The sequence below is a fragment of the Dermacentor variabilis genome, chromosome 3, assembly GCF_050947875.1.
Source record: "Dermacentor variabilis isolate Ectoservices chromosome 3, ASM5094787v1, whole genome shotgun sequence".
NCBI classification, from domain to species: domain Eukaryota; kingdom Metazoa; phylum Arthropoda; class Arachnida; order Ixodida; family Ixodidae; genus Dermacentor; species Dermacentor variabilis.
This window is the reverse complement of record NC_134570.1, coordinates 147,675,230-147,747,318: the sequence shown is the minus strand read 5'-3', so window position 1 is coordinate 147,747,318 and position 72,089 is coordinate 147,675,230. Positions and strand designations below refer to the sequence as shown.

Here is a 72,089-nt window from a genome sequence, read left to right as displayed (position 1 = left end):
TCAATTCATACACCTACGAAATCTGCTGTGGCTTCACCCGCCTCAACTGCGTCGCCTACAACGCCGCATCCGTTACATCTGAATGAGCCCCCGGCTGCCGAAGTTGTCGGCGGCGATGAAATCAATCCCGCCGCCCTACCGCTACCGACACCATCCTCATCAGAAAAAACTTTCAGCCTCGGAGTTGATAGCAGCGTTGGACTCTTGCCAAGCGTGGATAGATTCTACATAGAAATGGCGGCCCCACGAGACGTAAAGCGTGCCCATGCGTCAACTTTTGGCTCAGACGGTGGCCCGGATCGCCGCGCCGAGTTACAGTGGTCCAAAAAACCTCGGCCTTCTTCGAGAGGGTCGAAGAATAAGTGACGTGTATACTGCATATACTCTGGACTTGTTCCCGGGGCGCCGACTTGAACAACACGACCGGGTCAGTTTGCTGATATACTTTTAATTGAATATGGCTGACACGCACGTCCCTGAACATTATTTCATTAAATGCTGTTGTGCCATACTACGAGCACCACGTGGCTACCACGAGGCGACGGGAGCTCCCACTTCTCCGCGACGAATCAAGAATTCAACGCGGGCGACGTCATCACCCTGCCCCGCCTGGTTCCTGCCGACGAGAACTCACCCAAACGCTCCTGCCGACCACGACCTTTGCCGACCACGACCTACTGTATAAGGTCGTGGTCAGTTATACAGTAGGTCGTGCTGCCGACGAAGGATCGCGGAAGGGATTTAAGGGAGAACCGGCCCATTGTGAGAAAAGATAGTCCCTTCCAGCCGCCCAGTTGGTCTGATGTGTCCTAACTGCTACCTGTGCGCTATCATCCACTATCTGTAAATATTGTATAAAGTTTTCCTTCTTCGTCTGCGGAAAGAGTTCGTCTTTCGTCCTCCACCCCGAAGTCGCAGCAACTCACAGGGGTTCCGAAGTCCTATAAAACGAGCCAAATTATCAGCTTGGCCTGCGCTAAAAATTGTAACATACTGTGCTTGCAAGAAACAAATTTATTCACCGTTGGACATGTTCTTTCTTTCAAACGCACTTTAAAACGCGCGTTTTAAAAGAAGGGGGAGACAGAAAGAACAAGAAAGAGAAAAACAAACTTTTAAGAAAGAGCGGGGCCGGTCTTTCTTAAAATTTTGTTTTTCTCTTTCTTGTTCTTCCTGTCTTCCCCTTCTTTGTTTTTCTGTCTTGGGGTCACCCTGGCTCCCCCCCCCCCTTTTTTTTTGTTCGCTGCCTTTATTTCTTTCTTTTCTCCCCGCGCTCCCACTCTCCCGTTCTTGTCACCCCGTCTTGGGAACAAAGCTCACAGACGTCGGACGACAGCGCTCGTTTCCTCTGAAGTGTCTCTCTTTAAAACCAGCCGCCAGCGACAACACCCGCGCGTGACGTTACTGCACTAACCCTTTAAAACTAACATGCCGAGGATGACGAGGCCGCCTTTGACGAAGATAGGTCCTGCTATCGAAACGTTGGCCAGCCTTTCTGAGGCACCTTATCCCTGTTTTCAAACTTTATACCATAGTGTGCTATTCCATGTCAGCCACCTTTCTTGCTTTTTAGATCAAGAAAAGGCATTCGATCGCCTTGAACATAGCTGCATGTTTAGTGTACTGATCTCGTTCGGCTTTTCATCAAATTTTGTTAAACTTATTACGACTGCCTATTCAAATATCCGAAGTACATTGCTCCTTGATGGTCGTGAAAGTGCACCATTTACCATTACTCGTGGTGTTCGTCAAGGGTGCCCTCTATCCCCAGTACTCTTTGTGCTCAGCCTTGAGCCATTTCTGCGCTCAGTAGTGAAAGACCCTTACCTATGCGGTCTCCCACTGTCTGGTAGCGATGTTGTGAAGGTTGCAAGGACGGAGCACAATCGAGTCATATTAAGCATTTTTAGTTCACTCGTGGACACTATCGCCACGGAAGCGGAAGATATGCTTGTCTCCAACAATAGCGTACCCGTGAGGCAGTTGCTGCGAAAACTTACGCTCATACTTCCCTACCACGTTTACCTGGCAGACATAACGATACCAAACCTTGAAAGCAACTTCTTCCTGAATATTCTCCTCGTTCGCCTACACAGGCTCGCTTACTGGAATTACATGGCCCCAGCCGGCATCCCGGAAAGAGTGGTGAAAGCGCTGCGCATATGGCAGCCACACTCAACCAAAGACCACGTGGTCATTCCGCTGGCGCAGTATACGACAGTTGCTCTGCAGTCAGCCATGACTCTGCTGCCCATGGCATTGTTGGGCTTCATGATGGCAGACAGCATTTGGTCGGCGCTGTTTCAGGCGGCCTCGGTTTTCCACGGGGGCAAAGGCTCGGACGTCTTCAAATGTGACGCTCGCGACGGCGCCCATTACGTAGGCGCCGACTACTACTTGCGTATTGTAGAGCGGCCACTGCGAGCTCTGCGGTCGTCCGTGCGCACTCTGAACACCAACGGCTGGCACCAGAAGCACATTTACACGGGCCAATGGCGCATGTCTCTGAGACAAATTTTTTATCGGTTGGGGATGTTCTGCCACTACTGCGATGCTCCTCACCGTACTGTCGCGTCACTGCGCGATGAAGTGGCCACGTTCATTACTCGAAGTGCGGATTTTCTCGAAGCGTTCGACTGCCCCGCACATGAGGCTGAAGCCAAACCGCCTACAACAAAGTGTTAACTGGTGCTCTTACTTTAGCGAACATTCGCCGCTCCAGGCTCTTAATGACATAGAGTTGTGTCCTTTGACAAGTGAAGGGCTCGCAAGCTTACTTGTGGTGTAATAATATTCAAATACTTGGCCTTGATGCATGGCGATAACGACCGCTACTATGCTAACATTTCGTGCGTTCTATAAATATGAGAACGCCCCTTTTTGCTGCGTTAATTGAACGTTATGATTTTTTTTGTGTATTAGAAGCGCACCTCTCTCTTATTGACATCCTACACTGCAGTTTTCAACAGCGCCATCTATCCTATCTGCACGTGCCTCGGTGCAAACAAACGCGAAGATGTCTTTTTTTCGAAGCGGCGTTTAGTTCAATGGATTAGTTTTCGAGAAATACAACAGCGAGGATTGGGGGTCGCGGCCCGTGTCCTCATGTATAAGGGCAATTATGTCAAACAGCATGAAGGCGCCCGCGTTACTGCTGGAAGGATTGAGTGTCAGTTGAGGGTCATGGTCGCTGACAGATGCGACAGGGTGGCCGGCATCGCACCTAGATAAGGCACAAGACGAGGCCGTCGAAAAATCATGAAAGAATAGTGAGTGAAAGGATTAATGCAATTCGCATTTGTCTACAGGCGTTTTGAGCCCATCCATCCATCCATCCATCCATACGTCCATCCGTCCGTACATCCACCATTTCTTGGGATAGTTGAGGTCAGTGCATCGCCGTCATTTCAGCTTTGTCACCACTCTCGTCATACCATTGTCGTCATATAACGGTCATGCATTTGTTGTCATAGCACCACGTGTTGCCGTCGTGGTCGTTACGTCGTTGTCGCTCCAGCTTCGTCATTGAATTCTCGTCATGCCGTCGTCATGCAATTGTCGCCATGCCGTTTTGGCCACTCGGTATTCGTGATACGTCGTCGTCACGAATGGCATTCTTCTCATACTGGTGTCATGCCATCCTCGTCATTGCCTCGACATTACAGGGTCATCGCCGTGTATCTGCTGTCTTACCGTCGTCGTGATGCCTCGTGGTCATTCCATCGTCTTTATTCTAACTTCGCAATCCGACTCTCGTCACGGAGCCATCGTCACACAGTCGTCGTCGTACAATTCTCGTCGTGCTGCCGTTTTACTACCGTCATTACTTCAGAAAGATCATCTCATTGTCATCATACCGCCTTCGTCGTTTTATCGACGCATTCCTTCTTTGTCATTTTATTATAATCATGCTGTAGTTCTTGAAGCGTGATTGTGCCACCGTTGTCATGCCACCGTTGTCATTGTGCCATCGTCAGGCCGTCGCTCTCATGCGTCCGTTGTCATATCGTCCTCATCACACCGTCATCGTCATACACTCGTATACTCATCCCATTGTCCCGATGCCGTCGTCGTCGTTACGCTGTCGCCGTTAACCATCGTGACCATTTCAGAATGTCATCTGACTGCCTTTATGCCATCGTCGCCATACCGCCTTTGCCATTTCATGAACGTCATTCCGTCTTTGTTACCCCGTCATCGTCTCTGCGTTGTCGTCATACAGTTGCCGTTATGCCGTGCCATACAAAGTGGGTCGATAGCGGAGACGGTGTTTATCTCATGTAGCCGAAGCAACGGGAGCCTCAGAATGACTACTACTGGTTTTCAGTAAAAGTGACTTCAGCAACACACTGTGTCGCTGCACTTCTTGAATGCTAGTCGCACCGCCGTGGTCAGTCATAGTGAGATGGGTTCTCCCGCAATTTTTGATAGCTTTATACTTTCGGCATTTTGCCTGCACGTTTAAAATCCTAGTGCTTCACAGGGGAGGTAAGGTTACGTTGGATTGCGTTAGGTTAGCTTGACGATTACTATTGGCACCCCTCAGACCAGTGTTTGCACACAGCTGCTAAGCAGGAACTCTAGTGTGCGCGCGGACAACGCTCATGGCAGCAGCGGAATGCAGAACTCTCCTCTTGCTACGCTGCCGAGCTGATTTAAGCACAACGGGAGGTTGTCTACTTAAGTTCGTAGCTCTTAAGCCATACGGACTGCGCATCGCTGGCGTCTTTGAGAGGCACATATATTATTATTAATGTTATCATCATGATCATCATCATCATTAAAGCGAAGCTTTCTTTGCCTCTTCTCCCGACCTTCCCAGTGCTACTGCTGCTCCTGTGGCGTTGTTTGCGCTTGCCGCTGGGTTTTCTTGCAACACTACCAGATGGCGCTCGCTACCGCGGCAGCGTTTCTAAGTTTGTTTGTACGGCACGGGCTGGGGGGGGGGGTTCTTGCTTTCCTATGCCACAAAAATGCAGATGCTGGGCTCTGGAGGTCGCGTGCTGGGCTGTGACAGTACTTGGCAGCAGCGGCAGCGGCCAGATTGCAGCGCGCTAACAGGACGTATTCTTCGCACACGCAGATTTCCCTGCACGCCGGTTGCCTTCGTCGGGCCGATAGTCCGCTGTCTGCGCAATTCACCGTGGCTCTCTTCATCGCGAAGACTACCTGAAAGGGATCATGCCGGTGACGTGAAGCAACGTGACCCCTGCACTCCCATTGGGCTCTCATCAGCTGCTGCGGATATAAATCGAGGAACCGACTGACCACCGACCACTTGGCAGCAGCGGCAGCGGCCAGATTGCAGCGCGCTAACAGGACGTATTCTTCGCACACGCAGGTGTGTTTTTTTCATTCTTGGTATTTCTTTTCATTGTTGCCCTTGCTGCTGCTGCCACAGTGTGCTATCTTTGCTTTTCACTGAACCCTTTCACCATGTCTAAGGAACTGATTGCTCTTTTTGAAGAATTTAAGCGGGAACTGAGGGCGGAACTGAAGGAGTTCCGGGACGGCTTTGATCGTGATTTCCGAAAAGAAATGCGAGTAATTAAAGCTAGCCTGGCAAGTATCAATAAGGCGCATGAGGAGGTGATTGCCGAAAACCGGCTCTTGAAAGAGACTAACACCAGGCTTGAAACACGCTGCAGTGACCTGTCTGAGCAGGTCAAATAGCAGGAAAACAGGCTTGTCCAGCTTGAGCAATACTCCCGTCTTGCAAACCTTGAGATTAAAGGAGTGCCTTTCCGTAAGGGAGAAAATCTTACGGAAGTAATCACTAAAATTGGCGAAGTCATTCAAGAACCCGTAAATCCTGCCGATATCGAAGTCGTTCATCGAGTTCCTACAGCTAAGAATCCCACTACAAATAATATTGTCGTGCAGTTTGCCAGTCGCAAGAAACGAGACCTGTTCCTTGAAAAGGCCCGCCCTATTAGACTTACAAGCAGTGCTCGTGGTTTTGATTCACAAGCTCCGGTCTTCATCAATGAGCATTTGTGTGCGTCTTTGAAACGCCTGTTAGGTCAAGCAACTGCTCGTAAGCGCGAAGTAAACTAGAAATATGTGTGGGTGCGCAATGGAAAGATCTTTGCCCGGCACTCTGATAATGCACCTTGCATTAAGATTCTACGGAGCGAGGATCTTGCCAGAATGTCGGCGCATGCTTAAGATAATATACCTTGAGGGCTGTTTTGTACCGTTCTTATCATTATGTGACGTGAAGCTAACTGCGGTCGCTCTGGTCTGTTCTTGTTTGCGCAACCGAGAGTGTGTACTTGTATTTTGTGTAGCCATATACACCCTCAGTTACGAAGCCATCACGTTAATCCATGTCAGTTTTACATGTGAAGCACTTGCGTGTTCCCTTGCCCTTCTTCTACAAATTATTACTTCTCTGCCACTCCCACTGCTGTGTCTGTTCTTTTCATCATGGCTGCTGTAAATTATTACGATCGGGTCATGCCATGCGACATCAGCAACAGTGCGAACGCCAACAATTCTTTTTCCGCGAAGCATTTTAATATTCGTTCAATGAAATATAAGCACGATCAGATTGAAAGTTTTTTTTAGGTAACCGTGCATTGACGTTTGATTGTTTGTTATTCACTGAAACGTGGTGCGAGCATGAAGCAGACCTACTCAAATTAACATCGTACGCCACCTTCTTCCTAAATAGGCCTTCCCGCGGAGGAGGAGTAGGTATTTATGTTAGGTCTTCTTTGAAGTGCAACATTATTCCACAATTTACCGTTATAACCAATGACTATGAAGCTCTCGTGATACAACACAACACTTACATTCTTTCTGTAATTTACAGGCCCCCTGGTGGAAACCATAACACCTTTTTCAAATTTTTGAATGTTCTTCTTAATTACTGTTCACAAAATAATTACACCCTATTGCTCGGCGGTGACTTTAATATTAATCTAAACGAAGTGAACGCTGATTCAGTAGAATTTCTTACAGCCATTGAATCCAATGGGTTCACCAACACCATCACATCTCCAACGAGAATCACGGTCTCTTCGTCAAGCATTATTGGCTTGTTTATTGTTAATATAGATATCGTGGTAAAATCTTCCGGCACACTGTCTTGAGATCTAAGCGATCATTGTCCTATTTTTATAACAATAGAAAAGCATCAACCTGCACCTGTTCGAAGCAGACCGGTAACCTTTCGGGCAATTACTGATAACCAACTACAATCATTCAGGCGACTAATAAGTGAGACACCATGGACACAATGTCTCAACTATCGTTCAGTGGATGAGGCTTATAATGCGTTCATTGATAAATTTAAAGTGCTTTATGACTTAAGTTTCCCATTAAAAACGAGACAATCACCAAAAAAAATTAAGAAACCATGGGTTTCACCTAGCCTTTTCAGAATGATTAAGAAAAAAGATCGCCTGTACCAGTTTTTTGGTAATCATAAATCCTAATGATTACGTTGTGTTTAAGCAGTTTAGGAATAAATTAAATAATGAGTTGCGCAATGCCAAGCGTGACTATTACTTGGTAATTTTCGCTGAAAGAAAGAATAATTCAAAGCTAATTTGGCGTGCAATAAATGAGGTAATTAACCATAGAAATGTATCTAATGACATTGGCGAATTGATTATCGGCAGGTCACCAAAATCAGGCGTACTGTTAGCCGATTGCTTTAACAACTTCTTCACCGAGCAAGCAACAGCAAAATATAACGCAGATGCGTGTTCGGTTATTTCAAATAAAACAGCCAGCTCAGTATTTCTTAGCCCAACAGATCCATCAGAAGTATTTACCGTTCTCATGTCCTCAAGAAATAATTCCAGCTCTGATGTAGAAGGCCTCACAATTGAACCAGTAAAGTTTGTTGCTGACTTTCTTGCACAACCTCTGTGTCATATTATTAACCTTTCACTAGAATCGTGTGTTTTCCCTGCAAGAATGAAACTCGCCAAGGTTACAGTCATTTTCAAGTCAGGCTCGAAAAACGTCATGAGTAATTATCGCCTCATCTCAATTCTACCTCTTTTTTCGAAAGTGCTAGAAAAAATTCTGCTCAAACGTTTGCAGAACTTCTTTGATGCAAATCAGTTAATATCACACTCTCAATTCGGCTTCCGTAAAGGTTTTTCTACAGAATCGGCTTTATTAGTCCAAAAAGAAATTATTTTACAGAATATTGAAAACAAACTCTTAACACTAGGAATCTTCGTGGATTTCAGTAAGGCCTTCGATTGTCTAGACCATAATATTCTCTTAGATAAGTTAAACAAGTACGGCGTTAGGGGAAGGACACTTCAAATTTTTAGTTCATACCTTAAAGACCGTGAACAAATAGTGAACATAGACGGTTTTTGTTCATCCAAACTATATCTGAAATGCGGCGTCCCTCAGGGCAGCATATTAGGACCTTTTCTTTTCAATATCTATGTAAACGATGTGATAACAACTTCGACAGAAGCTGATTTTGTAATTCATGCCGATGTCGCTTCCCTATTTATCTCTAGTCTTTCGGCTACAGAAATAATTTCAAAAGCAAACAATGCCCTAAACAGCCTTTTAAATTGGTCTAAATTAAACAATCTCAAAATAAATACAACTAAGTCAAAGGCTGTTATTTTCCGCGCTATAAATCGTCACATAGGGACTAACTTAACCATTAACCTAGGCAATAATATTATTGAGGTCGTTAGCCACCATAAAACACCGGGTGTTGTATTTGATGAGCACCTTCGATGGACTGAGCACACTAATTACGTATCCCTAAGTTTATCTAAAGCTGTTGGAGCACTTTCCCGGCGTCGTGGCATTCTTCCAGTGCACATTAAAAAACAGATATATGTTTCATTATTTCAATCACACATTGCATATTGTCATCTTGTTTGGGGCACGGCATCACCGACTAACATGGATAGAATTGTGAGCCTGCAAAAGAAAGGGATTCGTGTCATTGCAGACGAAGAGTACTGCGCGCACTCCAAACCGCTTTTTATTCGGTTAAATATTCCGTCCATCAGTGTTATGCTACCGCACATTATTGTTTCTTTATTCACCGCTAAAACCACGTTTCGTACTAACTTCCTTATCAGAATATCAGCGCTCAAGGAACGTGTACCGGCAGCCAACACTCGACAATTAGAAAAGTGGTGTCTTCCCAAAACTCGAACGAATTACGGCCAACAAATGTTAAAGTATATAATACCTTACACCCTGAACAATAATACAACCTTAATTGATGGCCCCGCAATAAATAAACGTGCTTTAATTGAGTACTTTTTAAACAGTATAGCTTAATGGGCAACAGATTTATATCATACAGCTTACATTCGGCGTTGTGCGTTCTTTTGTGTGGGTTAGTTTTACAGGCATTGTCTGATTTCACTTTTTTTCCCTCTCACTCCGTTTTTGTAACAGTTCATTCTTCATAAAATATTAAACTTAACGTTAACCATGTGTGCACTTGAATGGTGTGTGTATATACCATGTACGCGTGTATATGTAAATGTATATGTAGGTGCACATATATGCATATATAGGGGCGTATGCGCGCCACTTCTACGGGTATTTGCGTGTGTACGTGTGAATATAACATGTCAGTGTACAATATTGGTTTGTTATTGGTGTATGTATATGTAAATATTTTTTTTCTCGTTCGTCACAGCTTGGTGCGAACAGTTTCTTTCTTTTTTCGTTTTTCGTTTCTCGAGTTGCTTTATTTTTTTTTTCTTCTAGTATGGGTGTACAACATACACTGCTGTTTTGCCGCTGTTGCCACTGCCTGTAGGGCCTCAGGCCTCGTCAAGCTGCTCAATGAGTAGCTTTTTGTCTGGGGTCCATTTTTCCTTTCCTTGAGGAAAATAAAACTGGTTCTGATTCTGATTCAACCATTACAATCTTCCATATCCTGAGGAGAACATTTGGAGCTGGCGTCTCAACAGGGTGATAGCCACGTATGCAGATGAGCACGTTAACACGCGTGAGCGAAATGGGTCCAAAGCGTGCACTCAGCGGTGAAGACACCCAGGCCCGGAAGAAGCGTCGCGCGCAACAGGAGCGTCTGCGCTACGCAGCGAAACGTGGTGCAGACCGCGTATCTATGTATGTAATGAATACATACAATTATCACTAACCTCAGTTGCGCGCAGGACACTTGAACATATTTTGTATACTAGTATAGTAGCACATATGGAGGCACATTCATTGTTTAATCCTGGTCAGCATGGTTTTCGAAGGGGCCTATCGTGTACAATGCAGTTGACTGAATTTGTGCACGACCTAGCAGGGGCACTGGACACGCGTCTTAGCGTGGACTGTGTGTTTTTGGATTTCAAGAAGTTATTTGATACCGTGGCGCACTGTTTAATAATTAAAAAGAAATGGCCTTCTACAATATTAGTCCTCAAGTGATAGCATGGGTAAAAGATAACCTACGTTACGTCAGCAGTTTGTGGTTGTGAATGGTACTCAGTCTCAGAAGGTGCAAGTTGTGTCCGGTGTTCCGCAAGGCTCTGTGTTGGGGCTAGGCACGTACCCAAGAGGGCCTTCCCCCCACGAAATTAAGACGCATACCCCCCGCCCTCCCCGCCCACGCCACTATTTCTCACACACACATTCTTAAAGCGCCGCCAAATCAATGTTGAGGCTTGACAGCTATTCGGCGGTCAACATTTTGCTGCCTTTCTCACTCCTTTTGGATGGCGGCAGTTATCGGCGTCTCCTGGGATGTTATGGCCAGTTTCCTCATCAATTCGGTGCCCGCGCGATTAACTCGAGATGTATTTAGTTGTCACCGTCTATTCAAAGGTCACGCCCATCGTTGTTGCTTCGTATATTCAACCTTCCTCGTTTAGACTGATCCAGAGGCCAGGAAAGGGATTCAGATCGTGGTCAGGTGGTCTGTGTGCACGTGGAGCCTTTAACTTTTCTTTTTGTTCCATTATTTCCTCGAGTGACGGCTCGCCGCGAGGCTGACAGATCCTCGGAACAATATACCCGTGATATGGGTTAGATAAGGCGGAAAATAAAATGATGCGAGACAGCATCCATCATCAATCCCTGCAACAACCCTTAAACTCATAGGCAATAAGACAGTCACCGTTAATTCGTCTGGTTTTTCCCTAATTCTACAGCTCTATTCATGCAAAATTGCCAACTGGAAACAATAGTCGCAAGGATTTGAGAAATTAAGCGATCTCCTAAGGGAGAGAGCCGTGGCAACAGCCAAACGCGAAGGAAAAGCGAAAATTAACAATTGTAGCCGTTGTTTATGAAAATATTTATGGATCAATATATCTTTATTTAAAAAGGAAACAGAGAAAATGCCGTCGGAAGTGGAGGACAATACCGTGTGTTCTGAATGACGCTTCTACAGTTATCATTAGAGCCGCCTAACGTAGCCACTTATCTGCTGTGCTTATGTAGGTGTTTTTCTAACCTTCCGCGGTGGGCGCAGTACGTCTAGCATCGCAGCTTCCTGCGCCATACGTGGTTGTACGCGGCTCGCGGACACGAATCGTTAAGTAGCTTCCCAAATAACAATACGAGTCGGTTGTGGCACTTGTTAGAGCAGTAAACAAGGCATCCAAAACAACTGTGATTGTTCCGCAAGTATATATTTCTGTTTATTTCTTCCAGAGCTAATTTAAAAAGCGCTACTATAGTCGGATACAACTTAAGAGGAAGCTTTAACACGGGCCCAACTCCGACGAGGCCTATTCAAATACATGTAAAACGCAAAAACGTTTTTCTGAGATAGCCCCTGGACCGATTTTAATAAAGTGTGTTGGATTTGAGAGAGACAGCTAAACTATAGTGACTGTTGGAAGCGGAATTTCGATTTAGGGCCTGACTTTTGTTCAAAAGATTTTCAAATATTCGATAGTTTGAAAGAAATAGAAGCAAGAAGCCTACAAATCCATAGCTCTGCATTGTTACGTTTCGCCTACGACGCGCGGTTTAGCCGGCGCGACTGCAACAAAGCGGCAGACATTTTGGCCCGTTCGGCGTCGCCGCTACGCCTCCCCGCCAAGCGCGTCCAGGCATGTTCCGATGCCACGTGTCTTCATGTGCGTGTGTGAGTGTATGTGCCATTGTGCCCGACCGGCGGCGATACGACAGTAAGAGTCACCTTCTCCTCCCCATTGTGCCCGACCGGCGGCGATACGGCAGTGTGAGTCACCTTCTCCTCCCCATTGTGCCCGACCGGCGGCGATACGACAGTAGGAGTCACCTTCTCCTCCCCATTGTGCCCGACCGGCGGCGATACGACAGTGTGAGTCACCTTCTCCTCCCCATTGTGCCCGACCGGAGGCGACACGACAGTGTGAGCCACCTGCTCCTCCCCTTTGTGCCCGACCGGGGGCGATACGACAGTATGCGTCACCTTATCCCATTGTACAGTCACGTGCTCGTCTATAGAGGGGTTCCTTCTTGCCCTCAACTGCGAGAGTATAAAAACAGCTGCCCCCGGACGCCAAAAGGAGGGCTCCGATTTCTTCTGTTGAGTAAAGTGCACTCCCGTCTCTCTACTTCGGTCAACCTGACCGCCAACTCTTTGCGATGTTAGAATAAACAAGTTGTTTTGTTGTTACCAGTCGACTCATGCTTTGCCGGGACCTTCGGATGCTTCCAGTTGTACCCCAGGCCGCCAGGCCAACGCTACCCTTGGGGCTTGCGACCCAGGTGCAACCACGGGCGTCAGCGCCGAGTTCCCAACAAATCGTACCAGCGGTACGACCACAACAACTGTCTGCCAGCGGTGAGATCGCGACAACGGAGGCCAGCAGCGAAGATATGCAGTTGACTGTATGCTGAGCAGCTCAACGACGATCCGGGAGCAGTGCAACGAGCCCTGTGTGATGACTGGTTGCCTGCAGCGGAACGACTACGCTGAACTCTTGGCTGCGAGGTTTGGTGAGTGCGGGACTTTCTTCTTCTGAGCTTTGCCAGGCTTTTGTTAGTGTCAGAAACAGAGCTGGTAATTGTGGTTGTCGTTGCTGCCGGGTTAGTTTGCGGCAAGACAATAATAGGCAGTAGAGAAAGCAGCATTCAGAGCAGCCATGGATTTGAAGTCGTTGCGCAAACCGAAATTGTTGGAGCTTGCAAGAGAGTTGGGTCTGGATGTCTCGGACAAACTCAGAAAACCAGAACTGCTGAAGGCTATTCTTGAGTTAGAAGCTGAGGATGACGAGCTGTCGGAATGCCTTGAGACCATTGAGGAAAGGGAGACGGCAAAAAGACAGGAGCGCGAAAGTAAAGAACAGAAAGAGCGAGAGCAACAAGAGAAAAAAGAAGAGCGTGACCGTCAACACGCTTTGGAAATGAAGCGTCTCGAGATAGAGATGGAACGCGCTCGTAATGGAAGTCAGGCACACGGTGCAGGAGAATGAGTATTGTTCAAAATGACTGACCTGATGCGGCCGTTTAAGCTTGGAGAGGACATTGGTTTGTTCCTGGTTAACTTTGAGCGAACGTGCGAGAAGCAGGGGTTCTCTCGGGAAACGTGGCCACAGCGCTTGCTCACCTTGTTACCCGGCGAGGCGGCCGACGTAGTCGCTCGCTTGGATAGAGAGGAGGCAGAGGATTTCGACAAAGTGAAATCGAGTCTGCTAAAAAAGTACAGGCTGTCAGCGGAGGCGTTCCGTCGGAAGTTTCGGGAAAGTGAGAAAGGCAAGAGTGAGTCATATACAGAGTTTGCCTACAAGCTTATGTCAAACATGCAGGAGTGGCTCAAAGAAGAGAAAGCGTTCGGTGACCACGAGAAAGTTCTGCAGTGTTTCGGGCTAGAACAGTTTTATAGTCGGTTACCTGAGAACGTGCGGTACTGGGTCTTGGATAGGCCAGACGTTAGTACGGTGGCTAGAGCCGCTGAGCTAGCCGAGGAGTTTGTGACGCGTCGGGCTCGCGGAGCTAAGGACGGTCAAAAGGGTGAATTTGGCTCGAAGTTTAAGACGCCGAAGTTCACACCCATGAGAGCAAAGGGGAACACACGTAGTGCGGATGCGAGTGAAAGCAGTCCGACAGAACGTAAGGAGACGGCGGCAGCCGAAGCCGAACGCAGAAAGCGGTTCGAGATGAGGCAAGCGCGCGTGTGTTACACGTGCCAGAAGCCGGATCACTTTTCGGCGCAGTGTCCGGACAGAAAGCGGTTCGAGACGAGGCAAGCGCGCGTTTGTTATACGTGCCAGAAGCCGGGTCACTTTTCGGCGCAGTGTCCGGAAACAAAACCAAAAGTTGTGTTTTTGTCAATATGCAGCACTGACGAGAACATGAAGCTTCTCGAGCCTTACATGCGAGACCTCCTCGTAAACGGGAAAGAGTGTCGAGTGCTTCGCGATTCCGCAGCTACGATGGATGTAGTTCACCCCTCCTACGTAGAACCCGATATGTTCACGGGCGAGTGCGCATGGATCAAGCAAGCCGTGGAAGCTCATAGCGTGTGTCTGCCGGTAGCAAAAGTGCTTATTGAAGGACCTTTCGGAGCGCTTGAGACGGAGGCGGCAGTGTCATCTATGCTGCCCCCACAGTACCCGTACCTATTTTCGAACAGGTCCGATCACCTCCTGCGCGAGAAGGGGCTTTTGTTTGGTGAGGCTAGCGTTCAGGCATTAACCAGATCGAAGGTTCGGGAGCTCGCTGCAAAGGCGGTAGTTGCGGGGCCGACGTTATCAAACAATGAAAAAGGGTCAGAGGCGCAGCAAGCTGATATTCAGAGCACGCCTGAACTGAATAAAATAGAGTCTGTAACGTTAAAGGCACCAGATACTGGAGAGGAAATTCCCGATGCGGGAAAGTTAGAAGAGCTATCTGCAGATTTGCTCATCGCGCCTACGTCAGACGGACTTGATAGGTTGCTAAAAGTCAGCCGGTCGGCTTTGATAGCCGAGCAAAAGAAGGATGGTAGCCTAGAAAACATACGCTGCAATGTCAAGGAAGGTATCGCCCGGAAAAATGCGCGTTTTGTGGAAAGAGGTGGAGTCCTGTACCGGAAGTATCTAGACCGCAGGGGAGTGGAGTTCGATCAGCTGATCGTTCCTCAATACTATCGTCAGGATCTGTTGCGCTTGTCGCATGGGGGTTCGTGGTCCGGACACCTAGGAGTTAAGAAAACTAAGGACCGTCTCTTGCAAGAGTACTATTGGCCAGGGTGTTTTCGGGACGCAGACCATTTCGTGAGGACATGTGACACTTGTCAGCGGGTGGGCAAACCAGGGGACAAATCAAGGGCGCCGTTGAAATTGGTACCTATCATTACGGAGCCTTTTAGACGGCTCGTTATTGATACAGTGGGACCTCTGCCGGTAACAGCCACGGGGTACAGACACATTTTGACTGTGATCTGCCCAGCGACAAAGTTCCCTGAAGCAGTGCCGCTTAAAGAACTCAGCTCAGTTGAGATAGTCAATGCACTACTGTCCATATTTGCGCGAGTTGGTTTTCCTGCGGAAATTCAATCAGATCAGGGCACAGTGTTTACTAGCGCTTTGACGACAACTTTTCTCGAAAGGTGTGGGGTAAAGCTGTTACACAGCTCAGTGTACCACCCACAGTCGAATTCCGTTGAGAAGCTCCACTCCGTCATGAAGCGCGTGTTGAGAGCATTGTGTTTTGAACATCAAACTGACTGGGAGCTGTGTCTGCCTGGGGTGATGTTTGCATTAAGGACCGCGCCGCATGCGGCTACGGGGTTTTCGCCAGCTGAGCTGGTGTACGGTCGCTCGCTGCGATCTCCGCTTCGCATGCTTCGAGAATCGTGGGAAGGCAGGGGCGACGACCCAGTCGTGGTGGAGTACGTGCTTAAGCTCCTCGAACGCTTAAGAAGGGCACAGGAGTTGTCAGGTGAAGCAATGGCAAAGGCCCAGCAGAGGGCCAAGGTTTATTATGATCGGACCGCCAGGGCCCGTCGTTTTGAGGTGGGCGATGAGGTCATGATATTGCGCACATCGCTAAACAACAAACTAGACGTGCAGTGGGAGGGCCCAGCACGAATTGTTCAGAAACTGTCGGACGTTAACTACGTGGTGAGTCTGCCAGGAAAGCGGAAAGCACAGCAAGTTTACCACTGTAATCTGCTCAAACCCTATAAACAACGGGAAGCAGTGGTGTGCATGATGGTAAACGTTCCTGAAGAGCTTCCGGTCGAGCTTCCGGGACTAGGCTCAGTGACGAACAGGGAAGACACCGGTCAAGTCATTAGTGACCTTATCAGTAAAGCACCGCTGTCGCCTGAGCAGAAAACCGAACTACACCAGCTCTTACAAGAGTTTCAAGGTCTGTTCTCTGAGAGGCCTGGTAGGACTTCTGTACTTACTCATGATATAGAACTTACCTCCCCAGAGCCAGTACGATCCAAGGCGTATCGGGTGTCACCCCGCCAGAACGATATTATGGAGGCTGAGGTAAAGAAAATGCTACAGCTCGGTGTTATTGAGGCAGGTGAGAGTGATTATACCTCCCCTTTGATTTTAGTTGAGGTACCGGGCAAGGAACCTCGTCCTTGCGTCGACTACCGCAGGCTTAATTCCATCACTAAGGATCAAATTTATCCGATCCCTAACATCGAGGAGCGCCTTGAGAAAGTTAGTAGCGCTCAGTTTATTTCCACCCTAGATCTTGTCAGGGGTTATTGGCAGGTTCCACTTACAGAAGAGGCTAGTAGGTATGCGGCGTTCATTTCCCCAATGGGAACATTCCGTCCTAAAGTGTCGAGTTTTGGTTTGAAGAACGCGCCATACTGCTTTTCAAGCCTCATGGATAAAGTGTTGCGGGGACAGCAAGAATTCGCTTTACCGTATCTAGACGACGTAGCGATATTCTCCGCATCCTGGTCTGAGCATATGGCACACTTGCGGGCAGTGCTAACCCGCCTGCGCGAAGCGGGCTTGGCAGTCAAGGCTCCTAAGTGCCAGTTAGCACAGGCCGAGGTTGTCTACCTCGGTCACGTGATTGGTCAGGGTCGTCGCCGCCCCTCTGAAATAAAGGTGGCCGCTGTGCGAGACTTCCCGCAACCGCGCACGAAGACCGATATTCGGTCGTTCTTAGGTGTCGCCGGCTACTATCAGAGGTACATCCCCAGGTACTCTGATATCGCGGCTCCCCTGACGGATGCTCTAAGAAAAACAGAGCCCCAAACAGTCGTCTGGGACGAGACAAAGGAAAGAGCTTTTAGCGCCCTAAAGAGTGCCCTAACAAGCCAGCCTGTGCTACGATCGCCAGACTATACAAAAGGGTTCGTTGTTCAGTGCGATGCTAGTGAGCGAGGCATGGGCGTTGTACTGTGCCAACGGGAAAATGGAGAAGTAGAACACCCCGTCCTGTATGCTAGTCGTAAGCTGACCAGTCGTGAGCAGGCGTATAGCGCCACCGAGAAAGAGTGTGCGTGTCTCGTGTGGGCCGTTCAGAAATTGTCATGCTATCTAGCCGGCTCGAGGTTTATCATTGAGACGGATCACTGCCCTCTCCAATGGCTGCAGACCATCTCTCCCAAAAATGGCCGCCTCCTGCGCTGGAGCCTCGCTTTGCAACAATATTCCTTTGAGGTGCGTTACAAAAAGGGGAGTCTCAACGGTAACGCCGATGGCTTAAGTCGAAGCCCCTAACGTAGGAATCAGCCTCAAAATTGTTTGTTACTGATGTTTTTCTTCCTGAGGCAGGATTTTTTTAACATATTGCTTTTGTTTAGTGTTTCAAAGTGATGATATGCTTTCTAGTGCAATTTTCCAATTTGTGGACGCGTTCTGAGTGATGCTAGACTACTGTAAGGAACTAGGCAGTGGTATAAAAGGGGAAAGAGCCTGGCAGGGCTTAGTGAGGGTTGTGCCGTGCTTGCTGACTGAGCGGTTGAGTTTCAGCGTAGTTCTAACGCTTGCCGGGAACGAGAACAAAAATGTGAACTCTCCCGAAGTCACTTTGCAGTGTCCCGTGCGAACCTGAACGAGAGAACGAGGCCTTCTCTGTGCGCTGCGCTCAAGAAACGTCGAGGGACGCCCGACTTCGGTTATGAGCATCATCGAGCGACATCCCTCCGGACAGCGGATGCAGTCCCCTGTCCATCGGGATCTCCTTCCCCCGGCGGGGCGGTCTGTTACGTTTCGCCTACGACGCGCGGTTTAGCCGGCGCGACTGCAACAAAGCGGCAGACATTTTGGCCCGTTCGGCGTCGCCGCTACGCCTCCCCGCCAAGCGCGTCCAGGCATGTTTCGATGCCACGTGTCTTCATGTGCGTGTGTGAGTGTATGTGCCATTGTGCCCGACCGGCGGCGATACGACAGTAGGAGTCACCTTCTCCTCCCCATTGTGCCCGACCGGCGGCGATACGACAGTGTGAGTCACCTTCTCCTCCCCATTGTGCCCGACCGGAGGCGACACGACAGTGTGAGCCACCTGCTCCTCCTCTTTGTGCCCGACCGGCGGCGATACGACAGTATGCGTCACCTTATCCCATTGTACAGTCACGTGCTCGTCTATAGAGGGGTTCCTTCTTGCCCTCAACTGCGAGAGTATAAAAACAGCTGCCCCCGGACGCCAAAAGGAGGGCTCCGATTTCTTCTGTTGAGTAAAGTGCACTCCCGTCTCTCTACTTCGGTCAACCTGACCGCCAACTCTTTGCGATGTTAGAATAAACAAGTTGTTTTGTTGTTACCAGTCGACTCATGCTTTGCCGGGACCTTCGGATGCTTCCAGTTGTACCCCAGGCCGCCAGGCCAACGCTACCCTTGGGGCTTGCGACCCAGGTGCAACCACGGGCGTCAGCGCCGAGTTCCCAACAAATCGTACCAGCGGTACGACCACAACAGCATCAAGAACAAATATCGCAGTTCTGTAAACGGCATCCATTAGACCATTCAAAGCGGAAACATTTTATATCATTTTATATTTTGTGTGAATTTGTTACGTTATTTACAAGGGTTCTGCAAAAGCTGTATTTCCATATTACTAATTTTTTTTTAGATTCATGTGTAACATATCAATTTTGTACGCTTTAGATGTGCTATTAGGTGCAATTTACAGAATTGTGATATTTCTCGTTGCCGAAATACAGAGCTGCAAACTTGGTACTCTCGTTTTCTGACAATTTGCGACTTTTGCCAATTTTTAATAAAATATTGACAATATAGAGGAAAAATTCAAAGCCAACGGTCACTGGAGTTTAAGTTTTTCTTTTAAATGCTACAAAGCTTGTCAAATTTGGTGCAGTGGTTGCTGAGAAAAGCGAATTCTCCTTTTACGTTACATATATTTAGATAGGAGCACCCGAGCTAAAGCTTCCACTTAAGTCTGCAATGAAGCCCCGCCCACGCCCTCATAACCGCCAGCCACTGCTCCTCCGCGAGGCTGCAAATAATTCGTTCTTCAAATTCTTTCTGTTACTCAAATAAGGTGGTGACTACAAAAATAAAATTATTAGCGCGTAATTTTATACTTTTCCCCTTGCCTATTATAGCGGAATGGCGAATGCCTAATTCATTATTGAACTGCAATAACATGCTCGCTTCGCTACAACTATTCGTTGTGAAGTTTCACTACAGTTGGCAGTGAACTTTCATGAGTAAAACGGGTTCAGCAGTGAAATGAACTGCACAGCAGATTTTGAAGAGTGAAATGCTCAGATTCCATACATTTTGTCCATGTCTGTTGCACACCTCATTGCTTCCGCCGATGAAAAGACTCTTGAAGAATAGCAGATGCTCCGGAGGTGTCAAGTACGGCGCCATTTTGAAAAGGCCGCATGACGACGATTTTGTTTGCTTATGTGATTGGCTGGCGGAGCAACACATCTTACACGTTCGCTTCTGTACTTGTTCTTGACAGTGTTGTTCCTGCGCGAGTCCATTTGACGTGGTTCTTTGTTTGCCAAGTAAAGGAGAGGCGTATCGCACAGGCGTACCTGTAAAATACACATTATTTCATTTCTCTTTTGTGGCTTTACGCGCTTTTATGGCGAATGCTGGGCGCTTTTCATATTTGTACTAGTAAAGGTACCCCCCCCCCCCCCTCATTTGCACAGAAAAGTTACCTTAAGTTGGCCCCCCCCCGCCCCTCCCTCGAAAAAAAATCTTGGGTACGTGCCTGGTTGGGGCTGCTATTGTTCATGCTGTACGTGAATGACATTAGTAACTGAATAGTGCATGTCTGAAATGCGGTTATTTGCGGATGACTGCGTTCTCTATAGAGTAGTCATTTGAGACCTTGATGTTGAAATGTTTCAGGAAGACTTGAACAGAATCTCACAGTGGTGCGTCAAATGGAATATGAATTCGAATTTGTCTAAAGCTGTTCACATGAAATTTACAAGAAAGAAAAACCCTGATGTGCAACCATGTGTTATTAGGAATGTAATGTTGGGACAGGTATTCGAATTTAAATATTTAGGTGTTTATTTTACTCCTGCATTGAATTGGTGCCATCACGTCGATTATGTCGCTGCTAAAGCATGTAAAACGCTGGGATTTCCACACTCATGTCGGGACATTTTGTACAAGGCTTACGTGAGGTCGATTATGGAATACGTGTGTACGGTTTGGGACCCGCCTACCGGTAGAGATCGAGTTGAAACAGGCGTGGAACATTGCCGCTCGTTTCATATCTGGCACACGCGGGGCTCGGTACAGTGCATCGCGTACGAAGGAAGCACTCAACTGGGAATTGCTCGACACGCGCCGAAAGAAGTTGAGTCTGAAGTTTTTTCATGCTATTTATTATTCAGCTGTTCGGGTTGACCGCTAAAAGTTTGTGCAAGAGCCTTTTGATAGATCCGACCGTGTTGATCATGATTTTAAGGTCCGTGAATTTGCGACAAAAATTGAATTGTTTAGAACGTCTTTCTTTCCTAAAACCGTTAGGAAATAGAATAGGCCGCTGAGGGATGTTGTGAGGGATGAATCAAATCATGGCTTTCTTTTTGATGTTGTATATTGTAGATGTGCATTGCTAAGGACTTTGCTTTTTCTTTCCGTTTTTTTTCGTTTTTTTTCTTATCACTTATAACACTGGCCAGGAGGAGAGGCGTCGTATGTACTTCTTCTTGGCGCTTCTAAGTCTTCTTCTAAGTGGTTCTTCTAATGTCTTGGCGCTATGGGTTCCTTAATAAATAAATAAATAAATAAATAAATAAATAAATAAATAAATAAATAAATAAATAAATAAATAAATAAGTTATGCACAGTCCCATAATTCAATTAAAGTGTGACACTTCTGCCACGATGCAATGTGCCATGCGAGGCAATGACTCCACCCTGTCAGAGATTATGAACAATGACGATAATACACCAGTCCATCTAAATTATTGAGCAGTATCAGGCCCAAAGAACAATATGGCATTAAACTTTGACAGTGTTTGGAATACTATGACAAGTGACGAATGGTGTGTTTCTTTTAACCTAGCCTTTGCCAAATAATTTTCTTATCGTTCTGTCGATGTGGCCCCAGAAGTGCTTAAGCGTGATTTTTTTCCAGTGGATCCCGTTGTCATTGATTTTACAGGTATTATGACGTTAATCCAAGGCCTGAAGTTATTGTCCAGTTGCGGCGTTGACAATACTAATTCAATGTTTTTTGAAAAATACTGCTGTTTATTTCAGCGTATACTTAGCGCACCTTTTCACCCAGTCTGTTGAACACTCCACAACGCCGGCTGATTGGAAAGTAGCCAGGATAGTTCCACTTTTCAAGCAGGGTAATGCGAATTCTGCTCTTAAATACAGGCCAATCTCATTAACAAGCATTCCCTGTAAACTTCAAGAGCACATTATATTTTCTAATCTCGTTTCCTTCCTTGAAAACAACTCCTTCCGTAGCTCTTGTCAGCAAGGTTTTCGAGAGAATTTTTTTTCTAGCGACTGAACTGGTGTCCTTCACTAATACCTTAGCATCGACTTAAAATAGTAGTTTCCAAGCCTACTGTACCTTTCTAGACTTTGCAAAGGCGTTAGATAAGGCGTCACATCATTTACTCCTCCTCAAAATAAGCTCCCTGAATGTTGACCCTAGTCTTTTCAAATGGATTGAATGTTTATTGACTAACCGCTCTTAGTTTGTACCACCTAACGACTGGTTATCATCACTGCGAGCCGTAACATCTAGTGTTCCCCAAAGTTTTGGTCTGGGTCCTTTACTCTTTTAAATTTATATTGATGACCTTCCGATTGGAATTAATTCTTCCCTTAAGCTCTTTGCTCATGAATGGGCTGTTTCTCGTGTAATAAATGAACATAACGACTGTTGTATCCTTCACCGTGACCTTTAGAACGTATTTAATTGGTGTGAGCGACGGTGTATGTATGGTTCTTCACCCGTCTAAGTGTAAAGTTATGTCCATCTCACGCCAATATACTCCATCGAAAACGTTCGATTAGAAGATTAACGGAGTTTCACTAGAAAGCGTCCTGTCTTATAGATATCTTGGTGTTCACATTACTAACAACCTATCCTGTCGCATGTACCTCGAATATGTCGCTAACAATGCGAACCGTGCCCTTGGATACATGCGCAGAAACTTCTCTTAGGCTCCATCCCATCTGCAGTTACTTTTGTATCAAACACTAATACGGCCTAAGTTAGAATTTCCATCATCCATATGGGACCCCGTAGAACTCACCTCACCCGAGGCTATAAAATCTGTTCGAAACCGGTCATCTCGCTTTATCTTTTCGAATTATCCTCGCACGGCTAGTGCTTCTTTAATGAGATCGAAAGTTGTTCTAACTAATCTTGCAGTTCGTAGAAAAATTGCACGCCTCAGTCTTTTCCACAGCATTTTATTTCATAACCAGACACTGAAACAAGAATTTCTTTCTTCAATCACATGATACATATCACCACGTGTTGACCATATGCATAAAGTTGTCATTCCTAGCTGCAAAACGAATGTGCCATTTAATTATTTCGTACCTCGATTGGTCGAGGGTAGCGCGGTGAACTTGCCCACCGCGCTACCCTCGACCAATCGGAAGCCGACTCCCCAGAGAACAGGGTCACGCCCTCTACTTACAACGAGATTACTAAACACTACTATCTCAGCCGTAGAACCTACTTTGTTCCTCATGCGCGGCTCAATAGAGCTCAAGCATTAACGCTTCGTCTACTACAAACGAATACCTATCCCAATCCGTCGCTCTTACATAAAATTTATCCGGAAACTTACACCAATGCTACCTGCCGCGATTGTGGAGAAATAGCCAGGTTAGAACACATGCTCTGGCAGTGTGCCCGGTCACGCTCTATCATCGCTAACAGCTCGGCCAGATGGGAGGCGGTTCTCCGCAGCCCTCTTCTGGCTGACCAACTCTGGGCTGTCCAGCAGGCCCACGATGCGGCCGAGAGGCTTGGCCTTGCGGTTCCCACGTGGGAGCGGCCCGCTTCGTGAAGACTCACGATCTGCAGGACTTCATTAAAGTTTACCATACCATACCATACCTAAGACTAGAGCAGAGTGGAACGACTTTCCGCCCCTTATTGCCTGCATTGAAGACACGCCATCCTTCAAGACAGCCATCACCAAGCATGTCATTGAACAGGCATCTGGATCATGATTTTTGCTTCTTGCTTGTAATTTTTTACTATGAATAATCTTTTTGTTTTCCCACCCACTCAATAAATAAATGTAAGTGTCCATGTTTTTCTATGCTAACTCCTTGTTTGTTCAGTGTTTGCTCATAATTTACTTTTTTGATGACCATGTGCCCACTCCTGTAATAATCCCTATCGGGATTGGCAGTATTGTGAAATAAATAAAATAAAGCTAACCTTTAACAACTCACTACTCTCGTATTGAACTAAATGCTGAACGAATTACATATTTAGGTTCATTTAGGTACTCTTTTTTCCCTACTGCTGTTAGGGAGTGGAACCACCTCGACCCAGCAATAGCTGATATAGACTCGCCTTCAATTTTTAGTAATATGATAGAAAAGAATAAGGAATGACTGCTAGAAATATTTTAGTCTTATGCAAATTTGTTTTTTACATTGTTTAGATCTATCTCTTATGTTATGTTATGTTAGATTGTATTAAGTTATGCACTGTTAGGTTGTAAATTGTTGCATTTATATTTCACGAGATTGTATTGAACGACAATTTATTGTATTTATAACATCTGTTTTATTGTTATAGCTGACTTCACTAATTATATGCATGAAACGATGTCTTTCTGTTTTTGCATTTTGTATTTTTCCAGACTTTACTGTGTACCTACATGTAGCGTATCTAGTTCATTGTACTTTGTATTCACATGTTCTATGAATAATGTTGTATCAACGCTTACATAGTAACAATATGCCCACCTGCTATGATCTCGATAAAGAGACTGGCAGTATTGAAAATAAATAAATAAATAATATTCGCTGTCAACATCACCGCTAATTATCGTCAGTCAGAGCAAGCAGCATACAAAGCTTCGCTTGAGCATATAAAATAGCCTCGTGAATCACGTTGTCGAACTTGATGTCGATGGATACGCCAATAATGAAGTTGCGTGCAGCATTGTTGAATATACGCAGTTGACGAGGCTGATCATGTCTGTGATGCTGCGGCTCGTTCTGTACCCTGGCATTTGCGGAAGGTTGACATTCACGTTCATCAGCAACCAGTCCAAGCGCGTCAATAAAATCTTTTTCATACGCTTTCCCACGCAACTAATGGGAGCAGTCGGACGATACGAGTTTGTCTATTGGAGACTTGCCACGCTTGAGTACAGGGATGATACGAGCTTGTTTTCAGCAAGGTTCAAGACGGCCACATCCCAGCTGGCATTGAATATGATAAGTATGACACATTTAGTCTTGTCGCCAAAACGTGTCAACTCGGCGTCGCTGAGGCAGTCAGCACCAGGAGCTGACGCCTTGTTCACCAGCGGCAACGCGCCATGTAGCTCCATGATCGAAAAAGGTTCGTCTGCGTTAACAGTGGTCACTGTCGCTGAAACCTCCTGTGCTGCTCCAGGCAAAGTTGCGAGTACCGCTGCAGTAGTGATCTTGGAGTAGAAAGCCTCCGCCACGTCCAAATCGTTGCGGTTACGGCATAGTGAAATAGAAATGAAAGGATGTAGTTGAGTCGGCGGCGTTTTCAGGTGAGGCACAAGGCTTTATATTCTTTACAGCGGTTTTCTAGGGTCAAGTTTGGAACAGAAGGTCCGCCATTGCCTCCTGCCTAGCTTGTCCAAGTGACTTTGGAGATGTCGTTCGACTAGCGTCGCGAATGTCATCTACAGTCAATGTCCTACGAGCATGCCTCTCAGATCTGTGGCGCATTGCCCGGAGCCTCTCATACTGAACTTCGGCCGTTGAATGAGTTCGAGGTGGTTTAGTGCTTCTTTGTCTTGCTCGATTTAGCGCACCGATAAGCTCATCGAGGGTAAATCCACATGGGTCTGAATCCTCGATTGTAGCGTTATATACAGCCCACTTAGTGCAACGAGCCGCCCTTCGTTGTGTGTACCGTGTTGGCCAGCCCAAAGAGGTGTGGGCTGGTACGTGGTCTATGCCGTATGACTTTCGATGTCTACGAACCAAGTCCCCGTAGACATGAGGTGCTCGAAGATCATGGTGACGTCTAGTGCGCTCTATCTATCATTCTCGACGAAGGTTAGCCGCCCGTCGTTAAGAATTGCCAGGTTATTTCGAGGTATCATGCCAAAAATGCGTCGACCGCGTACTGAAGACCTCCTACCGCCCCAGGTGGGGTGACGCGCTTTCAAGTCGTCAGTTAGTATGGGTGGTCTAGGTGTTCCATCTATTATGTCCTGCAGTCCATTCACATTAAATGCAGCCCGTGGTGGTATGTATAACGCAATCACCGCAAATGCCAAACTGTACCTTTTCGCTGTCATTGCAGCACACCCGTGGGATGCATCGGCTGAAATGGCATAAGGAAACCCGTGGAGTTTCTTATAGTAAGTACTAAGGGAAAGTCTTTCGCTAGTGTCTTCAGGAGCTGCAAGCACTGCGCCTCGGCCAGCAAGGGATCGATGGGCAGTACCCGGTCTTGTCCAAACTTCGTCCTTCTGGCTTCAAACAGCTTCGTGACTTGCTACATTTATAATTTTCAACAAGATAGTGCGTAACGAATGAAACAATTTGCTACGATTAAGCATGTTCACCGAGTCGAATTGCCTTGTTGCGTTTAGAAAACTATGAGTTCTCGGAAGTTTCCAAGGATGAAGTCTTAGTAAATAAAGCCACAAGAACGTCCGAAGCCACAGACACGAAGATCAGACAAATTCATGCACTAACCATATTTCCCACGGTGGCTGAATGATCGCAGCGCCGGAGTTTCCTGTCGTATTTTCTGTAGGAAACTCTACGGCGAATACCCATCGTCGTCTTGAAAAATGCGCACTAAATCCTCCCAATAGTCGTCAGTAGTACTCATACATACTCGCACGTTCTTTGTTTTTTATTTTTTCGCCCAGTGGTTTCAATCTGACTGCGTCGCTCCGATGAAACAGCAGGCGACCATCTATGTGCAGCGTATGTGCCAACAGAAAAAAAAAGGAAACAGAAAAAACCACGCGTGTGAGTGCAGAACCTCGTTACTGTGAGGTATACGTCGAATTAATTCTCATAGTCGATATAGGTGCATTTTCGTGTTTGCATTCGCGTGTTTATTGAATTGGCGTGTTCGCCTGCACTGTGACTAGTTTTGTCATTCCCTATTCAGCCCCACCTCCCCTTCTATATAATGCCATTCCGGGCCTTCAGGTTATCCAAATAAGTAAATTTAAAAAAAAATATTTTATGGTATAGTTTCAACACTTCTTCTTTGCATCACCGTCCATGAAGATATATTGGAAGCGATCGCAAACAACACTGAAAAACATCGCGATTGCGGCAGTGCGAAAGACCTTGAGTGAGGAGAAACGTAATTTGCGAAGGCCTGTTTTACTTCATTGCTCGGTTGTGGGACAGCAGAGTTTCAGAGGTACTGCTGTAGGACCCACTTTGCTCTTTTCCTTCGCACCGAACAGTCCTGCCCCATCAATTACCCGTGACCATGGTCAAGAGGGGCGGAGCATTGTCAAAATAAGGAAATTCATTTGAACAACAACACTTATCACGCAGTGCATCACGTGTTGGTTAACGTACGCCGAGAAACCTGTGTGCATATCATTACAGACGTTATTTCTGTCTTTCAGCAGTAGCAAAATAGCGCTCGTCGACCGTTGGCTACAGAGTCGCTGACGCACAAACATTTGCAAATATTTGTGACATGGAAAAGCATTCAAAACTGTCTGATCCTTCTTTTTCCTTGCCTAGAAAAAACAACAACAAGGGAGTTAAACTTGGCTTGAATACGCTTTCCCTGCAAAAGTCGGTTGTCAGAGAATTGACTGTTCTTAGGCGCCTGCCGTTAATATAGCAGCGATCCTTATTTATTTATTTATTTAGTTATTTATTATCATACCATCAGGACCCATTGGACATTACAGAGGGGATGGCTACATTGTTTACAGACAAAAAACATTCAAGCTTATAAGGACATGGATACGATAAACAAACAGCAACAGCAGCAAAATAAAAAAAAAAGTCCAGCAAAATTCGAGTCATCGCCAATGTGCACAGAATTGGCCGCATGGAAAATGAATACTCCTATGAGCATAGCGTATGTTTTAGAGTATTTGCAAGGATATTAACATCATAAGAAGCCGCGACGGATACAAGGCTCTGGCGTGCTTTTAGCCAATTCATCACGTTCGTCGTTGTCCGACTGACAGCCTAATGGCTCCCGACGATGTGTTATAAAGGTATGGTTATTTTTTAGTTTGTATATGTGCTGCATTCTATCTCCTTCATGTGCAGCCATCAATGTTTTTATCTCTTCCTGAGGAACATGAGCAGAAAGACAGGCAGCGTTAACCATTCGTCCAAAGCTACTACATTGCGTCATTCCTCGCCTCTGCTTTTTTTTTTTTTGCAAACTCTCCAAAACGCCGCGTAAATAGGAAATCAATTTTATACAATCTGTGGTTCTTGGCTGCCATGTGGTGCTTTCGCCCACATTGTATTCACGTTAGCGGACACGTTTGCAGCAAAAGCCATTGACACAGCGCTACACTACAGTTAGACCAGAGGCCCTATACCGTTTCATGTGCGCTGCTTGTAATGAAGTCAGTTCTCTTTCAGTGCCTCCTAATTCAGACCTCATGTTTGTCAGAACCAGCACGGTTGCAATAGAACAGGTACGAAGGAGAGGCCTTCACAATGAGAACACTGTACGGAGTCCATCTGTAGTACATGGTGTCTGTATCTGCGTTCTGCTTCTGAACACGTGTTTGAGCTTTTAGATTCCTGACCGTTGCGCCTATATTGCAATATTTAAAAGAACAAAAGCAAGAACGCTCGTGTACTGATAGATTTAAGCGCGCGTCATCAATGAATTTAATGGCCATCTACAATAAATAAATAAATAAATAAATAAATAAATAAATAAATAAATAAATAAATAAATAAATAAATAAATAAATCATTTTTAACACATCCACGAATGCAATGTGAAAAATGTTAGGTTGATGAGCAGTATGTCGGTTATTGCCTTCAGCACTTTCTTTGAGGAGGGTAAGACGTTGCGGAAGAATGGCCTGAAAAAAAAAATTGCTTCATCCCTCTTTCAGAGGAATTGGCCATTACACGACAGTAAAAGGTGTATTGAACAAGCAGTGGCAGCTTTGTTGCACATTTGCAGATACAAGTCTATAAATGCGCACAGTATTTTATTAATTACAGTTTCGCTCGAAGGGCAACGTAATGACAGCGGTAGCAAGCACGTGAGACCTGTGCTGCTGTGCAGCGTAAACAGCACCCGGAGGCTGCCAGGCATCGTAGATGTATCCGACGCGACGGTGAATGAGTATGTGGCGAAACTGCGTCGTTAGAGCGCCAGCGATGTCACGCATGTGTACACATGTTCAAAGGTGAGCCGCCGCGGTGCCACCGAGCGGTGACGGTTGTCGGAGGTCACTTTGGAAAGAGCGCGATGAACGCACTATAGGAACGCCGTCGCCGACTGAGTTTGACCGCTGGACATTTCGAGCCACTACCATCATTACCACCCTTACAGGCGGACGGCCTTGTTTCCTGCATAATCACACAGTGATAAAACAGATGATACCTTTTTATCGCCATTCCAACAAATATACGTCAACACTACAGCTATCACTACCATCATTACTACCCTTATTGACCCTTTTCGCGAAGCAGTTTGTTCTCGAGAAACGAGACGGCGCTTCCGACGGCGCGGCGCACCTGGACTTGGCGACAGCGCACGAATACGAAATCATTACCTTGTCTACCTTGCTTCTGTGCGGTCAGCTGCCGGAAATGCAACTGCGTTTTCGCTAACACACTAGGCTCCATTCATGTCGGATTGAATCGTGCGGATTGAAGGAGCGTGCAGCAGTTGGCTGCAAAAATAGTGACTGGCACATTAAAGAATAGGATCAATCTGTGCGGCCAAGTTCGTGGACCGCTGCTACAGCTGTGTGTACGTGTTACCGGCACTTCGAGGTGTATGTCTTTCTTGGAGGATACAAAATTCTGTTCATTCCTCAGCGTTGTATCGCTAACCTTCAAAGAAAGGGCTTCAGCGCCGGAACGTCGGTACCACTCGTTAAACAACGACTAATACCCCTGTCACACGGGAAGACTTAATGCCATTCGATGCATCGAATGACATTCGGTCTCTTGTGGTGCTACACAGTGAAATATAATGGCATTCGCAAATGATAGCAATGACGACCTGGAACAAAATTTGTGAAATTCAAAGAAATTTTGTGCCTATTAAACGCGTTTAAGAACTTTTTCGAGCGCGTTTAAATCGGACGAAAACATTTTGATGCCAATTATTCACAACTAAAAGCACTTCGATCATCACAAACCAAACCACCACTAAAGCCAAACGTAAATCCGGTAAGTGTAAAAGCAAGCAAGCTTTTTCTTTCGGGTCCGCAGCCGCTGCAGCTGTAGCCATTGCACCGCACGTCAAGCACCGACGAATCACTACGAGAGTACACAACACCACTGCTGGCGTCGCTAAACCAACACATCCAATATGGTCGACCGCCGCTACAAACTCCTGATGCAAAGAGTAATAGCGCTTGAGCACGGCCCGTGGTGAAAATATCATCGCGGCAGAAATAATTATTCCTTTTTATAAGTCTAAAGAAATACCTTTTGACTTTGCTGATGCATGCATTATTTTTTCGCGTTGCGTGTCGCTGTTGTTTATCTGGGGTAAAGAGTTTACATTCGGTTCCAAATCGAATGCGAATGAGTTCCCCTAACTCATTCGATGGCAAATTTCGTTCCATTCGAATGACATTAATTTTCCCCGTGTAAATCCCGAATAATTGGATTATATGCGAATGCCATTCGATTCGAATGGCCTTAAATCTCCCCGTGTGACAGGGGTGTTACCGTGGTATAAGTCAGTAGCACCGCTTCCTGTCATATAGTAAGTTTCGCGCACAGTATCCACACAGATATACCCCAATTGGCACTTTAACTTACACTTATTCTATCGCCAACGTGTCAAGAATATGTGAACGGCCCACACTTGAATATATATGCTCTATATACACGCAATTAATGACGGACTACACCGATAGCGAACAAATGGTCAAAGCTGGACGTATCGTGATGGTCCACAAGCGTAAGCGAGCTACTAGCGATAACACGTCATTGCTACAGTGTATTACAATTTAAAAACAGCTACGTCTCAAGCCTTGTACGCAGCAAGAACAAATTTATCGGAACTGAGCACAGCCGCGAGCGATAATGCAGAAAGTAATCAGATAGTTACCGCACCGAGGAACTTTACCGAGTCAGAAACGTGACAAGCTGCCGCTTCAAAATTTTGTCAAATGAAGAACGAAGAGCAAAACACTAATCCTGATTCGGTTCATGCGCAGCCGCCGTGGTTGCGCAGTGGCTATAGTGTTGGGCTGCTGAACACGAGGTCGCGGGATCGAATCCCGGCGACCGCATTTCACGCACACCGGGTACTTGGATATAGGTGTACGTTGAAGAACCCCAGGTGGTCCAACTTTCTGGAGTCTCCTACCACCGCATTCCTCATAATCAGATGATGCTTTTGGCACGTGAAACCCCATATTTTTTTCAATTCATGAGCGGAAAGTTTGAATAGCTTGGAAAACATATTGAGCCCCTCTTTTAGCACAAGTATCATATTGGCGGCGAGGAGTTACGGAGTCGCCATCAATCGGAAGCGCCTCGCTGGCGTAGTATGAGGGATCATGCGGCGCGCTCCTCATAGGTTTTGCTGTCAGCGCTCACTGAAAACACCATGCGCGAGCTCTCCCGGACATTTTTGTAAGTACTTTCGAAACAAGAGAAGTTTTTTACTGTCTAAATAATAATCTGGGGCAAACTGAAAGCACAGAATCGTTTACAGACGCTATCTCTTTACCGAATACGTACAGTGAATGCCACTGCGCGCGGTCGCCGTGATGGAGTCTCCCGAACCGGCTTCTTGCGTGAAAGGTAGGTAAACGCTGAGAGCAAAATATGTGAAATATGTTCTTATAGTGTTTGTATAACTAAATGGAGCGTAATAGAATGAAGCCTCAATGCAGCGATCACACAGCTTGGCAGCGACCGACTGCGCGTCTGCACGCTTGTCCGCGCACTGTTTCGCTATCGCCGCGTGCGCGTTTTCGCACCGTACCATGAGCTTTAGGCCGCAGAATATGAGCAGTTGACAGTATACAAGCAACCATTGTTGCGTGGGCGCTATCGGAGCTGTTCAAAAATAATTTCATTGTAGAGACTTCGACACCTACGGGGACTGTGATGTGCCGTCGCGACGATTCAACCTTTCTTTTTCTTCTAAATTCTTTGACCTTCCAATACTATTTCTCGAGTTGCGTCGCACTGTATGTTTATCGCTGTTCTCAGCGTGCGATTCCCCGCCGCTCCTTTTTTGTAATCCAGTGCATTAATTCATAACACAAACATGACCATATGCCATGCTTTTTTTAAATGTGCTTCTAACCGCTCCCTTTCCGCTCCAGTGAACTTGCCAGTATCTATAGCATCGACAAGTTCATAGGCCAAACCGTCATGACATTAGTCGGGCAGCGGACTCGAGCGAGCGTCTCAGTGCGCGTTTTCTGCTACTCACCGAACATTGCAGTCCCGGCGCCGTAGCAGAAACCTTCCTCGCGTCTGTGCTTGCTGCATACTCGAGTTGTAGCCGATGACTGTTTGCCGGTTTTATGTTTCGCGAGCCAAGCTTCAAGCAGCTTCTTCTCCTGCGGCTACGTGTGAATAAGGCTGACACCGGGCTCCGTTGCGTACGTCCGGCACTGCGGCACCGAGCAGTGGTCTACCATGTTGCGCGCCTTCAAAGGCAGTGACTACCTATTGTAGTGCTTTCAAGCGTTGTAAAGGAGACACTCGAAGCGGGAAAATCTCGCCACTAAATGAGGACCGCAGCGTACGAGGGAATTTAAACTGTCGTTTTCAACTCGCTTCGGCGCTCCCAAAGCAGCCGACGCGGCCGCTATGTCCACGTGATCCCTAATAGCACGTCACGCCGACGGTGGCGCCAGCTTTTCCAGTGGTGGAGCTCGAGGCCAATACGCTGCTCGCGCCGTTTGGACATCGGTTAATCATCTTCGAAAGCGCTTTTGCACGTTCTTTGAAGCTGTGGCCAAAGCTTCATGTCGTGCACCTAGTCATCGTCTACGAGATCTCCAGAAACAGAGGATTGCTGAGCCGCACCGGCGTCATACACATCCAATGCAAACACGGAGACAAGGGAGGCAGTTGAGGCAAGCAATTGACGCGTCACCACGTGATCAAACATGGCAGCGCCCACGGGATCGCCACGAAAAGGGTCAGTAGGCTGCCGGCCTCGACTTCTACAGAATCACACAGTGATAAAACGGATAATAATTAAATATCGTCATTGCAACAAATATACGTCGTCACTACCACTACCATCATTACTACCCTTATACGCAGCCGGCCTTGTCTTGTACGAAATCACACAATAATAAAACAGATGATATGATATCTAACTATCGTGATTGCAACAAGAATATGTAATCAATAGCACAGTTCCTTTCATAAAGCAATTTTTTCAGAGAATTCTATGCCTACTTTCCTAAACATTAAGTTGGCACAGAACGGCAAAGTAGCGCCATCTCACTGAAATGCGCAGTGATGATTGCGTGGCGTACGTACATGGGACACATTTTCGCTGAAGACTGGCAGACAACACTTTAGAGAACACAATCCTGGAAAACAACAGACGTCACATAGTGTATCATCGAAAGCAGACAGACGCGGATGTGGTTGGCAGGTCACTCACTGCAGTAACGTTGTGCTAGCGGCTAGTATAGGCCCTGGACGTCTTCTAGGTTTGCTCACTGACGTAGCCCCCCTGACTGCAGCATGCACGAAAGGCAATGGCGGCAATATCGACTAGCAGGAGGGCGCTAAAACAGAAGTCCGCTGGTTTTCAACATCTTTCTTCTACATAAAGACAATTTCACAAGTCAAGGTTGTCTTAACTTGTGCAAAAAACATTTAAATATTTGTCTTGAGCTGTAATGCGCATGTATTTTATCCGAAAACACACAAATTTATTTTCCACACATTGACACAACTTAAAAAATTCACCGACTGTTGCCATACCGCCTAATGCAAAATTTGAGCGCAGCTCTGTACGTGTCTTCTTTCGCGATATATTAACTTGCACGGACAATCTGTCTCGTGCAGCACGTTTCAAACGGAGCCAAGTGGGGCGCGACTGCCTCGCTAATCTGGAGATCGCGAGAGGCAGCGCGTGGTTGGCGCGTGGGCGCCATTCGCAACAGCCGCCACAGACAGATCACCCAGACGACGCGCGCTACTCTGGCACCCATCGTAGACATCATCGCTGCACTATGCGTTTCTTCTCACGTTTTCCTCATACCCTCCTCCTCCGCTTTCCTCCTCGTGCTCTCCTCTCTCGCCGTATATCATCCTCCGTTGTGCTCCGCGTTCGCTCTTTCATCCTTCGCTGTGCTCGGTCGCTCGTTTACGCCGACGATCGCAGCAGGAACGGGCGCCTGGGAACTGCGCTCTAAAACACGCTTTTTTTTCGACGTAATAGTCTGATAAGGCACACGAACGAAAACTTCTTGCAGCCGCACACTCGCTGCTGCTGTGGAGCGCATGACACTGTATATAACTCGGTGATTATAGCGTTCAGCTAGTCAGCATGAGGCCGTTAATTTGGTTACCGGTCGCGCCGGCCTTGCTAATACCAAGATACAATGCAAGAGAGCTGTGCACTTAGCTTTAAGTGCATCTCTAAGAAACCGAATAACAAAAGTTAAACGGAACCCTTATCTTCGGCGTCCTTTACAGTGCAAGTGCCCTGCTTTGAGAGAGAAAATTCAATGAATCAATCTATTCATCCATCATTCAAACGATCAGTAATTGGGTAAATGAAGCATAAAATGTCACTTTACGGACACCGTGTTACTTTGACCGGGGCATGGTCAAGCACAGACCTGTCATTTCGCAGCGTCGATTGAAAGACCCAGAGAATGTTGATGAGCAGCACTAAGTTGACTTCGCATGTCAAAGGTCAAATTCCTTGCCTCATTTACTTGTATTAAATGACAGAGTGAACTGACAATTTATTTCTTACGAGAGAGAGAGAGAGTGAGAGAAAAAGAGATGCTTCTCCACACTGGAGGAAGGAGAATGGGAAGGAAGGATAAGGACAAAAGTAGTTCTCCGCACAAACACACACGAAAATTCTCAAGTGCCCTGACAGCTGCAACAGTGATACATTTCCGCTGATTTCAAAGATGCACTAGTGTTTTTATAGCAACCCGGGCTGCCGTCGGCTGGGACCAGTGTCCAAGAACTTTATTTTTCGTGACAGAACGGGTGTCAAATTTGTCGAGCGTCGTGCGCAGAAATTGCCCATTGAGACGAGGACAATCGCACGCAAAGTGCGCAGTCATCTTTTCGCGCTCACAAGCTTCGCGTGCGGGGACTTCTGACCATTCCAAGAGGAGAGAGTGCGCATTTGGAACGCTTCTCGAAACCATAGACGATGTATGAAAGTTGCGTCACGTCGTAACAAACCGCCCTCGTTTCTCTCGTTTGGCCAGCTCACGTCGTTGTGCAGGCGGCCGACTCCAGACCCGAGTCGACGAACTTGAAGGGCGCATCAACCTGTCTCCCCGACGGGTTAAACAGGTAGCACGTGGAGCTGCTGCGTCATCTGATCGCTGCGAAGCAGATCCAGTCGACGCGCACCAGTGAACTACTCAGTTAGGAGGGTGCAGACTATCATGATTTCCGCCGCGTCATTCAGGGCGGGGTGCGGCAGCGGGAAGTGGCTTTCCGAAACTTGTCTGTTTCGAGGGGTCACGGATTGGTCGGTGAGGGTGAGACCGGGGCTGAACTTGGCGTGGTAAATTTAAAGCAATCGGTTAATATCGTAAGGTCGTGACCTGTCGAAGCTAGTCGCACAGTTGAATGCCAACACGAACGCAAGCTTTCGCGACTGCTTTTCATATTCTTAGATGACATAGCACGCGGTGCGCGTCCCTTCGCCGCGACAAATGCATTGCAAGATGATAGAGTTGGCGCTCCTGTATATTTTAAACCGTGGGCAACGCATATATTTTAACGAGGACGAGAATTTTATGATGATTATCGACCGCAACGCACAATGCGGAGAATTCGCGCACGAGATTAGACGCGCCTTCATCGACTTCGTATTGTCGCGTTTTTTGTGCAATGCTAGCTTTCCCCGTAACAATATCATGACAAGCCTATACGTCATCCGAAGGCTAAAGACGGAGATATGCGGTGGGCCACATTAATAAAAATACAACCTTAGCACCTTCCCCCCAACCACTCTTTGTTCGACCACACCGGAAAACAGCCATATTGAAGCGCGCGAACTTATCTTAATGCGGTCGTAGCCGTTTTTGGATGAATATATATTCTGGCTGATTTCATATTCTGCTTATATATTCGGTTTTGCTGCTGTATCACTCCCGGCCTTCTTTCACTGTTGCAAGAATATCACGTTTATTTTTCCCAAGCTTCGAGGCAAATTTTCCCTTAATTACTCTTATTCCTTGGTAAAACTGCCATTTCCCACATGAGCGTATAATTAAAAAAAAGTTTTTAAATCTCTGAAAAGGTTTGCCTGATATAAAAATAAATTAGCCCGTAGGGCTTCTAAAATTATAATAAATTTGCTTAAATTTGACATATAAGAAAGTTAAGGTGGCAGGCCACAAACACACACAAGAAATTATTTAAATCAGGAGCCAGGATTCAAGCAACATTTTTTCCCAAATAAGCATGGCTTATTTAGCTTATTCAGCTATCTAAAGCGCAGAAAATTGGTCATTTTGTTTTTTGGCAGGTAATTTTTTTCGCATAAAATGTGATAAAAGTACTAGCCGCGCTAGCAATGATAAGTAACTAATAAATTGCTGAATTGAGTGAAGCTTCGGTATTCATGTAGCTAAGTGGGAAACCTGTGCACTGAACTAGGATAAATACATTGTGATAAATATTAAGAAAGTAATTTTCGGAAAACTGAGGAGAAGGAACAAAATTGCCAATTTTGATAAAATTTATTCGAAAATTGAGCAGCAAATGCAAAAATACTACATGCATTTCTTTTCTTCTAGCTCGTTGCACAGAACTCTATGTGAGGAATGAGAGTGCAAATTTTCACATGAATACGTTCAATAAAAATTATCAAAGTTTGCGTAACATGAGGTTGAGCAAAATATTGTTTGGGAGAAACGTGAACAAATCTTCAAATCACGTGAAAAACTTCAAAACTGCACACAGGCTTAAAATGCACCAGTTTCATAGCTGGATCCCCAGGAGATAGATGCTTTGGAATCTCGTTTTGTTCGTGTGGCTGCTCCGTGACAACATAAGATGAAAAAAGTTATTTTGCATAATTTTCATATCAAAGAAATAGTACTGATTTTCGGTTTCGCAGAACGAGGCTATGGGTTGCAAAACTCACTGCAACTCAGAAAGTAATAATGATAGGAAGTCGATTTTTTGCGAAGGGTTGCTGAATGTGTGGGTATATATAAGGTGTAAAAAATAAATTTTGTGAAATAATTGGACTTTCGAACGTGTGCCTGCCACCTTAAGAAACATGCGTCAAGCAATCGCCCATCAGACAGGATTGTATTCGGTGTCTGCTTATGTGCGGGAGACGAGCTGGAAAAAGTTTAAAACCTAATTACGATTGCTTGGTGAAACGTTTCTTTTTTAAACCTCAGATATAAAGCGCTTGTTGTTAGCCTTCCACAATATCGAACACTTTAGCTCAGCCCATAAAGCAATTCGTAAATAGGCAGTTATAATTTCTGCTCTACATAAGTAGGTGTCAAGGATTCACACTTAGTTGCGAAAGTAAAAAAAAATATCCTTTAATGTTCAATTTTAGGTGCGCGGGTATGCCGTTGCCAAACGCATACTGACAACATTAAAACCTGGGAACCTCCTGTAGTCATCACCTTTTACTGGAGCAAGTCAGCCCTTGAGCAAAGGATTGTCCAACTAGGTTTTGCTGAAAAGTCTTTTTTAGCTTTAGCTACGCCTGCGCTGTGATCATCAGAAACCTGCCCGTACGGTCGCTTGCGTGAGTACGAGGGAATGTCCATCTTTACAAGAGTGCTTGTAGCCAATTCTTGCCTAGGGTCGCCAGGCAGTGAGTGATCCAAAACCTGTAAATACAGCTATACAAAACAGCGTGTGAGCGACCGTTTTCCCATCTAGGAAGGACTTGCTTTCAAGTGGCGACTCAGAAAAACGCTTATGGTTGCCAGTGTTCGTACTAAGCGACACGAAACAAGACGCACAATATTTTTGACCTTGTCAAATTTTTTCCCCGCGTTTTACATTGCAAAAAAAAGTAATTTTCACTTCTTTCTTGCTCGGATACCTGGTTATTTTCACAATATGAGAAATTTCAGGCGATTTGGCAAGGGGGGGGGGGGGCGGCAGCTGTGTAACTGTCTCTCTTTTGAACACGAATCGTAAACCGCCATTCAGAAGAAGAGCCTGAGTGGCACTCAGATATACAAATCTGACCACAACGGCATCGTGTCGACGATACAACTGTATGGCAACGACGACGGCGAGACGACACGGCGACGATGACGACTAATAGTAACGACGACGGCATGATGGCATTGGCAGCACGCCATTGGCAGCGTGACAGCAGATAACCTGTCGAAGGCAAAATACGAAAAAGAAGCCGATTGCGAAGGAAATTTGCATGATTGCCGAGACAGTTATTTTCGTTAACGTTCCTTAGTTGAGCGTTGAAGGCGTCCTGACTATCAAGTCAAACCGCTGCCATCAACGAAATTATCAGAGAAAGCAGTAGTGTCGAGCTGACTCGCAAGATGTGTTAACGGTGCCTGTGGCCTACGGTTTAATAAATGGACTGTGAATGTCACTCGAAATGCTGAATTTCATTTTATATAGCCATCTACATTCCTTAGCGGATGCGCCACATCAATCGTCCCACAAAAGACGTGGCGTGGTTTCGTCGAAGCGAACGATGTTGGCTGAAAATAAAAATAAAGTGGAAAATAAATGTGTTAGGAGTTACGAATGACATTTTCACTCATGACAAAACAATCTGCCTATGAGAGAGATTTAAAAGTAATTCGTTTATTTTCGCTGAGTTGCTTGTAAGCGTCTAGGATTATTTGTTGGAATTGGGGCTTGCTGGTTTCTACACTTGTTTGCCAGTGCAAGTCAAGGAAAACGTCACACGAAAATTGTTAACGCGCTTACTCAGGCATTTAGCGGTGGACGTATTCTCCGCTTTAATTTTATGGGGATGGCGTCTGCATGGCAGCGCCGCTGTGTCGCCATCATCATCATCTGGGCCTGGCTCATGCGCTCGTGCCACGCGCAGCCAACCTGGAGGCGAAGCGAGAGTAGCGGCGACCAGGACCAGCAGTCCAGTTGGTCAGGGGCTACGGGCAGTAAAGGTTGTCTCTTGAATCACTCTGGCACCCTGTGTCGTATGTCCAAATCTTTGTGATTTGTGAAGCCTCAGCTGGCTCGGAGGACAGGGCCCTGAGCTCACATTTGGCGCCCAACGTGGGGCCAACTGGTGGTTCTCAGAAGATAGGCATCAGGGCTTCTCGTTTTGTGGATGGAGTTTTTCGGCATTTTGATGGTAGCTGTTGTGGCGTGTTTCGCGGTGGGGTTACCGTTTCTTGTGTGGCGTAATTTGTGTGTACATGTTCTTTTGCGTCTTGTTTGCCTGGTTTGCGTTGTTTGTTTCTCGATGGAGACGCGCTCTTCGGCAGGCAAGGCAGTCTCGGAAGCCGATGAACAGCAACCCGGAGTCTCGACTGTGGCGGGAGCTGGAGCCGGTGAGCAAAGCCGGTGAGCGACCAGACGCGATGGCCTCGTCGCCTTTGGGCCAGATGGCCACGCTGTGCCAGATTTTAACGGCTGGGCTCGCGGACAGGGCCGCCGCCACGCGTATCTACATAATATGGCTAAAGGCGCCTGCCTGGTATTTGATGTGCACTCGTATAAATATATTTTTTCTACGCATTGAATCTGCAGGACCAGTGAATTTCTCTGCAAGTTTTAAGGATTCCCAGGGCCGTGAGCTTAGGGACGTCTGCATGGCGCCTAAAGTACAGTTTTCGGTTCACCAAAGCACTCGTTCGAGAAACGACCTTCGCGAGGCCGTTTAATTACGTCTGCAAACTCGTAGAAGTCGCTCGGTGCTCAACCCGGCGAGTAAAATGAATGGGGCAAGATGTCATAGCCACGCTGCTCTGCGAAGGCTACTCAGTTATGAGCTGCTTGAGCCGCCGCATTATCCGGCAACCGGTGAGCGTTTCTGGTCTTCTAACCGTACGCTTTACCATCTCTTGCATCTCGCCTTGCATTTCTTCATGCGACGTTTCGTGGATGCTTTACTTTGGCCCTATGCGAAAGTAAAAGCATTGCCAGGTTGAAAGTAAGGACAGTCGATTACTGTTATCCCGCGGCCGTTCCGGAATGGCATTCCACGGTAGGAGCACTCGGCGCTACCGCGTATAGTGCCACGCGAATGCAACTGGTGCCCGCACTTCTATTCAAATGTGGGAGCAAGCGCGAACTGCTTGGAGCGGTATAGCGGTGGTCATTAAACCCTCTTCCCGCTCGGAGAAACCCCCAACCCAGCAAACTCGTCAATGGACCGGGACATTGACGAAGACGCCATCAGGGGATTGAGTGAACCAAGTGCAGTCCCACAATACCACTCTTTCTTCAGAGAAGTCTTGAGCCGGCTCCATTTAAAAAAAAAAAATCTTGATAAATGGCTCATAGACTCTTCTGCAGATAGATTTGTGAAACTTTCTTGAGAACCTCAGAAAACCTGTTAAATGCGCCAGGAGGCATTCTTATCTTTTTTTCCGACTTTATTCCCGTGATCCGCGTGCATACAGCTTAGATAAGTACCACTCGACGGCTTCAGGAGGGTCAGTGAGAGTCTGAAGAGGTTTTCAAGCTCGATCACCGACGTAAGGCGAGCAGCGTGTCCGCAAGAAGACATTAAGATAAGGCATTAAAATAATTAACGCATTAGGATAAGGCGCCAAGATAATACATTAAGACATCCGCGATTTTGAGATTTCAGGCACCAGTGCAGAAGAGGCAGTATTGGCGAAAGCCGCTTGAGGTGCTGACTTTCGGGAAGGAAAAAAATGCGCGACTAAGCGAAACGAGAGGTCGTTGTTTAACAACGGATGAAATAGAGCAACAGAGTTATTCTTTAGGACTCGACCTGCATCAAGTAGTTAGAAAAGGCTTTGGCTATCAGTGGAGACACATTTAGACCAAGGTTTACGTTGTTAAGTCTTGTGCCGTGTCGTCGCCCCGGTACTTGTTGGTATGGTATCACTGATATTAAAGTATTCTGGCGAGTTCGGTGTGTTCCTATTTTTGAAAAGGTTTTCTTATGGAAAGGCTTTAGAATGCAATGTGCGCTCGTTCTTTGACCATAATGTATTAACAAAGGTCCAAGGAGACGCTGCCTACGTCTCATGTCGTCACGTGGTGCCGGCTGGGGAACTTCAAGGTCACGTGTTGTATTTCCGTATTTTATAGTTACAAACACTCCGCTCACGACAGGAAAAAACATTCTTGGTGTTCCTGAAGCACAACTTCCTTCTTTACTGAAGAGGTCATCATCAACAATGTCGGTGGAATTAGTCTCCAGCTTCGCTTATCATCCCGATGTTATCTGCGATCAAAGCGGAAAGCTGGGCTAGTTGGTGTGACATCATTAATCAAAAGACTAGCGCAGATAACAGGGACACAGACGGAGGAGGCGACAGGACGAGCGCTAATTAGCGCTCATCCTGTCGCTTTTTTCCGTCTGTGTCCCTGTTATTTGCGCTAGTCTTTTGATTAATGTTATCTGCGAACTTGACATATAGTATTTTAAAAATTTCTTACCGACGTGCGGGGAATGACTGCGATGACACTGTGCCTCCTTGCCTAACAGTCTTCTTGAATGATACCTTGCTCTCATTTTGCAAAAAAAAAAAGAAAAAAATGCTGCGGAGTTTTTAGATATGTTATGCCATAATAACGTACTGACACCCTCAACGAACATTTAAAAAATAATTTTTTGAAGTTGCCTCTGGCAGGTAGCACACTTGTAGCCCGTGAGCTGGTCTACCCGAAGAGGCGGACATGGGCAAGAAATTGAAATGCATGATCGACTAATTAACAAAAAGTCACTCATGAAGTTTTAAACTAATTACCTTTCGACACATATTGCAACTTAAAAATTCTAGCGGGTCACACTGCAAGGCAAATGCTGATGAAAAGAATTGTGAGGATGAAACCATTTACGAGATATGTGCCATTAAACTTTACGGTAAGAATGCACTGTCGTTTCACTTACTTTCTTAACAAAGCGCCATTTTATGCACTGAAACAAAAGAAAGTAACTGGAACGCCAATGCATTCCTCCTCAAAGTTCGGGAAGTAATATCTCGAAACTGGTGTCATCCTGAGAATTCGTTCCATGTGGATCCGCCTTGCGAACTTCCCGGCTAGAATTTGTACATTGCAATACGGGCCGGGCCATAAGGTAGTTAGTTAAACATTTAGCTAGTCAATTTTTGTTAATGAGTCAGTTAAGAATTTTAATTCTTTGTGCAAGTGATGCCCGCCTCATCGAGTAGACTAGCTCATGGACTAGAATTGCGCTATCTGCCACAGACAATTTTAGATATTTCTAAAAGTGTTTGCCGAAACACCCGGTATAGCTCCCAAATGCCTTGAAACACAATACCTCTGCCAATCCCGGCTAACTTTTCTTCTCTCAATGATAACAGACTAATGAGGACACCGACAATTTTTCAATGCTTGTGAACTGGAATGATTAAATTATCTTCTATTTATTTATTTATTTAGAAGCTGCATCCCCAAGAAGGCATTACAGTGGGCAGGTTACAAACAGTATGAAATATAAATGGAAAATTTCTTCATATTATTACATAACGTGTAATAACGGCAGAAATATAATAGCGATAGTTATTGTAGTTTCAAAACATACAAGGTATACACAGGCAACGCTGTAATAAAAAAGATACGTGAATTTTGATTCACTTCACGACGGCAAAAAAAAAAAAGAGGAACATAGTTTGACACTTTACTGACAACACCAGCAGGCAAGCATTCCATTCATTAATAGTGTCACGTGGTAGTGACTGTTGATGGATGGATGGATGGAATAACTTTAATGAAAGGTCCTGCGAGCTACGGGGCGCAAGGTCCCATAGAGCGGGCTACTAGACACAGCAAAAAAAAAAAAAAAAAGAAACTGTGAATGGCAAAACTAACTTTATTGGGCGAACCTGTACCCAGAAAAAACAGGTTACACTCAATGCTCAACGAAAACGGCGAACACAGTCGGCGATCGTCGGAAATCTGACCAGCGAGTCAAGCGCGTCGGCTTTTATGCATCAGTCGTCGAATGCTCCAGAGTAATCCCTGGGACTCGCGTGTCTTCCACAAAGTTCTACGCCATTCGCGTCACGTATAAATGCAATCAGATTACACAAATTTCGGTGACAGGCATCGGATATGGAACCATCGCTAACATTCCAGAAACTTCCGATACAAGCAGGCGCGTCCTGCGCTGTGCGATAACATTTGTTAGGCGGTGAAACGTGGTCGCCCGAGAAAGATATAGGCAAGTACACGTGTCAATAGTTTTTGGAAATAAGGACTTTTTAAACAACTCCGAGTTGCAGGGAATTACGCGTACTTTCAACTTATGCCCTACGCGTGGTGGTCGGTAATGAGGCCTTAGTACATATACACTTGTTCCTTTGGTGTGCCAGCCGTACCCTGGCATATGGAATGAAATAGCTTTCAGCGCGACGTTGTCCGTCGCCCTTTCAATGCTTCCCATTTTAAGCTTTCCTTAGCCTCTTTAGCGCTGAAATTCACACCGTGAGTATTAATCTCTCACTCTCGATGCTAGGGCTATAAAAACGCACCAAAAAGTTATGCACAGAAACCAGCGTGCAAGAAAGTTTATTTTGCTCTGCCTCGCGAACCCTTATCACATGCGCTGCTGTGTTTACTCGTCGTCGGTTTTTTTTCAAATGGCACGACAAGGCAAACTCGAGCGACACGGCAGTCGAAGCCCGCGGTCGAGATGGGAACATCAGGCAAGGCTGTCCCGCTTCTCCTTATCGTGGAGGCTAAACATTCAAGTTTAGCCACTAACGGAATACTAACGAGACCGCTCCCGTGCGGTGCGTGGCGCCGCAATTTATTTCAAATTTGTTGGCAATCTTCTACGTACCGATGCGCCTACGTGCAAGGGTTATGAATACTCCTTTCGAAGCGACGCTCGCGTAAAGTTTAACTTTAAGGGCTCACCGCACCTTCCTTGCATCGTAACAAACACGCCACTGCTCTATTTACTAAGCCTTTTTTACGGACGTGTGAGATCATCATTACAGAAGGAAAAGTTGACGAAGAAACAAGTTTTAGTTTCCTCCATGGCGTCGATTCTGAAGCAAATATTTCATTTTCGGGAAGAAATGTTCTAGAGTTACGGGAAATAGCAGCCGACATTGTTTAAGCATGACATACAATGCCCATGTGGACATTATAATTTTGTTGGTAAGTTGCAGAACTCTGTGAGGACTCCTTATGCATGTGCTTGGTGCAAAAAAATAAAATAAAATAAACATAACGCTGAGCTCTGCAATAGCGTGATAAATTATTTCTTTCTTATCTGTGGGAATAAATAAATTATCGATTTCAACTACATAAATTTATTAATAAACTCAATCACTAGTTTCACAAATTTGATCAGAAAACGGATATATTTTTTGGGCTTGGTTGAAACTTGCAGATACTTATTCTTTTTTTTCTGTAAGTTAGCATGCAAGAGAAACGGGAATAATTTTTTTAAAATTGCGTCAAGACGGCCTAAATCCCAAAGACAGCGTATTTGGAGATGGCAATTTTTAAAGCCCTTGATTGCTGGCCTAAAGCTTTCTGATGCAGAAACACTACCCACTGAGAGACGGTTTCTAGCTAGAAGGCATCACAATTTAGAGAAAATGCAATAGCTCACACAATACCGCTGCAGAGAATATAAGGCTGCCTTGCCTGTTTTATGCGTTTTTGTTGACGTGATTGAGCAAGGCGAGATTGACCCAACGAGATGATGCCGGACACTTCTGTCCGATGAAAAAAATTAGAAATGCAGACTGCCCCCGCTAAGTTAAGCCAAGCTTTAACAATACTTGGTTAACTAAAAGCACGTTGTTTGCGGCTGTCGGAGCAAATCACCGACTCTTCTGCATTGCGTTTAGTTGCGTAATTAGGCAAGCTTTATTATATATTTCGGAAGTCTTAAAGGAAAAATACCAATTTCAAAAGTGGCAAAACGTACAACGAAACATGCGAAACGTCCACGCGTCTTCACGAAATACGAAAGAAAAAAAAAAAACAGACGTGAAGATTTGACGGCACAATCGCAGTGCTCTCAAACGTGCTTCACGCGAACGAAGAGCGTTCGCATAACCTATCGAGCTGCCGGTAAGAAAATGACAAAGCAGTGACGCAGGCGTTGGCTTCGAATTACACGTCGGCGATTAATCTTGGTTGCGCTGCAGATTGCAATGGACGCGGCCATTCGTGATAGCGACAAACAGAATAATGAACCTGAAGTTGTCGCTACGTTGTCGCTTTCTTGACAATAGCGTACTAGTTTAAAAAAATCGCAGTTCTTTCACACGTGACACCATAGAGAGCATGCATGCGAGTGGGTGCTCGCAGGGGGGTTCGTTTCGTACTTCGCGGGCTTTGTATATTATGACGCGGAAATAATTCGTAATCATTTTGATACCGCTGAGCCGATCGTAGCGTAGTACGCAGTATAAGTTCTTCTGTGCAAGTTTTTTCTTCTCTAGATAGAACACTAGCAGCGTTGAGTGATTAAACTTGAGTAACTGCGCAACTAACGAAAAATGCAAGACAGTTGTGCGATTTGCTGTGCAGACGTTCCGACAACGAGGGTTAAGTCGCGTCCTTCTACAGTGCGTCCGTATCTTCTAAGACCTCGGTTAAAGTTCGTTAGGACAAGGAGGCACATCACAAGGCACAGGCATTACACGCGCAGGGGAACAAATAATCAAGGCGTCACGACATGACGAAAAACAAAACAATAGGAGCACAAAACGTCTCCCATAAAGAAGAAAAGAGCATTGAAGTTACCTGAAATGCACAAAACCAAACATGTCACAATACGGAAAACATGAAGCTAAATCAATGGCGTGTCTTTTTTATTTTTTCTCGTGCTCGGCCCTGTGCTTCGTCACGGTCATTCCCCAAACACGCCCAACCGTGGATGCCACTGATATTTTATATTATTCACGGAACAGTTCTAAATTACGACCTATATGAATGACTGAATCCGCAGATATAGAAGCAAGTGCACTCGCGCCATTTTCTCGGGACAGATAGCGTCGCGCGCTGGAAATTAAGGAAACAAACAAGAACGAATGCGGAGACTCCAACTTATCACTTGAAATGTTCGCTGCCTTGGCGTGCCTAATGGAACCCCGACTCGTCAACACGTCTGTTCGCCGATGCGTTAGAGGCTCATTATAGACTGGTTACAAAAGTGTCTAGAGCGATGACACGGAGAGATTACAACTTTGGTCTTATCTTACTTTTTGCCCTTGTGTCTGAGCTAAAAAAAAAGCCATTCTCAGAATTAAAAAGAAAGAAAGAGAATGAAACTAAAGGGGTCACTGGCTCACGGTAGAGAACGAGCATGAAATTGCTAACCCCGAACTAATCCTTTCCACAGCGGTTTTCCACCACAAGGCGGCTTTGGTGACGCAACCGTTTTGAATTCCAGGCGATTGTCTCTGTGAGATTACCGGCCATTCTGATATTAGTTAGGCCTTCAGCGTGGGAAATCTACTTCGTCGGCACTCCCGCATTGGCTTGTCGGAATACAGAGACCCAGTAAACTATTACCACCACTAAAAGAGCGCGGTATTGTGGACACTTCGGTGAGCCTACGGCCAATTGAGGAAACGAAGAAAAACAGAAGTAAACTGTCTACGAGTTATGTCGGAGCGTCAGTGGTTTGTGCTTGTGCACTAGTCCAGCCGGGTACAGCCACATATACAAGAAACGAAACGCGCCGGCCATACGGGTGGTATCACTTGAGACAAATTCGCACTCCACTTGGGTGGCGGCGGCCGTAGCATCCGCATCGCTGCACCGTTTTGTAGAGGCGAGCAGGCGGTAACGCGCTGAAAGAAAGGAATTCGAGGGGCGATGTTCAAACGAAAGAGAGAAAGTTGGTTAGCAGTGCCTTGCCCCCGTGGCTCAGCGCTCGCCTCGCGTTTTCTTGTTGCCGCCAAACTTTGACCGGCGGCACCGGGGAGATGACCTTGAGAATGGTTGGAGCGGAGCACGCGGACGATGTAGCCGTGCCCGGATGCGTGTAATAGTCATAGCGCCGCATTAAAAAAAAAAGGAAAAAGAAAAGGCTGCTACGCGGCTAACAGCCAAGAAGATGAGTGGGACCGTGTCAGCAACGCTGTATTATACCCGTAAATTCTGTCGGGATCTCGGCGGAGGGGCTCTCTCGCCTTGCAGAATCGCTACCGTCGGTACAAGCGCTCAGTCTACTGTATCAGTGCGACCGCGCCTGAAAACAGCGTTATCTCAGAGAGTCCTTTCGACCGGCGTTTATCCGGCGATCGAGAGGCTTCAGCAAGTTCGCAACCGGTGCTTTGCATACGCGTACGCAGCGAGGATGGTCCCAGGGGGAGCCACTGTTTACACGCTTTATGAGTTCGGCGCTGTAGGCCTTTCCTCCTCGCGGAAGAACACGGCGCGGCGCCTTTGAAACGCGCGCCGCCTGGCGCTGGCGTTACTGCACGCAAATACAAAGAAAAGGACGGGCTTTTATCGTTTGTTTTAGGTAGTTACAGCGTTCGGGAATTTTCAGCGGGCACGCGGAGACAAGAAAACTTGTTTGTACCCCAACGCGCACGCGTGGTTCGCCAGATTCGGCGGTGTGTGTCTCTCGACGTCATCACCTTGAGCTTTTAAAACCGGGGCACGCGGAGTCCATCCGTTGCAAAGAAATCCCGGTCACCGACGCAGGACGCCGGTCGCAACACTCGCACGGCGGAGCCAGAACACAGAGCGTCGAACCAGCGCCCTGCACATCGTATGTGTCCTTACGATTTCGCTATTTTTTTCACCCGTGAGATCTATATGGTGTTTCTATTAGGAGTGAAAGCTTTCGGAAGATGCGATGACGTTAAGACGCGTGTCACATATTCGGCACTAGGATCATGACGCGGAGATCACGAACACTGCGGGAATTATTACAGGCTGTGAGGGCTTCCGTTATGAAGCAATTCTGATTACCATCATGATGTATAAAACTTCGTTCAGTGAGGATAAGTTTTTCTTGATGAAAGTCTGAGAAAGGCAAAAAAAATTGTTTTTTTTTTAGCAGCGTGTCCTAAGGGTGGCAGGAATTCCCAAACTGCGCGACAAGCGCTATTTGGATAACACGTTAAGTAAAATTCTTCACTTTCAAAATTAAGGCAATGTAAGTCAAAATTGAAGTCTGCCGATTTTATTTATTGTAATAATGTCCATGCTACGACCAGACCAAGCTGTCCAATGAGATATGTTGTTATTGAAGGAATTATTTGCACTAAGAGCGCCCTTCATTCAGTTTCAAGCAATATGCCATAGAGCCGTACGCGTAGCTAGTGTGTGAGATAGTGCCAACATTACCGGTTAAGAGAGGTGTCTTGTCTAGAAGTAACCACAATTCACAATTACAAAGCAGTCTGAGTATTACATGCCAAATTACACATTAAGAAATGCATGTAGCTATAGGTTTCAAATTAGCACTAAATTGCGCATCATGCAGTTCATAGCCACTGTTAATGCATTGCAAAAAAAAAAAGTTACTTCTTTTACGTCCACTGGGCTATCTTCAAAAAACTTTCTAGTTTGCTGATGAAAACCTCTGAAGGAATAACTGTTACATATCAGCCTGCTTAAATCATGTGTATAATTATTTGCGTTATTTCCTTATATTTTAGTTTTGTCCCTTATTGCGGTTTATTCAAGTGCGATTGTTTGTTGTCGTGTGTATTTGACTCTGGATATATCTCGTGTTTTTCGTGTCGTAACAGAAGATTGTGCAAACTCTCAGTTTCTTTCTCTTTCCTTTATTCAAAGTCAATATGTGTGAATTCTCTGTTGAAGGGGTTTGCGAAAGCTAGAAGACTGTTTTCTGCAATCACTATCTCGGACTATGAGGAAAGTTGTACATTTGCATTCTGTGTGTGCCTTTCTTTAAATTCCAAATCATTCCCTTGCGTGCGACAGCGAACTGTTATATAGCTGTAAGTTTTCACTTCACGCTCCGCCATCTTTCGTTCATGCAACAAACCAACATTGGGGACAAGGCATTGACACAACTTATTTGTTGCTTATCGATGCCTTAACAAACAAATCAGTCAGACAATCGTCTTATCATTTTTCCCGGGGCCTATATTGTACAAATTTGTATAATGAACCTCCACCCAGAAGCAGCACATCCTCAGTACTTGCAGAAATGCTTAAAAATCACATTGTAACGGTGGAGATGGACCGAACGCGTTTGTTCGGCCAGGCGAGAGAGAGAGAGAGAGAGAGAGAGAAAGAGAGAGAGAGAGAGAGAGAGAGAGAGAGAGAGAGAGAGAGAGAGAGAGAGAGAGAGAGAGAGAGAGAGAGAGAGAGAGAGAGAGAGAGAGACGGCCAGGAACAAGATTTGGGTTGAAGCTTGGCAGGCATTCTCAAATCAAGAACAGCAGGTTGCCACTATCCCTCAAAAGGAAAGTGTATAACAGCTGTGTGTTACCAGTACTCACATATGGGGCAGAAACCTGGAGGCTTACGAAAAGGGTTCTGCTGAAATTGAGGACGACGCAACGAGCTATGGAAAGAAGAATGATGGGTGTGACGTTAAGGGATAAGAAAAGAGCAGATTGGGTGAGGCAACAAACGCGGGTAAACGACATCTTAGTTGAAATCAAGAAAAAGAAATGGGCATGGGCCGGACATGTAATGAGGAGGGAAGATAACCGATGGTGACTAAGGGTTACGGACTGGATTCCAAGGGAAGGGATGCGTAGCAGGGGGCGGCAGAAAGTTAGGTGGGCGGATGACATTAAGACGTTTGCAGGGACAACATGGCCACAATTAGTACATGACCGGGGTAGTTGGAGAAGTATGGGAGAGGCCTTTGCCCTGCAGTGGGCGTAACTAGGCTGATGATGATGATGATGATTGTGTACAGACGAAAGCGGCGAAGCGTACACAGAGCGCTAGCATAATCTATTTTTCCTCCTTTAACAGACATGCTAGTTCTTTTACCAGTCGTATTTTCCTTTATCCACTGACCCCAGCGCAGCGTTGCCAGCGCTTCATATAATGAGCTAACCTTCCTGTCTTTCCCGCTCTTCTTCCTGTCACCTTTTTCAGAACTTCAATATAGGTGAAAGACGAAGTGTATCTCTCCATACCTAGTTGTGTCTTGCTGGTGGGCTTTGTTCCTGATTCATAGCGAACGGCTACCATCGAAAACTGACGAGGACGAGACGAGAAGGTGACGCACGCAGCGCATGCGTCGGTCACATTCTCCTCTCGTCCTCGTCAGTTCGCGCTGATATTCGTTCACTATGTATACCTCTCTAACGCGAGGAGCGAAAGTAGTGGGCAGCTCTGAGCCGTATCCACAGCCGTGCGTTGAGTCGTCTTGTAGCCATCGGCCGAACACTACGCTGAACACGCCTGCTCTTGTCTGTCTCTCTATCTTATGTATTTATCCGTGTGGTCCATACACCAGCCTTGTGAACGAGAGCTCTAGGATTAGCAAGCTTCTTGCTCTTGCTCAATAACAAGTTTCACTGTTCGAACAAGTACGCAGTAACTTTCGTTAGAAAGTGTATAGTGGAAAAAGAAATATGAAAAAAAGCATGGTAATAGCCCCACCTCGACATTTGCCCGAGATACTTACAAAAGTAACAAAGAGACTTTATTTTCATTGACCTGTATGTAGTGACAAAAGTAGCTCGCACGAGAAATTGCTAAGAAATTATTTGAATGAAATAGCCGTCAACTCCCTTTTTCCTAAACAAAGGTGGACCTACTGCAAACTGTTTTTGTTCCAGTCTCCGGACGTCAAATTTACGTAGCCACCTACGCAAGCATCGGGCGGTAACCCGCAGCGTTCTTTGAAACGCCCAATCAAACGCGCCCTTCATTTATAGGTGGGCACATTTTTTTGCTTTTAAAGCGAATGGCATTGCCCTCATTGAGCAGATTTTCTTACCGAATTGGCTGACAAGAGGTGAGGACCACGCTCAAGTGGTAGGGGTTTCGATGCGGCCAAGCCAGCACAGTGAAACTAGATAACCGGATGGAGAGGGTGATGCCGTCGTGTTCAATAGGTCCGCTTGCCCTTGCAGTGGCTGGTCGAAAATCGTTGCGGTGTGCAACGGATGGTTAAAATTGCCACCAGAACTGATGCTCAGCAAAAAAGAGTTGGCAGAGCGATGTCGTATACGTGCCGAAAGGTCTCGATAACGTTATACTGCCAAGCAAAAAAAATAAAAAATGTATTATACGCAAATAAATTTCTGCTCCCCGGCAGCTCCGAATAGCCAGAACCAGAGCGATCCGCGCGCAGCCATCTTCTATTCATTTCGTAAAGGGGCAGTCTCTGGCTATTCAGAAAAATAAAATCAGTTCTGTTCAGCGTAATAATGCAGCTTTAACACGTTCAAGTCACTTTTACGCGGTGAGTTTTTGCGGTCTTGTGACGTCGCGAGACAGACAGGCGAAGTGGTGGTGGCACGAAAATTTTTTATCAGTCGTGGAGCACTGATGCAAAATTGGAATATAAAAGTTTGGAATAGCTTTACGCTATAGCGCCCTAAGTACAGCCGCCCTGATTTTTAATAATATAGCGCGAGCGTCGACTGAACTGCTGGTGAGCGCCTTATAACGGCCATAAGCGTGCAACAAGAGCGTGCAACAAGGCGAGTGCAACAAGGCAACAAGGCTCGTGCGCGAACTCTCGCCTTGTTGCACGCTTATCGCCGTTATAAGGCGCTCACCAGCAGTTCAGTCGACGCTCGCGCTACATTATTAAACATCAGGGCGGCTTTACATTGTATTATTAGGGAGGGGAAATACAAAATAGACAGGGTTTTTGTGTACAACGCCACTGGTTTACTGATGTACTACATTATCAAAAAGGAATGGGTGGCCTATATGCTAATACAGTTTATCAGAAAAATGACATGATTGGATAAAAGAAAATGATATCGATACAGAGGAATTATTGGCACCAAGAAACAAGGTGAAAACTACACATAACCTCTGAACATTGTGCATACATTTACATAATATGCGTTTCTCATCCAGTCAAATATAGATGAAACACAAAGAAAGCTGCATACGTTAAATATTCAGAAGCAGCGCCATTTCTGAATACCATTAGCAACCGAAGTACTTCGTTGTCTGTTTGTAGGCCGGACGCTGTCCGCCTTTTACCGTCACCAACTCACTGATACCACATTTGTACTCAGAGCCTATTTGTTTCACTTCAGGGAACTTTTGAAAGACGAATGAATAAGAAAAGTGGCAGTTATATGGTGTCATTAGCCGAGTCATCTTTTATAAAAAAAAGTCCTCTTGTTCATTTGTCTGACGCTTATGAAAATATCGTTTGCGTAGCGCTCACCTGCCGCAGATATTAAATCCTTTTTCACGTAATCTCTTAGGCTACATAATAACTGATCAGCTCCAGCATGAAATGAATGCTCACTCAACTTTGTGAACTGAGATGCGGCGTGGTGTTAGAGGTATGACATTTTGCAGCGGAACTCCATGTGACGACTTTCACAAGCGGTCGCACTTCGGCGGAGGCTGCGTTCGAAAACGCTCGCGTGCAGAGCTTTGGGTGCACGTAAATGCAATTCAAGTGGGTGCAACTGTTTCGGAGCCCTCCGCTGCTGTGGCTCTATGGTCGCAGCTGTTGCCCAGTTTTGGGACGCTAAAAATTGTATTAAGCAAGATGTACGAGCATGCTATGATTGTAACCCGGTGTATCCACGCGGTCGCAGGACGCTGTATCGTTCGGTTGTACAATTCATTCCTGCATTCCTCTCATCTTCTTTTTTCATTTTTTTGAAACGAAAATAAAGAATTGCAGTAGCGCCCGAAGGCCGAAACGCTGACAGCGACGGCAAGGTCTAGCGTTGTGCTTGAACAGAGCTGGGCAATATCGAAGATGCACGTATCTTAGGTACTATCATAGATACAGTTTGGGTATCTTGTATCTCTATCATGATACATCTGCCAAGCCGTGTATCAGTACCTGTATTTCTGATACATGAAAGAATGTATCGTGTACCCTAAGATACAAGATATTGGCTGTCGCGAAAATCACTGTTCGAAACCAGAAACGTTGGCTGAACTCCACTTCTCAAGCTTATACTGCTTCCACTAAACCACCTGAATAAAACTAAAGGCAGTGGCATTCTTTTATCTTTCCGCCAGAGCCCTCCAGCGAGGACAGGTGATGAGGTCTGCGCGTCCCTATTGGTGGAGCCGAGTCACGTGGTGGCACTCACTACATCTCGAAAAAACAAGCACGCGAACTTCTGGGCTCAGCCGACCCTTTGTTTTCTTGATATTTTTGTTCTTAGTTGCATCGGTACCAAGGAGGGCATAAACGGTAATACGTTCACGGACAATGAAAAAAAAAATCCACAGTCGTATTTGTGCCATCGTGCAGAGGCTTCTTTTGATGATATTGTAGTTACATGGCGACCCGCTAGCTGGCCGGCAAGCAGAGCAGCGACCCCCACCGATTACAAAAGCGACAAGCAAAAACGGATTACAGCGCAGCGTATAGAGAGTCGTATGTTAAGCAACTAAAGCAACACTAATAAATTGTTTCAGAATCAAAATTTTGTAAATTGACCGAGAAAGACAAAACTTTTGAGCCACTAACAATCATTTCATTCAAATGAAACAAGGTTGGTCGGAGTTAAAAAATTTCCGCGCAGACATTTTTTTGCATGCGCGTTTGCTGCTGCATTATATAGATCTATAATGAGAAATTTGCGAATGCGTCGAAGTATCTCATGATACAAATGGAATGTATCGTATCGGATGCAATATAATTGCGGTAGTATCATGTATCTATATCTCAAATACATGTTGCGCGAGTATCTTGTATAGCATCATGATAGAATTGCAAAGTACATTGGCCCGGCTCTGTGTTTAAACTCTTCCGTTGGTGTAGCTACTATACGCGTGTGTGACATGTAGGCGAGAAAGCAGCACGCAAGGCAACTCCTGCCGAGTAAAGAAACAGCGTCCTGGCACCTACCAGGCGTCCCAGAACGCTGGACTCATGAGCGCTGCAGTTAAGTGGAATTGCAGGCATTGCACCCCGACGCTGCACGAGATGAGACGGACGGGAAACTGTCAACGTACCGTAAAGAGCACTCGCGCCGGTACCATTGAACTTGCACCGCTTTCAGATTGTGAGCTTTAACATTGTATTGCAATATATTTAATGACTTGCCATTAAAGGTATACGCTGTGAATGTAATGTTTTATGACCATTCTTCGAGCGATACAATAGCGAAAATTCTGATAATAAAGCAATCAAGACCATGAAACGCGATCAAAGCAACTATGACGGTTCAGTAATTTTGCATCTACCTAGTATACCGAAACATCTGTAGACACCATAACAACGTCGTCGCCCCTCACGGCTGCGAAAATTCGCCTGGAGTGTCTATATAAATGTACTCGCAATAAAAAAAGATAAAAAACGGCAGCACCCTCTGAAAAACAAAATAAGACAATATACTTAACAGTTTCTTGTCGATTCAGTGGGTTTCTTACCCTTTTGCCAGCTTTCAAACCGACGTTCGGAATTGGCGCGACGTTTCTGCTTTTTATACAAGTTTCTTTTTATTACTTCTATGCGCACAAAAGTCCTGTGTTCTCCCAGTTCTCCTCGTTCGTTTGGGCACTGACTGCATAGCTTTTGAACAATTGCTCTCAGCAATTGCTTCAGCTCAAGCAGTTTAGCTAGCTCGTCTCTGTAGCGCTTTAGCAACGTCTGTTTTGATCCGTTCCAGTGGCAGCCAGCTTGCTCGGGCGTTTCAGAGAAGTGTTTTGGGTTCGTGCTTTAGATAAGGGGGCGTTTATCGTGCAGACACGTCCAGTATGTCGTCAGATAGGGCATTGAATTACCACGAAAGGCAAGTGATCGCCTCACCACGTTCCCCTTATAGTCGGCTCGATGTGGCAGTGCGAAGGTTGCGTTCCCATTACCACTGACCAAGAACTCTCAGCGTATAGCGTTCCTGCTTACTATCTCTGTGCAACTTGCAAGCAAACGCGTGTATGAACACAGCAGACTGTGAGGAGTGAAACGTTGTGTGCGATCCCACAATCGGAATTTATAATTCTTTTTTTTTTGTCGAAGAAGCGCGAAACGGTTCACATACGAGAACGTACCTACATTGCACACAGTGCCTGGGATCAGCCAAATGACGCTTCGCTTGAACAAGAGATAACGTAAAGGTGAATTGACTGAATGAAATAATGATTATGAAGAAGTATAGAAATGTTGAACGAAATCGCGGTGTTTGTAATCGAGATAGAGCCCTTCATTGAAGGCAATACTGTCCCTGTACATTTTGCAGGCACAACATGGCTGCTGGGAATCTCCGCAGGCGGCTGACCATGCTGGTAGGCGTCGCCATTCTGTACGTGGTTGCCATGGCAGCAGAGGCGGCTGCGCTCGCGGTGACCGACGTCCGGCCGTCCATCGAGCAAGCGGAACAGCGGGCACGCGAGCTGACCGAGATACTGGCCAGCCTCAAGAGTAACCTGCTTGTTTCTGTCGCCGCCGATGATCTTTAGTTATGCCAGGTGTAGAGATGCCTCTTTACCCCGTGATGCTGTGGGGCCAAGTGCAGTATAAGCTAATATGTCTGAACGCTTCGGTGACTTGTAATCTTCTCTGCGATTACTTATTTTCTTGAATAAAATCTATGCTAATCCCAAATAACTTGAGAGTATTTTGAGTGAGTGCGATGCCATGCGCCCTGTTTTGGGTGCTTGGAGTAACCTGCTGCGTGCGTGAGCGAGTTGGGGAAGACCTTGCATTAGTTTACTTGCAAAATGTAGTCGTTTATATAACACGGTGCTAGCGATTTAGGGAGTTTAGGGAGGTAGTAGGTTGTGCTCACGTTGTGTAGGGATCTCAACCTTAACGCGTTCTTTTTTCGCACCCATTGGCTCTTGTTATGGCTGCCGATGTAGTCAAGGCGTCGGGTACAGACGAATGGCTACAAAGTCATCACGAGTGACGAAGGCGCTTAGGAGAGGAAGGATGCACGGACGCCACGAAAGGGGCATATTTAGTGTTAAAAGCAGTGCATTTTCTAAGAACCTGTTATGTTGTATCTGACACAGCTTTGGACACCTCGTCAGAAGAAATGATCAGTTACGACTTATTAAAACCTGGTGGACATTCGTTTTACGCTCGGACGTTGACGTGGAGAAAAAGGAGGATACTGAATCACCGAGCACCAACTACTGGAACGTTTTCACGTAGTGAGAAGCGAATGCTAACCGTCGAAACCACTTGTTGCTTGTAAATCAACATTTTGAATAGGCTAGCCTACTGGCGTAAGGTTAAGAGATAAGTAACGCAGTGAATGCAGCGGGACAAAACGGTAGGCTTTTCAGTGTACTCTTGCGATATTGTCGTTTCGCTTTAGCCATCGCGTCATACCCTGTGTTGGGTCCATAGTGAGGGCTTCGTTGCCTCCTTATGCTGTAGAGATGACACTAAGGAAAGAAATTGCGCTGGTGCTTGCACATGTAATTAGAATTGCGGCTTTTACAGTCCCTGTCATCCCTTTAGTAACGCAACCGTTTTTATCGATGCATTGCCAAACCTTTTTCTTTTTGAGAAGGTGGAAAACTTCTCGCAGAAATTCCCGCGTATCTATCCTTGATTAATATTATCTTATCTTTAGTGAGACAGCACAAGGGCGGTGGAATTTCGAATGAACGTATTCCTGCCGTCACACTGCGTCTCCGGCATTCCCAAGTGTGCACACTTTATTTCACATGAACTGGAGATATCTGGTGCGGTGCCTCGCGCAAGCTTGCGCGAATGTGAGCAGTCCTTGTTATTTTTTTTATCTCTTTATGGCAACTATTTGCGCAGCCACGATTCTCCCTCGGCACTGCACCGACCTGCTCGGTGCCGGACAGCGCTCGAGCGGAGTGTACACAGTGTTCCACAAGGGTGCCGGTCCTTCCGGACAGAGCGTCTACTGCGACATGGACACTGATGGTGGTGGCTGGACGGTGAGTCACCAGCATGCTTCGCAGTAGGCAATTCGTGTCTCTGCAGTTTTACCCTTAACGGAAAGCACGTGCGGGCTGGACTGGGGCCTCAGAAGAGCGGGCTTATGGTTGTGGTATCTATTCCTCTTACAGCGTGCTTGTTTGTAAATTTCTATTCGAACGTAAACACCTGCGCCTTCCACTTGTGACGCTACAGATCGAGATTTCTTATATAGGCTGGAGAGCTTCAGCTCCGTTACCGGGTCTCCCAGTATGCTACAGATACTAGTGCCCTCCTTCGCCCCCCCCTCCCCCCCCCCATCACGCCCCTCGATGTTTCCACAAGGGGCCTTGTTTTCCTCATCGAGGAAACTACTTTCCATAGCAGCGTTTATGCGCGCATAGCTCACTCTCCTCCCATCAATGGAGCAGTAGGAGGAGAAGAAGAATTGCTTGGTGCATGGAGTAATGACCTGAAAGTCTCAAAAGCAAAACAAAATAAGAAGTGGCGGGAGGTGTTTAGCACGTATAACGAGGGATGGGCTGAAGTCTGTTACTGGTTCTTGTTGATTACTTTTCATCAGACCTGTCGTAGAATCAATGTCGGTTACGGTGTCCTAGTGTTGCGGTCTGTGCCACAATTTTGTATCTGCTAAATAATGGAGATAAACGGCTTTAAAGCCGCCCAGCCTGATGTCTGTTGATAGCGTGAAGCTAGTGCTTTTGATTTTTGAAAATAAGTTAACGTACTGGTTATCCAATTTCACCCTTTTCCTTTTGCAGGGCAGCTTACAGCACATATTCGCGGGTTAACTTACTTGTCCTTCCTTCGCTTATTTCTATCGAATCCTCTCTTTCTCTCTATGCGCATTCTAGCATCCCTGGCAAGGGATGACACATACCACGGTCCTAGGAAACTACAGTGCACCCGAGAATTATGTTGACCTTTGATGCGTGACGAGAACATTCATTAAAGCGCACAGTATTCCTTAATGTGGAGCAAGTTCAAGACGACTTGTGGCTTCGCTATTTGCAGGTCATTCAGAAGCGAGGCCAGTTCGGCAACAGAGTGTACCACTTCTACCGCAACTGGACCGAATACGCTCGAGGCTTCGGTGATCCATCTGAGGAGTACTGGATTGGTAAGAGAATGCATCGCAAGTAAATCTTCTGGCCCATAGTATTTCCTCGCTGCCAGCGCAACAGTTGATCCAATGGGAATATTTGTCACGATTGACCGCATGTACTAGCGGTGCACGGTGACGACATAGCTACGACACCAGACTAGGTGGAGCGGCCATCACAAAAGCAGAATGTTCTTTATAGAAGAGAACAGAGGTAATGCAGAGTGCGGAAGTGCTCTTCACTATAAATGTCGTCTGACCTAACCAAGATGGCGGACACAAGGCTAAAATAGTAAAGAAAAAAAGTGTGCAGATATCTATGACATGCGAAGCATTTTACAGGCACCTGGCTATCCAGCATTGTTTGGGGTACCGCAAAACAATGCCCGATGGACCAGTGTGTTCGTTCAAATTGAATAGTTTTGGGTGTGGATAGTAAGCGTACGCGTGTGTGACGTCAACAGCAGGATGGCTACCACTTGGCATGATCTATACGGAGGCCGTCTGACGTGGGCTTACGACATGGCGACTGTTGGGTTCCACGTAGGCAGTCGACGAGCGTAAGCGAGATAAACACACACTGCGATATTCTCAGCGACTACGTGGTATACAATCGTACGTACAACTGACTATTTCATTTGGTGTATAATAAAACGACGATGGCATTTGTACTTCAGCGAAGAAATGTCAAAGTTTCATTAACTTGGCCAGCCATGAAGTCGGTGCGCCGTCGCAGAGTTTCTAGGGTAAGCTGCTACGAAGGAAGGACCAGGCTAGGTCGGTTTGTTCCGTTGATAGTGCAGTCTAACCCAATGCCTCGGAGCACGAATTGTGACAAGTAAAGAAAAGGGCAAAGTGACACGTGATGGCGCGCGCCGAGTATTTCAAAGAGCTGGCTGGCTTTGGAACGAGGTAAGCGTGCATGGGGTCAGGCTTAATGGTTAGATCACCCGGCTTCTGTGCTCGACGGCAGAGGTTCGATTCCCACATCGGTCAAACATAGTTCATTTTTCTTTAAGCGAGGCAAGACACGTAGCGAAGTGCCAAGAATGAGGCAAAATATGCGTCGCATTGTTAAGGCGTCAGAGCGCGTTTCGGTGCCACCACATTTGCCGCAATATGTTCATCGCACCGTCCCAACTTTCAAAACGCGTCTTTGAGCTTCAAGAGCAGTATTTAGCGGGAGCTCGTCCATCTTGGTCAAGGCAAACCAGATGAATGGGAAAGCCTGCTCACGTGCGTTGTTAGTGTCTCGAAGATTACAGAAGGAAGCGGTGTTAGTTGCTGATAGAGCCAGTTTTGGCTCTTCACTTTCAGCTGAGATTCGAGGCCATGGAGCGTCTATTTGCGCACGTAGGTCCTTCCGTACAGGTGCCACATTTTGTGCAGTGTTCCGTGCTGAACGAAGAAACGACAAAAAGAGCCTCTTCCCACCGCTGGTGTGGCACATACGTCACACGGATCACGCCGTATGAGTGAAATGCGCGATACATTCCTCTGATCACATTCTACTTGGCCAGCAAGTTTTTACGTTTGCTCCTATTTTTCGCAGGCAACGACGCGCTTAATGCGCTGACGTCGAGCGACCAGACCATGGTTCTGCGTGTGGTGCTGAGTAACAGCACGGACGACAGTGCGTCGGTGGACTACGATAGCGTTCGGGTGGAACCCGAGAGTAAACTTTACAGAATACACCTCGGAAAGTTCTCCGGACCTGAAGGTGAGAGAGAGAAGAAAGAGAAACCGGAAGCCTTACTTATACTTGGTGGTGGTCAACAGAGCTTTTATAAACGCTGATTTTGCACTGTAATACGCACTGTCCATATCGTTATAGTTCGAACAACGCATGCGTTGAGGGAGCTGAGCAGGCAATACTGGCAATGTAAATAAAGCGAAACCGTACGCCGACTTTTAGAGTTCACACAATGGCACGAAATTCGTCCGGCATATTAAATTGCGACGGCTTTATCCATATGGCTGAGAGAATATTGTAATTGATAAAAGTTGTGAGGTTCACCTTAATCAGTGCATTTCGGCCATGATCTCAACGTTGAGGAAGAAATAGGTGAAGAGCCGAAGGGGGAAAAAATAAATCCTGATGACCGCCGTGGCGAAGATCATGAGGCTATATATTCGGAGAGTGATGGTAAATTTTCTTAGATCAAGGCTCCCAATACCAGTAAGCAGCATTTAGTTTGTAACAAACTATGTAGCATACGGTAAGCTTAAGGTAGTAAGGTAGGTAAAACCTTCACTGTTCTCAAAACTAGCTTGTCTTGCTGCTTGACTTCAAGGTTCCCACTGTTCGGAACAAGCATTTAGTTCCTAACAAATAATATAGCATACAGCAAATCTACGCAAGAGGAACAGCAAGAAAGAGTACCTTGAAGGCGAAAACACGCTTATTTTTCTAGCTTTTCTTTTCAACTTCTCTAAAAAAAGCGTTCCGCTCTGTCACAACTAACTTCTTTTGCTGCTCTTGATCCTTGTGCACAAGAACATCTATATGATAGAATTTTTCGTAACAGCAAATAGCAGGCATTTGTGGTGTAGGACCAATGCTTAGTGAAGTCGACCGGCCAATGGCAAAATTCGGCGCACTGATTACGAACGAAAAGATTGCTGAGTTTAGCCCCTGACCTCTCCCGCTGTTGTCGGCAGGTTGGGACTCCATGGCGATATCGAACGGCCAGAACTTCTCCACGCACGACCGGGACAACGATCTGTGGCCCCAGAACTGCGCCTCGACTTTCCGTGGCGCCTGGTGGTACAACAGCTGCCACTCGGCCAACTTGAACGGCCTCAACCTGAACGGGCCGCACGAGAGCTTCGCCGACGGAATCGAGTGGAGTCTGCGAGGTTCCTCTGTCCCGCTCCACTACCACTCCTACCCCAGCGTTAAGATGATGATACGACCAGTGGGAATTCCGCGTTTCTTGCTGCGCGAGTAACCAGGAGCGCGGAGGCCACTTGCACAGAGCCGCCCACTACGTCATCAGAAAACCCATGATCCCCCTGTCACTTTCACATCATTCGAAGGACGCTAAATATAAGGATTACGCTCGATTGGTATTGTCCACGTTTCTGCAGTTGCAAACAGCTCGATGTTACCGTAAACGCTGCCTTGGTGAGACAGATACTGCTCAAAAACTGGGAAAGAATGACGGTACCACTTCTAGATAGGCATGCTAGCTCCCGTGAATCTATTGAGATGGTAATATTGGGAGTTCAGGAAGCAAGACACTTTGCCTGTCTTGTAATTCAACACAAATTAAAACACAATTTCAACACGCCAAGCCACATCGATGCTAAGTAAGGAGCCTTTTTGCTGGTTTAATTGCTGACAAGAAACACGGTTCCACCTAGCAAAAAAGACAGCGCAATTTTTAAATAAATATACGTACATACATCTAGAGGGCTTCAGCCCTTGTCTTTAGTGTCCCATTGAGTGTTATGCGGCGTAAGATTTTGTAAACATCACACCGTTTTTCTATGAACGAACTGAAACGTACGTCTCCCATATGTTTGTAAATGACAGGAAGTGGTTGCACAATCCCCTGTGAACTTATTTAGGGGGGCGTTCTTTAGCAGCGCACATCTGCGCCATGAAGTGGAGGTCACTGGCTCAAGTCGGATTCCTCTTCAGCAAGCAGTGCATTACCGGCGGGTCACCACTAAGCGCGCTGCCCCCTGTGCAGCAAAAGCAAGTATTTCAGTGGGCGTAGGCCAATCGAGGCCAGAAGGCACACCTTGGCTTCGCATCTCGATGACTGCTGAGGCTCACCTTGCCCTAGGCGGGGATGCGGCAAGACGAAGATGCATTGCATTGCGAAGCCAATTGCACTGTGTGGAGCCATTTCATTGTGTAGCTGGCATCGTATGCCCAAAGCTAGTCGACTCGAACTAGTGGGTGCAACGGCGCAAAACGGCGCAAAACGCACCGCTGCGTCCACCGCTTCCGCGTTCTAGACAACTGCAACGGGGGCTGCGCGTGTACTCTGAAGCTCTCACCGACCGTACTTGGTCCCTGGCGCAGGTGAAGACGGAGGCTTTCTTTGCAAAGGTGTGACTGTCAAGGCGTTTAGCGAATAAAGAAAGCAAAGAAATACTGTTTTTGCTCAAGCTTCTACTAAATGCCAATGATCCCGTTTGGTGACGAAAGGTTACGCAAGGTGAAAATTGGTGGCATTCATTTCGTGCCGGTGTCTTCCCAATGGTAATAAAAACTCAAGTGGTGGTGAATGAATTCTTGAACAGCTATTCATTGCTCACCGCTCCAGAAATTTTAGGGCTGTTGCCCGACTCAGAGGTTTTCTTAGCAGAGGTCTAACTGATGCTGTGAAATCAAAAACGTTCAGCTGTTATGCGGCGAATGCTTTTCATGGATTTGGAAGTGATTCTCATTGTCTTTTGAGCAGGTAGAGGAAAACGCGTTTGGTCGTTCTTGTGCTTGGAGGGACATTAAGGGTTGGTTGTTAAAACTTCTCATCGCTGGCCGGCAGCTTTGTGTTGCTAAGAAGTTTTTCAGTTCTTTCAAGCAGTGAAGTGAGGGATAGGAACACTTGCTCTCCTGTGTCGCATAAATTCATTCGAACTAAATATATTTTCGCACGAGGGACCTTATAACGTAAAACTGTTCGAATATATTTTTATTCCCATCACCTGACGTCAAACTTACGTAATAACCGACGCGAGCATAGGGCGGTGACCCGCTGCGTTGTTTAAACATGCCAACGAAACGTCCTCCTCATTTATGGGAGGTCACTTTGCTTTCAAAGAGAATAGCATTGTATATCTTGACAGGTATTTCTTATCTGATTGGCTGATCAGAGGCGACGAGCATGTAGAAGTGGAGAGGATTTCGGTTAGCACAATGAAAATAAATAACCGCATGAGGAGGGCAGTGCCCGCGACTGCGATTGGTCCGCTTCTCTTTGCTTAGCTTTCGGTGTTTGGTAGAAACAGACTGGTTAACGGTAAGTGCATTGGAACGGAAAAAATGACGCTAAGCGGATGCTCAGCCTAGCAAAGTTGTCTGAACGATGTCTTGTACGTGCTGAAAGGGCTCGGCAACGTTATACTGCCACGCAAAAATGTTTATTATACACAAATAAATCAATTTGCCCCTACAGCTCCGAGTAGCAAGTGACATAGCGATCGACGGGCAGCCATATTCTGTTCATTTTGGAACGGGGCAGTGTCACGTTATTCCGGAAAAAGCTCAGTTTTGTTCTGCCTAGTAATGCATCTTTAATGCGTACACATTACTCTGAAGTGGTAAGTTTTCCCGGTTTTGTGACGCCGCGTGACAGACATGAGAAGTGGGCGCAGCCCGAAAAATTTTGACCAATAGCGGTGAGCTTGTGGGGAAGAAGACGTAGAAATGGAAATAATAATTTTATTCTCTTCGGTCTAAGCATGCATAATGAGTGTGTACACGTCATATCAGATGAGATTTGGTGGTTTTCTTGACGTCGCCTGACAGACAAACGAAGTGGGAATGGCCCGAAAAAATTTTGACCTATCGTGGAGGGCTGATCGCAGAAATGGACTAGAAAAGTTTGGAAGAGCCTTACGTTACAGTGGCCCCGATACGCAACAGTCTTGCCTCATTTATTTTGACGTGCCTCAATTAGTCAAGTTTTTAGTCTGTTGAGCTTTTTTTGTGTTGATGAAGCGCTCGCTTATATAGTAAAGGAAGAGGTGAAGGAGGAAAACAAAAATAATATGTGGGATTTTACGTGCCAAAACCACTTTCTGATTATGAGGCACGCCGTAGTGGAGGACTCCAGAAATTTTGACCACCTGGGGTTCTTTAACATGCACCTAAATCTAAGCACACGGGTGTTTTCACATTTAGCCCCCATCGAAATGCGGCCGCCGTGGCCGGGATTCGATCCCGCGACCTCGTGCTCAGCAGCCCAACACCATAGCCACTGAGCAACCATGGCGGGTAAAACAAAAAGTGTTCAATGAGACGGGCGTCCGGTTTGCTACCTTACGCAGGGGGAGCTAGATTAAGGGATGAAAAGATAAGAGAAGAAAGGAGAAAGATACTAGCAATGCCAACACGTGTGGTTGTCCAACACGCCTACAAACGGCCACTCAGGCCAGTCGATATCATAAACCGCGCCAATACCCATGTAAACCTGTGCCCGTATTCGGTAAACATTTCTACGCTAAATGCGTTCGTGCCAGCCAATAGTAGTGTAGGACATATTATTGACGAAGGCGATCGGCCAATGAAAAACAGCCCTTACGAACGAAAAGCTTTGTGAATTCGGCCCCTAATTCGTGGGGCCATGGTGAAAGAATCTTTTTCCATGAAAATAGTCTGTTATCTAGTCGCGAACCTTACTGCGAGGAACGCCGCATTCGATGTCATAACGATCACACAAAAAAAAAACGCGTTCGATTGTATCTTTCCCCTTGCATGAGTCACAGATAGGTGTGTCTAACATTCCAATGAGAATTGAGTAGGCTTTTGTAAAAGCCACCTCTAACCATAGGCGGCACTGCAAGCAAAGCTGCACCCAGACGGTAGAAGTTTGATGAAATCTGCAGCGTCAATGAAGAATAAAGTCTGTGGAGACGACAGTTCGAGACAGCCGCGAAGCTTGTGTCGTGTTGTGAGCAAGTAAAAGATAACACGTCACAGTGTTTGTTCTTGATAAGGGTGGGAAGACTGTCTGCGATCTTTTATGAGCTGACTGGGCGGAATCATCAGCAAGGTCGTTACCGACAATGCCACAGTGCCGCGACGGCCATTAGAAGCTTATGTCATGTCCCTTTATGAGGGCTTTATTGAGAACTTTTCTTGTCTGAACTACCGAATTATCATGGGCCTCGCGTCGTAAGACTTATTGCAGATTCTGAAGGGCTGCCTTGGACTCACAAAAACCTACGAACTTTCGGGCTTGCACTTGCTCGATGTAATTAACAGCAACACTCGGGGTGGCAAGTTTTGTTGTCTTAAAGGTCATCATATGAGTTACCCTGAACTTGATTCTAGCTTTTAAGTCTAAGATAACAGCGCCTGTGGAGCTGGTGGCGAAGATAAATCAATCGGAATAAATGCGTTTTCTATCCATATGCCTTGTTCATTACTAAGAATGTCATCTCTCATAGAGCCACTGTTGAATGACGGTTCTTATTCGCAATTACCGGTATCGAGAGGCGGAGTTGTGCTGTCGTAAGCACCACAAGGGTGGCAGTGTTCTTGCTGTTGGGCTAAAGCCCGGTGAAAGGCAGCCTTGATGAGTTGGAACAAGTTTTGGAAATGTAGCTTGAAGTCTGTACGCCGGAAAAGCAGCAATATAGAGACGGGGCACCCGATATATTAGATATCGAATGCGTTCACTGGGGATGTCAACTGTGACGTACAGAGGAATAAGATGATGTCTACTAATGACGATTGTTGCATGAGTTGAGGCCCACCATGGTAGCCTAGTACACGTGCGTAGTGCCTCCTAACATTTGTTTTGCATGGTTTCGCCAAACCCGGCAAGCTATAACGTAAAAATCCCACAAACAGTGCTCTGTAAAGGTTTTTCCGCGCAGGAGCGTTATTAGCTGAATAATCTAAATTAGCTTCTTGTTCAGCTAGATGCAGTAGATAAAAAGTCACTGTCAATAATAACACCTAACAAGCGATGAAACCTCTGGTATCAGACAGCGCCGCCTTTGATATACATCATTAGTTGCCCGTAAACGCATTTAACGCGCATTTTTTTGGGCAGAGCTAATAAAGCATTGCCTGAGGAGATAGGAACAAATTCGGATGGCTTGCCCGTTGGATCGTTGCATTCGCTCGAAGACGGGTTACTGTAGACAACCCAAGAGAAAATATTGTCAGTACGTATTGATAGACAGTGTGTAGTGAACAAAGGCAACAACAGTTTGGCTTGCGCTTGTATCGCTCTGAACTCTTGCAGGGAAGTACTGATGCCTACTTGACATACACCATTCACCCGACGAGAGGCTGGTTGATAGAGCACACGGCCTTGCAGTAGGGAGGTGGGCGTAGAAGGCTGCATTGACTGCTGTTTGTAGTCAAGATGCACTGTACGTTTTGATGCAGTTGTAGCGAGGAGTACGGACAGTGCTCCTAAGTGTAAGAAGAAGAGACTTGACGAGCGCCATCTGGTATATATATATATATGTATATATAAATATATAATGTACACATATCCACAAAATATCTAGATAATTGATTATTCATATCTGTAACATAAGACACTTTAAATCCCATTGGCAAGATACTTATTTGATTTCACCCTAATGTATTAAAAAAAAGCTAACGCTTGCTTCGCCGCCCGATTCATGGCCGATTCCCCCAGAGTGGGTTGCGCTATTTCACTAGGAAACAAGAACAAGGCTCGACGATGGTAGCCGCGACATCAATGCGGTCACCTGATAAATAAATGACAATTCTTTGTGGGCCTTCTGTTCCTACAAGTTGGTAACCTCGGACGTGATACTACATCACAACTGTATATGTCTATCATGTCTCTTCTCGACGCCATGGAACCGGCCGACGTCTCGAAGAAAACGAAATGTCTTCCGTCGCCACTCTCAAACTTCTCGATTTCTGGCTCCCAGAGTGTGAACTCTGGTTCATCCACATCGAGGCGCAGTTTCGCCGTCACCGAGTCACATCTCAGGGTGGCCAAGTACGACAACGTCGTGAGTGCGCTAAACCTGACCAGTGAAGCTTTGGTCCGCGACATTTTGCTAGCTCCTCCGCCCGATGATCAGCACGACACCCTAAGCGGGAGTTACTACGGCGCACCACCGACTCTGAGTCGCGACTGATTCTACAGCTCCTCTCATCGGAGGAACTGGTGACAGAAAAACGACTGAGCTGCTTCGTCGCCTAACGCAACTCTTGGGAACCAGTCCGTCTTCAGCCGACTCGAAAATATTTCGGGAGTTCTTCCAGCGTCTACCGAACCAGGTGCGCATGATTTTATGTGCCTCACCTACTACGACGTCTGTCGAGGCCTTAGCGACGATGGCAGGCGAGATTCTGGATTCTTTCCATCCTGTTATATCCACTGTTGACCATTGTAATGCACCCGTTGCGACACAGCCCCAGTTACAGCAGCAGTTTGACGAACCTGACAGTTCAAGCACGCACCTTGCTGCGCAAGTAGAGGAGCTAACTAGCCAGTTGGCTGCCTTACGCTTGCGGGCGAATAACCATCAGCAGCGGCATCGCTCGCGCGACCAAAACGTGTCACTCCCTCCGTCTCCCTTTATTTGTTGGTATCACGCCAGATGTGGCACTCGCGCAAGTAAGTGCCGTCCGCCTTGCAACTTCCCGAGAAACCGTCGGGCCGGGAAACCGCCCGGAGAACTGACGGCTAGTGCTACTGGCCCTGCATCAAGCCGTCTGTTCTGCGTCACCAACCGTGTCACGAAAGTTTGCAAACTTGGACACACTGGTGCGGAACTTTGTGTCATTCCCCTTACTTTTCAAGACCGCAGAAGACATCCCCATGACTCGTCTTTTCTCATCGCTGTCATTAAAACGTATTAAAACGTATTAGAACATCAAACGTATGGCCAGAAAACTGTCACTCTCGATCTTGGTCTGCGACGCCCTTTTCGATGGCTATTCACCATCAGCGACGTCCGCGGGCCGATCATTGGCGCTGACTTTCTGTGGAAGTTTCTGTGGAACCTTCTCGTCGACCTTCGCCACTGCCGCCTCTCCGTAAAACCTCTCAGTACAAGGTATCAAAGCGTCTGCTCCACCTTTGCGTCTCGTACAAGCATACACCCAGGTCCCAAAACCGTGGTTCACATCCTGCTGGAATTTCCAGAGCTGTACAAACCACCCTCGCCAGATCGTCTAATAGTACACAATGTCACGCACCACATTGTGTCTAAAACACCACCAGTATACGCCCGACCTCGCCGCTTAGCACCATGCCGTCTGAATATTACACAGCAAAAATTCGAGCACATGCTCGAGCTGGGTTTCCTTCGTCCTTCCGCTAGCCTTCGGTCATCTGCTTTACACATGGTGCCCAAGAAGACGGGTGATTGGCGGCCGTATGGCGATTACCGCGCCTTAAACAAAAGTGACGAATCCCGATAGGTACCCTATACCCCACATCCACAATTTCACCACATGGCTTCATGGTTGCTGCCTATTTAGCGAGGTAGATCTAGTAGAAGCCTACCACCAGATTCCTGTCGAGCCTTCCGACATTCAAAAAACCGTAATCATTACCCCTTTTGGCATGCTTAAATACGTGCACATGCCATTCGGCCTCCGTAATGCCGCTCAAACATTTCAGCGGTTCATCGATCAAGTACTCCGTGGCCTGACTTGTTACTGCGTCTATTTAGACGACATTCTTATATTCAGTCGCTCTGCTGTGGAACATGAATATGACATACATAATGTGTTTGAAAGCCTCCGTCAATATCGCCTGGCTGTAACCGTCTCGAAGGGTGAGTTTGGCGTTGCTTCTCTTGATTTCCAGGGCCATCGAGTAGACAAGCACGGCATCCAGCCCGTCCGATCCCCTGTCCAAGCAATTGAAGATTTTCCACGTCCGTCTTCCATCAAGCAATTAGGGGCATTTCGGGGCCCCAGCAATTACTATCGCCGTTTCATTCCTCGTAGTGCTTCAGTTTTGCAGCCTCTGCACATCCTACTCTCGGCACGCCTATATCATGGACTAATGCTGCTGAATCTGCTTTTATCTCTGCCAAGAACGCCCTTGCTACCACTACTCTACTGGCACACCCGCAAACAGACGCTCTAATGTCCGTTTTGGTAAGTGCCTGTGACATAGCTGTTAGCTCCGTGTTTCAACAGCTGGTTGCCAAGGCATAGGAGACTATGTCCTTCTTTTCAAGGAAACTGACACCGCAAGAAACCCGCTACAGCACTGTCGGTCGCGAATTGCTAGGACACAGCCTCGCAGTCCGCCACTTCCGCGACAACCTCGAAGAGCTGCAGTTCTTTTTTCTCACCGACCTAAAAACCACTCATTTATGCTAATACCTCCAACAGTTCCTCGCACATTCCCCGCGAAATTCGTCAACTTGCCTATATCTCCGAATTCACTACTGATATTTGGCATATAAGCGGTGCCGATAATCCCGGTGCTGACGCTTTGTCACGCATCCATATAAATGCAAGCCAAGTAAATCGTTCCAGCATTACCTTCGTCCACCTCGCTACCGCTCAGCGCACAGACCGTGAAGTTCAAACACTCCAGACCGCCAACGATTATCTGCGCTTTGAAGATATCTTACTGCCTGGCTGCAACGTCCCAGTGATAAGCGACATGTCTAAGGGTCGTCCTCGGCCGTACGTTCCACAACAATTTCGGCAGCAAGTTTTTGACGCACTGCACTCCTTGTCGCACCCTGGAGTACGCGCCACACAACGTCTCATCTCTTTGCGCTATCTGTGGCTGCGTATGAACGGTGACTTCCTATGTTGGGCTCGGGCATGCATATAGTGCCAGCGCGCCAAAGTCAGTCGACACACTATGAGCGCGGCTTGTCATTTTCCTCCAGCAGACATTCGTTTTTGCCACGATCACATTGATGTCGTTGGTCCGCTACCACCATAATCGAACCAACGATACATACTCACTTGTATCGACCACTTCACACGCGGCCTGAAGCAGTCACTCTCTCACAATATTGCTGTCTGTAGCTCCGGCCAACTTAAGCACCCGGATTTATGGTTCCAATGGCATGGTAGAACGCTTCCACCGTGAACTTAAAGCAGCACTTTGTGCCCATGACTCCACAATTCTATGGACAGAGCGCCCGCCCTTAGGTCTACTATGTCTTCACACAGCTCTGAAAGCAGATGCACAGTGTGCCTCAGCAGAACTCGTTTTCGACACGACACTTCGCGTATCCAGTGAGTTCTTTGCCTCAGAACCGTCATGTCCTGACCTACAATCTTGCGCCGACCACCTTGGCATTACAATGGTCATACTTATACCACCGCAGCTTCGTAACGACCGCAGCAGTGTTTACATGAGCCCATTTTTTACTTCATAGCAGTAGCGTATTTATCCATCACGACGGTACTCGCACTCGTTCACAAGCTCCTTACAACGGTCCCTTCAAAGTCATCAAGCGTGACGCCAAGTTTTTCACACTTCTTGCCAGTGGACGCGAACAGGCAATCCGCCTCTTTCACGGCGCGACGGCGCATGCAGCCTGCCCTAGCGGATTAGTCGCGAAACGTTTTGGAAGGGACGCGCGCGCGCGGCCGCGCGGCCAGATATCGGGGGAAAGTACCCCGAAAAAAAAAAAAGAAGCTCTTGGACGTGAGCTGTTGCAAACGCTCGTGCCATGTATCGCGTTGAAACTCTACTGGTAGCTCGACGTCGGTGCGGTGCCGAAAACGTGCGTAAGACTGCAACTCCACTTTGAAACAGAAAAGGGCCAGGGCTTCATCCGGACTGCACTGTGAACCACGTAGTTGCCGCCTTGCATTGACGGCTGTCAAATTTATCGATGAACCCCAGCGTTACACTTGGGCGACGCAGTCTTCTTGCAGCGTCGGCCCACTGTTGCTGGTGGTGGCAGCGTGTGCCTGACTTCGTGTACTGTTTTCAGGCGTGGTAACAATTGGTCTATAGACCATTTTTATGCTTACAAACGGGCTTCCCAGAAGACTTCCGGTTAAGCCCTCTGCAACAACACAAGTTACAATAGCCTATCAATTTACAGAACCCTCCAGCTGGCACCAGTTTTTCTGTGAAGTTGGAATGTTTTACAAGCTAATATTATTGTTCCTTTCAAAAAAAAAAGCCCATACTTGAGATCGACACATGCCGCACTTTCTTCATATCTCAACACATCAAGAATATGTACCTACAGTAATCTATGCGCAAAATACTTCCGTTTTCTTGGCTAACTTGACTGTCAGAAATGCATGACCGGAAGTTTTCTGTGGTCATGAAGGCACTGCTGCCACAGCGTGGATAAGAAAGGTCTATACGAGACGGGCAAGACGCTGACGCCGACGATTGGCCGACTATTCAGCACTGCGTCATTGAGACCATTTGATCGTAATAGGCCGACAACGACGCAACCGACGGGTGCGAGTTGTCATATAGCGCGACGGGCTTTCGTGTCGACAGCACCGACAAAATCAGCCTGACGACCGTGATAGCTTGACCGAACTCTACTTGATCAGCCGTCTAACCCACAACGTGACAGCTGCAGCTCATTCACTTGTAAATATAATTATTCGCGCTCAAAATGTGTCGACATGCCTTCGAAGTTGAAATGCACGAGCTTCAGTCCTCTCAAGCCGTGCGCATGAAGTCTGAGTCAATGTTTGTCCTGTTTATATAGCGAAGTTTGGGTTAGGTCTGACCCCGTCGAGTTCGTGCACCCGCTTCCGATGGAGCTGGACTTAAACAATATGTAGTCAGGACGAAGGAAACCGCTCTTATAGTTAGGTTGCGACCCTATAGCGATTTGATAACTACTCTTCACTTCGCACGGCACGTACACAATAAGCGGCAAGCGGCGACACAGCGCTGTGCCAACATCTTGTACTTTGGTCACCGTAACCGAACGCTGCTGGTCGCATTCCCGTAGAAGGTGGGTCTGTGTGTGTTATGCTGGCATTTCTTAATTCCAAAGAAGTATTGTTTACCTCTTCGTCAAACAGGAAAAGAGAGACAATGCATTCGATACAGCATAAACTCGCTCAGTTGCCAATAATGTCAGCGATGGCGTCCGCCTTTGTGCTAGAGAACTACACGGCATATAAGTGGGGACTTATGCCGAGCACAGTTGTCTCTGATAATACTTTATAGCACGCGCAAACTGTAAGTATGATGAAGTTAAACAAAAGCGAGAATCAGTTAACAACTCGTACTATACATGTGTCTGGATTACAGTTGCAGTTGTTTAAGGGACTTTGCCGCTCATACAGACTCGATTGCATATTTTGCTACGTTTTGAGATT

The 72,089-nt window shown here is 46.5% G+C and overlaps 1 protein-coding gene across 2 annotated transcripts; it reads left to right on the top strand.

Moving 5' to 3' along the window:
- Positions 1-38,963: 38,963 nt before the first annotated feature.
- On the top strand, positions 38,964-62,312 carry LOC142574255 (techylectin-5A-like). 2 transcript variants are annotated; one of them, XM_075683382.1, is made up of 6 exons: positions 38,964-39,404; positions 55,334-55,515; positions 56,872-57,014; positions 58,030-58,135; positions 59,670-59,837; positions 60,779-62,312. In XM_075683382.1, the coding sequence occupies exons 1-6, from the start codon at positions 39,169-39,171 to the stop codon at positions 61,066-61,068; spliced, it is 1,125 nt and encodes a 374-aa protein (XP_075539497.1). In that variant the 5' UTR covers positions 38,964-39,168; the 3' UTR covers positions 61,069-62,312. The 2 variants fall into 2 exon arrangements, with proteins under 2 accessions (XP_075539497.1, XP_075539498.1); XM_075683383.1 differs by lacking the exon at positions 38,964-39,404 and adding an exon at positions 47,529-47,757.
- Positions 62,313-72,089: the final 9,777 nt, after the last annotated feature.

Excerpts from the sequence above, each read along its gene's own strand:
- LOC142574255 (XM_075683382.1), top strand. The coding sequence starts at position 39,169 with ATGGAGTTTTTCGGCATTTTGATGGTAGCTGTTGTGGCGTGTTTCGCG. Across the intron at positions 39,405-55,333 it reads GGAGCCGGTGAGCAAAGCCG|GCACAACATGGCTGCTGGGA; the intron begins GTGAGCGACCAG and ends TACATTTTGCAG. Across the intron at positions 55,516-56,871 it reads GATACTGGCCAGCCTCAAGA|CCACGATTCTCCCTCGGCAC; the intron begins GTAACCTGCTTG and ends CTATTTGCGCAG.